This window comes from Aquarana catesbeiana, linkage group LG02, assembly GCF_042186555.1.
Source record: "Aquarana catesbeiana isolate 2022-GZ linkage group LG02, ASM4218655v1, whole genome shotgun sequence".
Taxonomy (NCBI): Eukaryota; Metazoa; Chordata; class Amphibia; order Anura; family Ranidae; genus Aquarana; species Aquarana catesbeiana.
In genome coordinates, this window is record NC_133325.1 from 39638389 (window position 1) to 39710477 (window position 72089).

General features: G+C 42.9%; 2 protein-coding genes across 2 annotated transcripts; both read left to right on the forward strand.

Annotated features, from left to right (window-relative positions):
• The first annotated feature begins 21076 nt into the window (after positions 1-21076).
• LOC141129759 (odorant receptor 131-2-like) lies at positions 21077-22006 on the forward strand. Its single transcript, XM_073617845.1, has one exon. The coding sequence runs from the start codon at positions 21077-21079 to the stop codon at positions 22004-22006; it is 930 nt and encodes a 309-aa protein (XP_073473946.1).
• Positions 22007-52753: 30747 nt separating this feature from the next.
• LOC141126524 (odorant receptor 131-2-like) lies at positions 52754-53737 on the forward strand. Its single transcript, XM_073612461.1, has one exon. It carries the CDS (start codon positions 52754-52756, stop codon positions 53735-53737), a length of 984 nt encoding a protein of 327 aa, XP_073468562.1.
• Positions 53738-72089: the final 18352 nt, after the last annotated feature.

Sequence of the window (72089 nt, forward strand, 5' to 3'; positions counted from 1 at the left end):
TTCTCCAGCACCCGTACTTCCCCCATTCACTGGCCAACCTGGTATTCAGGTGGAAGCAGTTGATTTTACGTCACTTGATTTTTATTCGCTGTTTTTCACCGAAGATCTCTATAGATCTATTGTGGACCAAAGCAATTTGTCCACAATAGATCTGGTCAATTCATCACCGCTAATCCCCAGCTGACCCTTGCCAGAGATTGGAGACCAATTACAGTCTCCGAATTTAAGACCTTTCTGGGCCTATCCCTCCTCATGGGCGTAACTAAAAAGAGTGAATTGTGGTCATATTGGTCCACTGACCCAATTCACCATACGCCCGTGTTCTCTGCCTCCATGACCAGGACACGATACGAGCAGATCTTACGGTTCATGCACTTCAGTGACAATGAATTCTGTCGTCCTCGGGGTGACCCTGAATTTGATCGGCTCTACAAAATTCGGCCCCTCGTAAACCACTTCAACCAACGTTTTGCAGTCTTGTTTACTCCCGATCAAGTTGTCTGCCTTGATGAGTCCCTAATTAAGTTTTCTGGCCGCTTGTCATTCAAACAGTATCTTCCCAGCAAGCGTGCCAGATACGGGGTCAAGATGTATAAGCTCTGTGACAGGGCCACAGGCTATACATGTAGTTTTATGGTTTACGAGGAAAGAGATAGTCACATAGAGCTGCTGAACTGCCCTGACTACATAGGAAGCGCTGGCAAGATTGTGTGGGACTTGGTGTCACCCTTATTCGGCAAGGGGTACCACTTGCATGTGGACAATTATTAAACAAGCGTGCCACTTTTTAGTCACTTGTTTGATCATCAAATTGGCGCATGTGGCACTGTGTGATCTAATCGCCGGGGCTTTCCCCAGCGGCTTGTAGACTCCCGTCTTAGGCTGGGGGAGAGAGCCTGCTTGAGATGTAATAATTTGCTCGCTGTGAAGTTGAGGGATAATAAGAATATTTTCGTTCTTACCTCCCTTCATGCAGACACGACTGTCCAAATTACTACGGCGACTGATGTTGTGGAGAAACCCCGAGTATAACCAAAATATGGGAGAGGTGGACCTCAACGACCAGTTGTTGGCGCCGTACCTAATTGGCCGTAAGGCCAGACACTGGTATAAAAAAGTGTCTGTATACTTATTTCAATTGGCTTTGCTGAATGCTCTTGTGCTATACAGAGCTTCAGGATGAACTGGATCCTTCCTTAAATTCCAGGAAGAGATCATCAGAGCCCTTCTGTTTCCAGACGGTGCTCTGGCCCAACTTCTCAGTGCAAATGCAGTAAGCCGGCTGCATGAGAGGCATTTTCCGCATGTCCTCTCTGGTACCCCTACCCAAAGAAACCCCCAAAGAAGATGTCATATCTGTAGAAAGCGCGGATTTAGGCATGACACTCGCTTTTATTGTCCCTCCTGTCCTGGCCAACCTGGTCTCTGCATTGGTGACTGTTTCGAACACTACCACACACTAGTTGAGTATTAGCGTAGGGTACAGCACCACACAGTCATAAGCACACGTACACAGGGTCTCGGGGTCTCGAAAGATGTGATAGCCATCACATTCTGAGAGACCCTAATCTGCAACGTTCAGTTTATAGTTTTTTTTACAGTTTTTATAAAAGTGAAAAAAGTGAAAAAAAAAAAAAAACACACACACAAAAACACAAAAAAAAATTAAAATAAAAAAGCCAAAAATAGTTGTGGTTGCATTTTTCTTCTCTCTCTCTATTGTTCTCTCTCTTATGTTCGCTCTCTACTTTCCACTCTACTGTTCGCTCACTATTGTTCTATATCTATCGTTCTCTCTCGGTTTTATTTTTACTGTTTTATTGTATTCGCTTTGCAGGTATAGTATGTTATACTGTAATATATATATCAAAAAAGTCGCGCTAAAAATTAGAGGTTAAAAACTTCATAAAGATATGAAGGTGAATAGTGATCATTAGGTAGATGAATTTCATAAGAGTGCTGAGCAATGTAAATACACGCTTTAAAAATAAATGCTGTTGGTTAAATAGGACACAGAAATCATTGACTATGTCCGTATGAAAGGATCAATATTGCATGACCCAATCGGTGACAAGTAAATATCTCAAATAACTGTAGGGATAATAATGTGACAAATCTGTGACTAAAAAACTGAACCGTGATGAATGAAGAAAAAAATATAATATAAATGAATAAAAAAATAAAAATACAATAAACCCAAAATAAGTCCGTGACTCAACAAAAACAATAATAATGGAAGTCCATCCGTGCTAGATTGATATGCAAAGAAAATAACTTGTCTCCCAGTGCTCTGTGAAATAATGTAACAAAATCTTGCTGTGGTAAAAATTAGAGTGCGTAGACAGACCTCCACCTTTTGGAAAAATTGCTGCCTCTTACCAGACAAAAATGGTCTCTTAATTACAGGAGACCCAGGGAGCGGATGGCTGCAACCCCAGCCAGGGATCTTAAAGGCAGGCACTCAGCATCCAGATCCAGGGACTCTCTCCCACCAGCCTCCGCAAACAAGGAAATGTCACCCTTCTCCTCACGTGTTCAGACTTTGTTACATTATTTCACAGAGCACTGGGAGACAAGTTATTTTCTTTGCATATCAATCTAGCACGGATGGACTTCCATTATTATTGTTTTTGTTGAGTCACGGACTTATTTTGGGTTTATTGTATTTTTATTTTTTTATTCATTTATATTATATTTTTTTCTTCATTCATCACGGTTCAGTTTTTTAGTCACAGATTTGTCACATTATTATCCCTACAGTTATTTGAGATATTTACTTGTCACCGATTGGGTCATGCAATATTGATCCTTTCATACGGACATAGTCAATGATTTCTGTGTCCTATTTAACCAACAGCATTTATTTTTAAAGCGTGTATTTACATTGCTCAGCACTCTTATGAAATTCATCTACCTAATGATCACTATTCACCTTCATATCTTTATGAAGTTTTTTACCTCTAATTTTTAGCGCGACTTTTTTGATATATATATGATTTATGGTTTACTACTTTTTAGTCGCTGCTTATATATATTAGTGTAAGCGCAATTTTTGTTTTTACCTTTCTAGATACTGTAATGTTTGTTTTATTGTTAACCATCATTTGCTTAGCAGGTACGTCATTCAGCTGCAGCGCAGATTTATTTATCTTGACAGCAACAGCGTTTGCTCCCATGATAGATAAAGCCATGACTCCAGCGCTCTCGGAGGTGATTTCACCACCACAGTTAAAAAAAAGAGCATATATGCCGAAGCATGGGGGCAGCAGGGGTGGAGGAGCGATTTGCTCCTACCTTTTGGGGCGGATGCCCCCACGCTTCAGCATATATATATATTTTAGGCACAGATTGCGTTAAAAAATGTTTTATTTTTTACTATGGTTTTTTTATATTTGCTTTGCAGGTATGGTAAGTCTTACTGTTATGCTGTAATGTTACTTTGTTTTATTGTTAACCCTCATTTGCTTAGCAGGTACGCCATTCATTTGCAGCATGGAATTATTTATCTTGACAACAACAGCGTTTGCTCCCACGATACATAAAGCCGCGACTCCAGCGCTGTAGGAGGTGATTTCACCACCACAGTTAAAAAAAAAGAGCATATATGCCGAAGCATGGGGGCAGCAGGGGTGGAGGAGCGATTTGTTCCTACCTTTTGGGGCGGATGCCCCATGCTTCGGCATATATATATTTTAGGCACAGATTGCGTTAAAAAATGTTTTATTTTTTTGCTATTTTTTTTTGTATTTGCTTTGCAGGTATGGTAAGTCTTACTGTTATACTGTAATGTTACTCTGTTTTATTGTTAACCATCATTTCCTTCGCAGGTACGCCATTCAGTTTCAGCGCGGATTTATTTATCTTGAGAGCAACAGCGTTTGCTCCCATGATACATAAAGCCCCAGCGCTGTAGGAGGTAATTTCACCACCACAGTTAAAAAAAAAACACATATATACTGAAGCATGGGGCAGCAGGGGTGGAGGAGCGATTTGCTCCTAACTTTTGCGGGCGGATGCCCCTATGCTTCGGCATATATAAATGGTGCATGTATGCCCATCATTAGAAGTGGGTGAATGAAGGGAGGTATTCTATTGGTGTACATACCCATCGATAAATCTCTTTTTTTCGTTCAGCTCACAGGCTGCATGAAAAAAAATTATTACAATATATGCCCAACAAGGACCAGCAACGTACTGGTATGTTGCTGGACTTTGAGTGGTTATACCAGAATGATCCCTATAGGTTTAGGTATCATCTTGGTATCATTGTTTTCAGCCAGTGGTCGGCTTTCATGTAAAAGCAATCCTAGCAGCTAATTAACCTCTAGACTGCTTTTACAAGCAGTGGGAGGGAATGTCCCCCCCCCCCCACCGTCTTCCATGGTTTTCTCTGGCTCTCCTGTCCCAACAGGGAACCTGAGAATGCAGCCAGCGGTTCCGCCAGCTGACCATAGAGCTGATCAGAGACCAGAATGGCTCCAATCATCTCTATGGCCTAAGAAACCGGAAGCTACGAGCATTTTATGACTTAGATTTCGCCAGATGTAAACAGCACCATTGGGAAATTGGGAAAGCATTTTATCACACTGATCTTGGTGTGGTCAGATGCTTTGAGGGCAGAGGAGAGATCTAGGGTCTAATAGACCCCAATTTTTTCAAAAAAGAGTACCTGTCACTACCTATTGCTATCATAGGGGATATTTACATTCCCTGAGATAACAATAAAAATGATGAAAAAAAATGAAAGGAACTGTTTAAAAATAAGATAAAAAAGTAAAAAAAATAAATAAATAAAAAAAAAAAAGCACTCCTGTCCCCCCCCCCCGCTCTCGCGCAAAGGCGAGCGCAAGTGTCGGTCTGGCGTCATATTTAAACAGCAATTGCACAATGCATGTGAGGTATCATCGCAAAGCTCAGATCGAGGGCAGTAATTTTAGCAGTAGACCTCATCTTTAAATCTAAAATGGTAACCTGTAAAGGCTTTTAAAAATGTATGTAGTTTGTCACCGATGCACGTTTATGCACAATTTTAAAGCATGTCGTGTTTGGTATCCATGTACTCGGGGCCCCATACGCGGCTAGGCTCCCAAAAAGTCCCACACATGTGGTATCCTCGTACTCAGGAGAAGCAGCAGAATGTATTTTGGGATGTAATTCCACATATGCCCATAGCATGTATGAGCAATATATCATTTAGTGACAACTTTGTGCAAAAAAAAAAGTTTGTCATTTTCCCGCAACTTGTGGCAAAATATAAAATATTCCATGGACTCAACATGCCTCTCAACAAATAGCTTGGGGTGTCTACTTTCCAAAATGGGGTCATTTGGGGGGTTTTGTGCCATCTTGGCATTTTATGGCCTTCAAAACTGTGATAGGTAGTGAGGAGTGAAATCAAAAATTTACACCCTTAGAAATCCTGAAGGCGGTGCTTGGTTTTCGGGGCCCTGTACGCAGCTAGGCTCCCAAAAAGTCCCACACATGTGCTATCCCCGTACTCGGGAGAAACAGCAGATTGTATTTTGGGGTGTAACTTCACATATTCCCATGGCATGTTTGAGCTATATATCACTTAGTGACAACTTTGTGCAAAAAGAAAAAAAAAGTTTGTAATTTTCCCGCAACTTGTGGCAATATATAAAATATTCCATGGACTCAAAGTGCCTCTCAGCAAATAGCTTGGGATGTCTACTTTCCAAAATAGGGTCATTTGGGGGGTTTTGTGCCCACTTGGCATTTTATGGCCTTCAAAACTGTGATAGGTAGTGAGGAGTGAAATCAAAAATTTACTCCCTTAGAAATCCTGAAGGCGGTGCTTGGTTTTCAGGGCCCCGTACGCGGATAGGCTCCCAAAAAGTCCCACACATGTGGTATCCCCATACTCAGGAGAAGCAGCACAATTTATTTTGAGGTGTAATTCCGCATATGCCCATGGCATATGTGAGCAATATATCATTTATTTATATATATATATATATATATATATATATATATATATATATATATATATATATATATATATATATATAATTTAGTGACAACTTTGTGCAAAAAAAAAAAGTTTGTCATTTTCCTGCAACTTGTGGCAAAATATAAAATATTCCATGAACTCAATTAGACTCTCAGGAAATAGCTTGGGGTGTCTACTTTCCAAAATGGGGTCATTTGGAGGGGGGTTGTGCCATCTTGGCATTTTATGGCCTTCAAAACTGTGATAGGTAGTGAGGAGTGAAATCAAAAATTTACGCCCTTAGAAATGCTGAAGGCGGTGCTTGGTTTTCTGGGCTAGGATTCCAAAAAGTCCCACACATGTGGTATTTCCGTACTCAGGAGAAGCAGCAAAATGTATTTTGGGGTGCAATTCCACATATAACCATGGCATGTGTGAGCAATATATCATTTAGTGACAACATTTTTTTTTTTTTGTCATTATTCAATCACTTGGGACAAAAAAAATTAAATATTCAATGGACTCAACATGCCTCTTAGCAATTTCCTTAGGGTGTCTACTTTCCAAAATGGGGTCATTGGGGGGGGGGTGTGTACTGCCCTGCCATTTTAGCATCTAAAGAAATGAGATAGGCAGTCATAAACTAAAAGCTGCGTAAATTCCTGAACATGTACCCTAGTTTGTAGACGCTATAACTTTTGCGCAAACCAATAAATATGCACTTATTGACATTTTTTACCAAAGACATGTGGCTGAATACATTTTGGCCTAAATGCATGACTAAAATTGAGTTTATTGGATTTTTCTTATAACAAAAAGTAGAAAATATCTTTTTTTTTCAAAATTTTCGGTCTTTTTCCGTTTATATCACAAAAAATAAAAATTGCAGAGGCAATCAAATACCATCCAAAGAAAGCTCTATTTGTGGTAAAAAAAGGACGCAAATTTTGTTTGGGTACAACTTTGCAAGACCGTGCAATTACCAGTTAAAGCAGTTCAGTGCCAAATTGTAAAAAGTCCTCTGGTCTTTGACCAGCCAAATGGTCCGGGGCTGAAGTGGTTAAAATATGAACATATCCAGTTCAGGAGTAACTAAAGTTCACAAGTCAGGAGTAACTAAAGTTCACAGGTCAGGAGTATATAGCCCAGCATTCACAGGTCAGGAGTATATAGCCCAGCATTACATGTCAGGAGTATATAGCCCAGCATTCCCAGATCAGGGGTATATAGCTCAGCAGTCAGGAGTATATAGCTCAGCATTAACAGGTCAGGAGGAAACAGCTCAGCATCACAGATCAGGAGTATACAGCTCAGCATCACAGATCAGGAGTATATAGCTCAGCATCACAGATCAGGAGTATACAGCTCAGCATCACAGATCAGGAGTATCTAGCTCAGTATCACAGATAAGGAGTATACATCTCAGCATTAAAAGGTCAGAAGGAGTGTATAGCTCACTACTGTTTGCCCTTCCCTAACGATCAGTTCCTTACCTGCTTGTACAGACATGCTGCTTTCCCTTCCCTCCCCTCACATCTATACAGAGTTCCTGTGTGAGCTGTAGAAAATGGGCAGGAGGGATGTGAGGGGAGGATCACAGGAGTCAGCAAAGCCATGCTGCAGAGCTGGCTGCTTGTGTGTGCTGCTCTGCTTGGGATTCGGGAAGGAATTGTTTTGATAGCGGGGTCGGCACTGTGGACACGAGAACTGCCCGTCACCCTCTCACAATCGATGGGTAGATCATGATAGACAGGCTGCTGACCCCCGAATTAGACTGATTTTTTAAATTATATTGAATGTATTGTAACGTAACCTCCGGAGGGGGCACTACTTGGATGGGTCCTTTTGCCCTGCCCATTGATACTGTAACTTACTCTGTACCTGGACCTGAGCAATACAGACACCTGGAACTGTTGGATTTGGCTTTCTTAACCACTTTAATACCGGGCAGTTTTAGCCCCTTCCGCTCAGGACAATTTCCAGCTTTCAGCGCTGTTGCACTTTGAAAGACAATCGCGCGGTCATGCAACGCTGTACCCAAATTTCATTTTCATCATTTTTTTGAGACAGATAGAGCTTTATTTTGATGGTATTTAATGGGGTTTTATTTTTTTCCTAAACAAACGAAAAAAGACCAAAAATGTGAAAAAGAAATTTTAAAAAAGTTTTTCTTCGTTTCTGTTATAAAATTTAGCATATATGATGGGCACTAATGAGGCGGCACGTATGACCCCCAATGGACACTGATAGGTTGCACTGATAGGTGGCACTAATGAGGAGGTACTGATAGGTGGCACTAATGGTCACTGATAGGCACCACTGATGGACACTGATTGGCACTGTTGGGGCTGCACTGATAATCAGGACACTGATGATCAGTTCCCTGATTATCAGTGTAAATGTCCCCTGTCACACTTGCCAGTTACCGGATCTCCTCTCCTTACGCTGTGACAAGTTTGTTTACATGTGATCAGCTGTGATTGGACACAGCTGATCACATGGTAAAGGGCCAATTTTTGGTTGTTAATTTTTGAGTACTTTGAAATACTTTGATCCACACCAGTGAATGTGGGGAGTTAGTTGGTTTTGTAAACATACTGTATTCTCTCGCAGACATCCCAACCTGCAAAAACTAATTTCAGGGACGCGATGCCCCCCCCCCCCCAATAAAATTCAGCCTGATCAGTGCCAATTAAATGGAGCTATTCCAGTGCTAATGAAATGCAGCCTTACCAGTGCCCATAAAATGCAGCCTGATCCCACAGCTGCTGGTCCTGGGGTCTGGCTGCTGGAGCCTGGGGTCTGGCTGCTAAGGTCAAGGGTCTGGGTCTGGCTGCTGGAGCTGGGCTGCGAGTCCTGGGGACTGGCTGCTGGGGCCTGGCTGCTGGAGCTGGGCTGCTGGCCTGTTGGTCCTTGGGTCTGGCTGGTGGGGCCAAGGGTCCGGTTACTGGGGCCAAGGGTCTGGCTGCTTGAGCTGGGCTGCTGGTCCTGGGATCTGGCTGCTGGGACCTGGCTGCTGGAGCTGGGCTTTTGGCCCTGGGGTCTGGCTGCTGGGGCCAATGGTCTGGTTGCTGGGGCCAAGGGTCTGGCTGCTGGAGCTGGGCTGCTGGTCCTGGGGTCTGGCTGCTGGGGCCTGGCTGCTGTAGCTGGGCTGTTGGTCCAGGGGTCTGGCTACTGGGACCAAGGGTCTGGTTGCTGGGGCCAGGGGTCTGGCTGCAGGAGCTGGGCTGCTGGTCCTGGGGTCTGGCTGCTGGTCCTGGGGTCTGGCTGCTGGTGCTGGGGTCTGGCTGCTGGTCCTGGGGTCTGTCTGCTGGTGATGGGGTCTGGCTGCTGGTGCTGGGGTCTAGCTGCTGGTGCTGGGGTCCGGCTGCTAGGGTCAAGGGTCTGGGGTCTGGCTGCTGGAGCTGGGCTGCTGGTCCTGGGGTCTGGCTGCTGAGGCCTGGCTGCTGGAGCTGGGCTGCTGGGCTGTTGGTCCTTGGGTCTGGCGGCTGGGGCCAAGAGTCCGGTTACTGGGGCCAAGGGTCTGGCTGCTTGAGCTGGGCTGCTGGTCCTGGGGTCTGGCTCCTGGAGCCTGGCTGCTGGAGCTGGGCTTTCGGCCCTGGGGTCTGGCTGCTGGGACCAATGGTCTGGTTGCTGGGGCCAAGGGTCTATCTGCTGGAGCTGGGCTGCTGGCCCTGGGGTCTGGCTGCTGGGGCCTGGCTGCTGGAGCTGGGCTGTTGGTCCTGGGGTCTGGCTACTGGGGCCAAGGATCTGGTTGCTGGGGCCAGGGGTCCGGCTGCTGGAGTTGGGTTGCTGGTACTGGGGTCTGTCTGCTGGTACTGGGGTCCGGCTGCTGGTCCTGGGGTCTGTCTGCTGGTGCTGGGGTCTGGCTGCTGGTCCTGGGATCTGTCTGCTGGTGCTGGGGTCTGTCCGCTGGTCCTGGGGTCTGGCTGCTTGTCCTGGGGTCTGGCTGCTGGGGCCTGGCTGCTGGAGCCAGGCTGTTGGTCCAGGGGTCTGGCTATTGGGGCCAAGGGTCTGGTTGCTGGGGCCAGGCCTCTGGCTGCAGGAGCTGGGCTGCTGTTCCTGGGGTCTGGCTGCTGTTCCTGGGGTCTGGCTGCTGGTGCTGGGGTCTGTCTGCTGGTCCTGGGGTCTGTCTGCTGGTCCTGGGGTCTGTCTGCTGGTGCTGGGGTCTGTCTGCTGGGGTCTGTCTGCTGGTCCTGGGGTCTGTCTGCTGGTGATGGGGTCTGTCTGCTGGGGTCTAGCTGCTGGTGCTGGGGTCTAGCTGCTGGTGCTGGGGTCCGGCTGCTAGGGTCAAGGGTCTGGGTCTGGCTGCTGGAGCTGGGCTGCTGGTCCTGGGGTCTGGCTGCTGAGGCCTGGCTGCTGGAGCTGGGCTGTTGGTCCTTGAGTCTGGCTGCTGGGGCCAATGGTCTGGTTACTGGGGCCAAGGGTCTGACTGCTTGAGCTGGGCTGCTGGTCCTGGGGTCTGGCTGCTGGGGCCTGGCTGTTGGAGCTGGGTTTTTGGCCCTGGGGCCTGGCTGCTGGGGCCAATGGTCTGGTTGCTGGGGCCAAGGGTCTGGCTGCTGGAGCTGGGCTGTTGGTCCTGGGGTCTGGCTGCTGGGGCCTGGCTGCTGGAGCTGGGCTGTTGGTCCTGGGGTCTGGCTACTGAGGCCAAGGGTCTGGTTGCTGGGGCCAGGGGTCTGGCTGTTGGAGCTGGGCTGCTGGTCCTGGGGTATGGCTGCTGGTCCTGGGGTCTGTCTGCTGGTGCTGGGGTCTGGCTGCTGGTCCTGGGGTCTGTCTGCTGGTGATGGGGTCTGTCTGCTGGTGCTGGGGTCTAGCTGCTGGTGCTGGGGTCCGGCTGCTGGTCCTGGGGTTTGGCTGCTGGTGCTGGGCTGCTGGTCCTGGGGTCTGGCTGCTGGGGCCTGGCTGCTGGAGCTGGGCTGTTGGTCCTGGGATCTGGCTTCTGAGGCCAAGGGTCTGGTTGCTGGGGCCAGGTGTCTGGTTGTTGGAGCTGGGCTGCTGGTCCTGGGGTCTGGCTGCTGGTGCTGGGGTATGGCTGCTGGTCCTGGGGTCTGTCTGCTGGTGCTGGGGTCTGGCTGCTGGTCCTGGGGTCTGTCTGCTGGTGATGGGCTGCTGGTCCTGGGGTCTGGCTGCTGGGGCCTGGCTGCTGGAGCTGGGCTGTTGGTCCCGGGGTCAGGCTACTGAGGCCAAGGGTCTGGCTGCTGGAGCTGGGCTGCTGGTCCTGGGGTCTGGCTGCTGGTCCTGGGGTCTGGCTGCTGGTCCTGGGGTCTGTCTGCTGGTGATGGGGTCTGTCTGCTGGTGCTGGGGTCTGGCTGCTGGTGCTTGGGTCCGGCTGCTGGTCCTGGGGTTTGGCTGCTGGTGCTGGGGTCTGGCTGCTGGTGCTGGGCTCTGGTTTGCTGGTGCTGGGGTCTGTCTGCTGGGGTCTGGCTGCTGGGGCTGGCTGCTGGAGCTGGGCTGTTGGTCCCGGGGTCGGGCTACTGAGGCCAAGGGTCTGGTTGCTGGGGCCAGGGGTCTGGCTGCTGGAGCTGGGCTGCTGGTCCTGGGGTCTGGCTGCTGGTGCTGGGGTCTGGCTGCTGGTCCTGGGGTCTGTCTGCTGGTGATGGGGTCTGTCTGCTGGTGCTGGGGTCTGGCTGCTGGTGCTTGGGTCCGGCTGCTGGTGCTGGGGTCTGGCTGCTGGTGCTGGGCTCTGGTTTGCTGGTGCTGGGGTCTGTCTGCTGGTGTCTGGCTGGTGGACTGGGGTCTGTCTGCTGATGCTGGGGTCCGGCTGCTGGTCCTGGGGTCTGTCTGCTGGTGCTGGGATCTGTCTGCTGGTGCTGGGATCTGTCTGCTGGTCTGGGGGTCTGGCTGCTGGTGCTGGGGTCTGGTTGCTGGTGCTGGGGTCTGTCTGCTGGTGTCTGGCTGCTGGTGCTGGGGTCTGTCTGTTGGTGCTGGGGTCTGGCTGCTGGTCCTGGGGTCTGGCTGCTGGTGCTGGGGTCCGGCTGCTTGTTCTAGGGTCTGGTTTGCCGGTGCTGGGGTCTGTCTGCTGGTGTCTGGCTACTGGTGCTGGGGTCTGTCTGTTGGTGCTGGGGTCTGGCTGCTGGTGCTGGGGCCGGCTGCTGGCACTGGGGTCTGGCTGCTGGTGCTGGGGTCCGGGTTCTGGGGCTGGGGTCTGGTTTGCTGGTGCTGGGGTCTGTCTGCTTGTGTCTGTCTGCTGGTGCTGGGGTCTGTCTGCTGGTCCTGGGGTCTGGCTGCTGGTCCTGGGGCCCCATCCCAGTCAGAGAATTCCCCAGCAGGAGGGGGGTGGGCAGAGGCAGAGAGAAGACTGGGCGCGGTGATCTGTAGGCGGCAGCAATTAAAAGAGAAAAAAAACGGGCGCAGTGATCTCCTACGCGACAAGTACATGACAGTCCCAGTCTGCCCGGCGGATTGATATAGAAGAGAACTGTCATGTACTTGCACAGGAGATCACTGCGCAGCGGCACCCGAAAGTGGAGAAAGAGTCCGCTTGACTGGGGAAAGTTTTTCTTTTAATTGCTACAGCCTGCAGATCATGGGTGGCGCACAGTCTTCTCTTTGCCTCCGCCCACCCCCCTCCCTCCCTTCCCTGCTGCATTGGCCGGACCGACCCGACCTGAAAAAAAAAGTACCCATGCAGTAGTATGGGCTGTCCCCCCCTCTGCCTCAGCTCGCAGCTACATCCGCCTGTCACTCAGCCACAGATAGAGCGGCCGTCCTCCATTCGGCGCTCGGGCTGCTCTGTCTGTCTGTCTGTGGCTGAGCGACAGGTCCAGCTGGGAGATCACCTTGCACTCGCGGGTGTCCAGGAGCCTGCAACCAAATGCGGGAGACTCCCGCGGCTCGCGGGAGACTTGAGATGTCTGCTCTCGGTTTTCATGTTCCCTTAGTGGTAACATTTTTGTATGTGTAAGAAGGTGGAAGCTGCCCAGGATTGAGAGCCAGGGATGAAGACTTTGCTGGAGGAAGGAGCTGAATGGAGCTGGATCCTCGCAGGGGCCTGGTGACTCTCCTGGGAGAAAGTACAGAGAAGACTGCTAGCCAGCTGGAGATGCTATTTACATTATTGATGGTGTTGGCTTAAGACCCCATTCACACAGGGGCAACACGACTTGCAGGTCGCCTCAGCGAGGCTGAGGCTTCTGTATAGAAGTCTATGCAAGTCGCCCCAAGTCGCCCCCGAAGTCGTACAGGAACCTTTTTCTAAGTCGGAGCGACTTGCGTCGCTCCCCTTAGAACGGTTCCATAGCACAGAACGGGAGGCGACTTGTCAGGCGACTAGGTCGCCTGACAAGTCGTCCCTGTGTGAATGGGCTCTAAAGGTTGTTTACACTGTACAAGACAAGATGGATATCATATGGATCTGAAGTCCGTAGGTGTTGCTTGAGGCATCTGCAGCCCTTATCCCTCTCTGCTTGTGTGTTAAGCAATAACATTTCTAAAACGACACTTAACTACTTAAGGACCAGGCCTATTTTTCAGACTTGGTGTTTACAAGTTAAAATCATTTTTTTCTTGCTAGAAAATTACTTAGAACCCCGAAACATCATACAGCGGAACCTCGTAAAGTTAGCCCAATTTTTTTTTAATATTGTGAAAGATAATGCTACGCCGAGTAAATTGATACCCTACATGTCATGCTTCAAAATTGCGCCCACTCGTGGAATGGCATCAAACTTTGACTCTTAAAAATCTCCATAGGCAAAGTTTAACAATTTTTACAGATTACCAGTTTTGAGTTACAGACGAGGTCTAGTGCTACAAGTATTGCTCTCGCTCTAACGATCGTGACGATAACTCACATGTGTGGTTTGAACACCGTTTTCATACGTGGGCACGACTTACGTATGTGTTCGCTTCTGCGCGTGAGCTCGGCGGGACGGAGCGCTTAACATTTAAATTTTTTTTATTTTACTTTTTATTTTTTCATTTTACACGGTCCTTTTTTAAAAAATATATATATATATATATATATATATATATATTATTCCTAATGCAAGGAATGCAAACATCTCTTGTACTAGAAAAAAAGCATGACAGGACCTCTTAAATGTGAGACCTGGGGTCAAAAAGAACTCAGATCTCACATTTACACTAAAATGCAATAAAAATAAATTTTAAAAAGTATTATTTTTTTTTTTTACAAAAAAATAAAAAATTCTCCTTTAACCTCCCTGGCGGTATGATTATTTCAGATTTTAGGTGCTGAAAGCGGTACAATTATTTTGCACAGAAATTTGGCGTTTTATATTGTAGGCCTGTAATTCTTAGGAATAGTTCACTTAAATCTGTCCAAACAAGAGTCTAGTAGACATCCCGGGTATGATAAAGTTTGAAAAACGAAATAAAAAATTATAATATAATAAATAACTATAAATAATTATAACAAATAATAATATAATAATAATAAAAATTATATAATAATGTAATCAAATCAAAAACACTGAAATTTGCTCCGTTGCAGAATTGTAGCTTTTGTTACTTTTAGTGTTTGATGACGGATCTCCTCACAAATCACTATCGCTCAATTCTGCAAATGATTATAATTTATTATCGCTTTTTTCTAGCTGGTCTAAAACCACTTTTGATGTAAAGAGACAGTTTTGGTTGCTATGGACAATCTCCAGTTTCCTGGCAGAAAGAACAGTTTTATATTTATAAAACTGCATGCAGGACACTGGGCAGACCACTAGGGACAAAGGGGATGTGTCATTATTTGATACACTACTGTAATCTGTAAGATTACAGTATACTGTATCTGTACTGTGTGTTTCACTTTTGAATTTACCGCCGAACTCCGTCCCTGTGCGTCGCAGCGCTCGCAGGGAACAGAGCTCGGCACTGTGAATCGAGCGAGACACAGCGGCTCGCCGATCACAGCGGAGAGACATCGCAGGAACCAGGGGACAAGGTAAGTAAACTCTTCCTGGATCCTGCGATGCAAGCCCGAGTCTGGCTCGGGGATACCACTTTTGGTATGAAAAATCCACCCCGAGCCAGACTCGGGAATACCGCCAGGGAGGTTAAGACCATTGGGCGGAAGTGACGTTTGACGTTGCTTTCGCCATCCAATGTTATTAAGCAGAGTGGGGGCCGACGGCTCCGGTAAGCGTCAGAGACGACCGGAGCGTGGCGATAAAAGTGATCTCGCAGCGAATCTGCCACAGAGACCACTTTTATCTGAAAGCGGACTGCCCGCTGTTGAAGAGGACACTGGTGTTATGGCAGCTATCTGCTGCCATAACATCGGTATTCCACTTCAAACAGCCGAACGACGGCGGGCGGTCCAGAAGTAAAGTGACTGGCAGCCAAAGTTTCTCAATCCTCTATGAACTCATACTTGGGGTAAATGCTCATTGTTGAGTCGCTTAGCCTTGTTTTCATGTATTATGCAAAAAACATAAGAACTGGGGGTGCAGAAAAATGGCAGCGGGTACTTTGGTCCAATGAGTCAAACTTTAAAATATTTGGCTGTAGTAGGAGGCAGTTTGTTCACCAAAGGGCTGGTGGGATGTACAGTAATGAGTGCCTACAGACAACAGTGAAGCATGGAGGAGGCTTCTTTCAAGTTTGGGGCTTCATTTCTGCAATAGATCAATGGTGTCCTCAATGCTGAGAAATACAGGCAGATACTTATCCATCATACCATACCATCAGGGAGGCATTTGATTGGCCCCAAATTTTTTTTTCTGCAGTAGGACAACAACCCCAAACTTGCATCCAATTCCATTAAGAGCTATATTCAGTGTAAAGAAGAATAAGGAGGCCTGGAACAGATGGTTTGGCCCCCACAGAGCCCTGGTCTCAGCATCATTAAGTCTGTCTGGGAATACATGAAGAACAAAAGGAATCATATGTATATATATATGTATATTAAAAGATTACAAAATAAATAGTCCCGGCAATAAAAAAATATATGTAAAAATATGGGGAGGGATTTATAAAGTTCCTTGCACCAGCGGCAGCTCCCTTGGGAGTTGAAGCAAAAACTCTGGAATACAAGTAGAAGAAGGACAAGGTGCGCCAATCTAAGTGCAGTATGTATTTATTGGAGAAATAAAAGAAGGCCAAATAGCTACTCACAGCTTATAAGTGAGAATCAGGCATATAAACAGATATGGAGAAGTCCATGTTCACTATGCGGTCCAAGGTGGACGTGTCAGATGACGCATTACAAAGCTTCCCCTTTTTCCTCAGATCTAGGAAAAAGCGGAAGCTTTGAAACGCGTCATCTGACACGTCCACATGAAATTCATCGAGTTTGCGTTCCATGCCGGGTTGTCCTTCCGGTTCTGGGTCTTTTGGCTTCTCTGAGGACGCACGGTGCCAAGCCGAATTCAAACATCCAGGTCCACCTGCATTTCCATCTGGCTTCCCTGAGGACCTACGGCGCCCAGCCTAGCTAGACATCCAGGCACTTCCATCTTGGCAGTTCACCCAGACACCGCTGGGACGCCTCCACCAATGTAACCTTCGACAGCATAGTGAACATGGACTTCTCCATAACTATTTATATGTCTGATTCTCACTTATAAGCTGTGAGTCGCCATTTGACTTTCTTTTATTTCTCCAATAAAATGTTCTATACATACTGCACTTAGATTGGCACACCTTGTCCTTCTTCCACCAGGCTAGGTACTGTACATCGATACATCACATCACACAACAAAACACACAACGTGTGCACTCTATCAACTAAACAATAGTACACTCATCAACCATTTAGGAAACCTTCTAAATATACAAGGGCCCTATCGAAGGCTAGGATAGAAAAGACACTCTCCAAGTTTCGCCCTAAACACAGTGGTGGCTGGTGGTATATTTTTTTTTTGGGGGGGGGGGGCAAATAATAGGGTTCAATATTAATTTACTATAAAAATGTAAACACTATTAGAAATTAGTTACTCAACTGTGGAGACCCCCTTAGACAGGTAAGAACAATCAAGCCAATAATGTCAATTCACAATTTCCCAGCTTCTGCATTGAGCAAAGAGCATAATTAAGTACAATGCATCAAGCCATTTGTGCGTAAACCCCTTTGGGAAGATGAACAAGTTTTATGTCAACACATCTGCCATCTCCACTCTTCAGGCCTCCAAAGAATTGGTTTAAAATATCAACACATGGCTAAATAAGGTATAAATTGGGGAGCGGTTAAGAACAAGGGAAACACAAGCATATATATAAATACAGGTCATGCATGTATATATAAATAGATATATATATATATACAATTAACACCACAGAAGAGTAGCTGCTCTGAAGAGAGGTTGCCGCCTGGAGGAACAACTCTAGAGTGAGTAGACATTACAAAATACAAATATGTCAGCTGTATAGATCTACATTGTATGTGGTCCAAATAAACTATTTATAGTCTTATTATTTCTGGAGTTTAAGCTTTAATACCACTGGGCAATAAGTGAGGTAGATCTAATAAAACAATAAAGAGTAACAAAATTGGGAATTTCCAGAGGAACAGCTTGTCAAGGGATGCAACATTACCCATCAGCCACATGCAATTACCAACTTATATTTTAACACTTCTGCAGGTACAGGGTCTAAAGTCAAATTGTGTTTTTTTTTTTTTTTGATTGAAAATTAGTTATAGAGTGGAAATCTTTCATTAGGGGCCCTTGTTTCAGTTACAGCATTTTTTTTTTGTGATACGGCACTGCGTTAGTTTAACTGACAATTGGGCGGTCATGCGACTCTGTACCCAAATAAAACGTATGTCCCTTTTTTCCCCACAAATAGAGCTTTCTTTTGTTGGTATTTGATCACCTCTGCTGTTTTTATTTTTGAATTGAATAGCAAATCTGTCTCGCAGTCTATCTCACTGCTGCAGCTTAGCATTACATAGTAGGTGAGGTTGAAAAAAGGCACAAGTCCATCAGGTCCAACCTATGTGTGTGATTATATAAGACTGGGCAATAGCATTGCTTTACTGTACAACAGAACTGGTGTATGCCCCCCATCCCCATCTCTGTCTGAGGTCATGTGTCCAGCTACTTCACAAGAGGTAGTTACGCTATATTACCAAAAGTATATTGACAAAAGTATTGGGACACCTGCCTTTACACGCACATGAACTTTAATGGCATCCCAGTCTTAGTCCGTAGGGTTCAATATTGAGTTGGCCCACCCTTTGCAGCTATAACAGCTTCAACTCTTCTGGGAAAGCTGTCCACAAGGTTTAGGAGTGCGTCTATGGGAATGTTTGACCATTCTTCCAGAAGCGCATTTGTGAAGTCACACACTGACCTGGACGAGAAGGCCTGGCTCATAGTCTCTCACTCCTTCCAAGACCTCCTGCTCTCTAGCTTCCTCAACACCTCCTCCTATGCTCATCTCCAGGACTTCTCCAGAGCCTCTCCCATCCTCTGAAACTACAAAGCCAACCACAACTCTGCGCCGAGCTACCTTACCAAACTCATCCCAAAATATCACCCAAACCCTGCTCTTCACTCCTTCTGAGACCTCCTGCTCTCTAGCTTCCCCGTCACCTCCTCTCATGTTCATCTCCAGGACTTCTCCAGAGCCTCTTCCATCCTGTGGAACTAAGGAGTCATCCACAACTCTGGGCTGAGTTACCTCACCAACCTCATCTCAAAATATCAACCAAACTGTCCTGTTTATGCCTCCTTAGACATTCTGCTCTCTAGCTCCCTCTTAACCGACTCCCGTGCTCATCTGCAGGACTTCTCTAGAGCCTCTCCTATTCTATGGAACAATCTATCCCAATACATTTGACCGCCTTCAGGTAAACCTTGAAAACGCATCTTTTTTACAGAAACCTACACCAACTCTACTTAAATGAAATTTTTCTTTTTTACATCAACTCCTCCCAACACAGTTATTACTTTATGTATCAGTTGCTTTTCTATTTACTAGACATGTGCACTGCCAAAAGATTAGTTTGTTTTCGTTTCATTTGTTTTTTTGGGTTTTTTTTCATTTTTGCGGGTCATTCGTTATGATCGCAATACGTAAATTTGTGAATTCAAAAAAATTAGTAAATATCAAAATTTGTAAATTTGTAAATTCGAAAACTTGAAAATTCGAAAATCTGAAAATAAAAAATAAAATCCGAAAATTAGAAAGAACGAAAATCTGAAAATTCGAAATGATAACTAACTAACTAAGTAATAATAACTAACTTTTAAATTATAGGTATTGGAATTTCCTTTCAAATTTGTCTGTTAGTGAATGTAAGGAATACGAAGTTACGAATGTTGTATCTAAACAAATGGAACGGAATGAATTAATAATAAATAATAATAAAAGGTTTTTATTATTATTATTGTTATTTATTTTATTTTCGCTTCATTTGTTTTTGGTGTTTTTTCATTTTTTTGGGTCATTCGTTATGATCGAAATTTGCTATTTGGAATAAATTCGTAAATTCTAAAATTGGGAAATTCTAAAATTGGGAAATTTGAAATATGAAAATTCAGAAAATCTAAAAATCGAAAATTCGGAAATTCGAAATCTGAAAATTCAAAAATTTGAAAATTCGGAAATTCCAAAAATCGGAAATTCGAAAATCAGAAAATTTGAAAATTTGGAAATTCGGAAATTTGAAAATCCGAAGATTTAATTTGGCTGTTAGTGAATGTAAAGAATACAAATTTATCCAAAGTTCCGAATTATCCAAAATAACAAATGCAGCATTTAAACGAATGGAATGTAACAAATTAATAATAATAAATAATATTAATAAAAAGTTTTTTTTATTATTATTATTATTTATTATTATTAATTCATTACGTTCCATTCGTTTAGATGTGGCATTCGTTATTTTGGATAATTCGTAACTTCGGATAAACTGTTATTCATTACATTAACTAACAGCCAAATTTGAAAAGAAATTCCAATACCTATAATTTAATAATTAGTAATAGTTATTATTAGTTAGTTATTTATTATTTCAGATTTTTCAAATTTTCAGATTTTCGTTCTTATTTTCGGATTTTCGTTCTTATTTTTGGATTTTTGTTCTTATTTTCGAATCTTCGAAATTCTGAATTTCTGAATTTCCAAATTTTTAAATTTTGCATTGTAAAGCATTGTGTAAACTGTTGGCGCCATATATCGTGTATAATAATAATATAATAATTTTTGAATTTCCGAATTTTTGAATTTTCAAATTTCCAAATTTTCAGTTTTGGGATTTTTAGTGTTCTCGAACTTTCGAATTTTCGAATTTCGGTAAAATTTGTTGAACAGGTTTACGTTGCATAAACTGTTGGCGCTATATAAATCGTGTATAATAATAATATAATCATTTTTGATTTTCCGAATTTTTGAATTTTTGAATTTCCAAATTTTCAGTTTTGGGATTTTCAATTTTTAGCATTCTTGAACTTTCGAATTTTTGAATTTCAGTAAAATTTGTTGAATAGGTTTTTTGTTAACTTGAATATTTCCGAATTTGTTGAATTTCATCGAAAAACTAATTCAGAATGAAACAAATTGCACATGTCTAGTGGTCAGAGCTTTGTGCATTTCAGCATCTGTTACAATGCACAGGGATGGGAGAGAGATTGTCTGCTACTGTACTCTTCTAAGGCTTCGTTCACATGTGCAGTCAGGTGGTGGTAAAACCAGCTGCAGTTGCACAAATGCTGTGTATCAAATCTGCAGCAAGCATTAAACAGCATTTTGCATTTGGCCCTGCCCTACCTATCTTGATCTTCTGTCCACCCCTTGAGGTCCCTGGACACTGACGCTCAAAGAGGAGGAAGCAGAAAAAACATAAGAAGCCAATCTTGGTTGCTGTGGAAAAAGCATGCTGATAGGAGAAGTGCTGATATCATTTTGCTTTCTCCTTCCACTGTCCAGTCACAGGCTGGGGGACAAGATCAGTATGAGTAATTTATCAGTAGCAGAGAAAAATCAGGTCTCCTGCCCGGTCAGGGAGGACTGACCTGTGTGGTAGAACTGTATAAATCTCAGCTCCCTGCATTTTATCTGAATCTCATAACCGGTTGACTTTGAAATTATGTCATCAACATGTGTATCGAAAAAAATGATTATAATTTATGTAGGGTTAAGCATTACAAGCCATCATTTCACATTAATCCTTTTATTCTTTTTAAGCCTGAAGGACAGAAGAAGATCTGCAACCACAGAGACATGGTCAACCTCTCAACCATTTACAGTAATGTAACTCAAGGACCCATTCTTGATAATACAACAGAAATTATAAGGGTGACCATCTTGATCCTGATTGTGCTATCTTTCACACTTTTCTACCACTGGTTGGCCATGATACTCCATGTCTACCTCACCTCGCCACACCTACAAGAAATGGCCCGTTATGTGCTTTTTATCCATATGCTCGTCAATGATACGTTGTACCTGCTCATTTCATTTTTTATGTTTGTCTCTTCTGTGTACCTTTTGTACATGCCAGTGCCAGTCTGCTATGCCTTAAGTACCTTTACGACTTCCTCCTTTCGGGTCACACCATACAACCTTGCCATTATGTCCGTAGAGCGTTACAAAGCCATATGTTACCCGTTAAGACATGGTGAAACTTGCAATGTCCGCTGGTGTAACTATATGATTTTTCTAATGTGGGCTTTAGGGTTAGTCCCCATTGCTGTTGACTTTATCGCTATGAATTTCTCTGTTAGCAGAGACTTTTACTCTCTGTATATGGTATGTAACTGGCTCTCTTTATCAAAGAACCAAGTACAAGGCACCATAAGATCTCTGGTCCTCATCCTCAGCTTCTCCATGGTGGGACTCATAATCGGGTACACCTATATCAAGGTCATGATGGTTGCACTCAAAATAAGCTCCAGCAAGTCTTCTGCCTTCAAGGCTGGGAAAACAGTCCTGCTCCACGCATTACAGCTTTTCTTGTGCATGACGTCCTTCTCGTCCACTTTCACAGACATGTACCTGAGAAACAACTACGCCTTTGTTCCATCAGTCAACTTCTTCTTCTTCATGTGTCTTCCAAGGTTCATCAGTCCTCTAATTTATGGGATAAGAGATAATGTTTTCCGTAAATACACTCAAAACATTTGCACCCCTATTTGTTTGAAGGGACCTTAATAGAATTCCAATTATGGAAAAAACAACCTTAGCATGTGATTGGACAATATGTGTATGTATTTACTTTGAGTTCAGCTTTAAAGCCAGCCATACATAGGATCCACATATGGGGAAAGGTCTAGTTTACTTTACATCATCTAGTCTGCACGAAAACGTTTCTTTTAGCCCCGGTTCACACTGCTACCACTTGTGACACAGAAAGTCGCATGACAAGTCAAAACACATTCATTTCAATGGGTGCTGGGGTTGTTCTTGACAATGAAGAACTGATCCGGCTTGTACTTGAGCATCCTGCAATTTATGATACAAGGGACACTACTTTATAGACCAAGCCAAAGTCGCAAAACAGTGAAGTCGCATTAAAGCCACATCAAGTCGCAATGCAAAGTCACACTGGAAGTTGTGAACCGAGCCTTACAATTCAACAATACTGTTTTCATTTTCTGTATGATAAAATCATTTTGTACCGTATTTGCAATTGACAAAGTATACTTTTATTTACCTAACCAACAAAACCTGACATGTGGACATAAAGCATGCACCACTAGATGGCTACCATGTGTGTTTTTCCATCTTCCAAAAACCCTTTGGAGCCACAGAACCTGGGACACTAAATCTGCCCACCCCCCTTCCAGCTTTCCTTCATAGAAAGCACTAAACGTCTCTAATCAAAAGAAATGTTCACATTGCTTGCAGGTGGGACAGCGTGCTTTCATTTAAACTCTTGTTTGGCACATTAGCTTAGTGGTGAGCACTTCTGCCTCGGAGAACTGAGCTCCTTGGTTCATATTCTGGGCAGGACAGCATCTGCATGTTCTCAGTGTGCCTGCATGTGTTTCCTCCCACACGTTAAAGATACTGGTAGGTTAATAGGCCCCTTTCCAAACTAGCCCTAGTATGTATGCATGTTAGATAGGGACCTTAGATTGTAAGCTTCTTGAGAGCAGGAACTGAAATGAATGTGCTGTGTAAACTATTTGCTCTATTTAAATAGTTGCAATAAAGATAAAAACATTTTAATATGGATTATTATGCGGAAAACTGTTGGTTCCTGCTTTTATGTGCTGCTATCAGATGTTAACAGGCTCCTGTCTAAATTGGCCCTAATACAATATTAGTTCCAGAGAAGGGAACTCTTAAGGTGTCAGCATGCCTCCACCCCAAACTCGCTCATCCATGTCTTTATGGACCATACCTTGTGCACTGGACCAAATCATTTGGTGGACGGGGGGGTTATGGTGAGGGGTTGCATTTCAGGGGTTGGGCCTGGCCCCTTAATTCCAGAGAAGGGAACTCTTAAGGTGTCAGCATACCAAGATATGTTGGACAATTTCATGCTCCCAACTTTGTGGCAACACTTTGGGGATGGCCGTTTCCTGTTCCAACATAACTGCGCACCAGTGCACAAAGCAAGGTCCATAAAGACGTGGATGAGCGAGTTTAGGGTGGTGGATCTTGCCTGGAGACTTGAGCTCAACCAGATAGAACATCTTTGGGATGAATACAATATTAGTTCCAGAGAAGGGAACTCTTAAGGCGTCAGCATACCTCCACCCCAAACTCGCTCAACCATGTCTTTATGGACCATGCCTTGTGCACTGGACCAAATCATTTGGTAGACGGGGGTTTATGGTGTGGGGTTGCCTTTCAGGGGTTGGGCCTGGCCCCCTTAAATTCAGAGAAGGGAACTCTTTCATGCTCCCAACTTTGTGGCAACACTTTGGGGATGGCCCTTTCCTGTTCCAACATGACTGCGCACCAGTGCACAAAGCAAGGTACATAAAGACATTGATGGGCGAGTTTGGGGTGGAGGAACTTGACTGGAGACCTGAGCTCAACCCCATAGAACACCTTTGGGATGATTTCACATTCAACACTCTCCTCTTTTGAATTGGCTACTACTGAAGAGGTTACAAACATTTTTTCGGATGTCCACCTAACCAATTGTCCCTTGGATCCTGTTCCCTCACAACTACTACGGTCACCCTCTTCTTCTATCCTATGCTCCCTCACCCACATCTTCAATCTCTCCCTCTCTAGTGGCATCTTCCCCTCCCCTCTAAAACATGCGCAGATCACTCCCATTCTTAAAAAGCCCTCACTTGGCCCCACCAACCTGAACAACTTAAGACCAATCTCATTGCACCCATTCACCTCTAAACTTCTAGAACGCTTAGTCTACAACCGTCTTAGCTCCTACCTCAGTGAAAATAACCTTCTTGACCCTCTCGCATTACTAACTTACTAACTGACATATCAGCATGGATGTCGCACCACTTCCTTAAACTAAATCTCTCTAAAACTGAGCTATTAATATTCCCCCCCCACCCGTGCCCCCTCCATGAATTTTCCATCAAAATCAACAATGCAACCATCAGTCCCTCCCCTCACGCCAGGGTACTAGGTGTAATCCTAGACTCTGACTTGTCATTTCAGCCTCAAATCCAATTGTTGTCAAAAGTTTGTAGAATTCACCTCCGTAACATCTATAAAATTCGCCCCTTTTTAACAAATGAAACCACCAAGCTCCTCATTCACTCCCTTGTTATCTCTCCCCTTGACTATTGCAACTCCCTTCTCATTGGCCTACCTCTCCATAGGCTATTCCCTCTTCAGTCTATCATGAATGCTGCTGCCAGACTTATCCACCTTACCAACCGCTCAGTGTCTGCCAACCCTCTACTCCAATCTTTACACTAGCTCCCAATCACCCAGCAAATTAAATTCAAACTACTAACCACAACATACAAAGCCATTCACAACTCTGCCTAGGGCTACATCACTAATCTTGTCTCCAAATATCACCCAAATCGACCTCTCCACTCTTCTCAAGACCTCCTGCTTTCAAGCTCTCTCATCTCCTCCTCCCATGCTCGTCTCCAGGATTTCTCCAGAGCCTCTCCCATCATCTGGAACTCACTACCTCCATCTATCCGGCTATCCCCTACTCTTGCTACCTTCAGGCGATCCCTGAAAACTCATCTCTTCAGGAAAGCCTATCACGTCTCCAACTAATCTCCTACCCCTTCCACCAGCTCATTCCCCACAGTTACAACCTTTTGTACCACCTGCCCCACCCTATTAGATTGTAAGCTCTTCTGAGCAGGGCCCTCTTAATCCTCTTGTATTTTATTGTATTATAACTGTATTGTCTCCCTTTTATATTGTAAAGCGCTGCGTAAACTGTCGGCACTATATAAATCCTGTATTATAATAATAATAATAATAATTTAGAGTGCAGACTACGAGCCAGGCCTTCTTGTCCACATCAGTGCCTGACCTCACAAATGCGCTTCTGGAAGAATGGACAAACATTCCCAAAGAATCACTCCTAAACCTTGTGGACAGTCTTCCCAGAAGAGTTGAAGCTGTTATACAGTATATATATACTGTATATACTTATGCAGACACACGTATGTGTGTTTAAACCCTAGGGTGCACACCCTAAGGCAGTGATGGCAAACCTTAGCACCCCAGATGTTTCGGAACTACATTTCCCATGATGCTCATGAACTCTACAGTGTAGTTGAGCATCATGGGAAATGTAGTTCCAAAACATCTGGGGTGCCAAGGTTTGCCATCACTGCCCTAAGGCAATGGTCTTTGCACACATATGCTGTGGCTCCCTGAGTAACCACAACCTCCCAGTGTATAGGCGTGCACATGGGACTGGGCACACTCTAATCACCAGGGTTGCCAACCATCTGGGAACTGACTGCACTTGTCTAACCCAAGTGTCTGTGACACTCTCTCACACTGCCCAGAGCTAGTACAGTACCCCCCCCTCCACACACACACACAAATGGGAGAGAGGAGAGGGTTCAATCTGCTCCTCCTCCTTCTGCCTTTACCCCTCGGTGTCTGTCTACACTCCAGTATCCATGAGGTAGTGGGGGGCGGCACTCATGCGCCCTTAATGGATAGGTGACAGGGACATAGATTGCCAAGGCTCATTGATGTGTGTGGGGAGGGAAGGCTTGCCTGTGTTGTTCGATCCTATAGAAGAGCTACTGTAGCACATATTTCTGAAAACGTTAATGATGGCTCCAATAGAAAGGTGTCAGAACACACAAAGCATTGCAGTTTGTTGTGTATGGGGATGGGGAGCCATAGACTGGTCAGGGTGCCCAAGCTGACCCGTGTCCACAGCCAAAAGTGCCTACAATGGGCATGTGAGCATCAGAACTGGATCACGGAGTAATGGAATAAGGTGGCCTGGTCTGATGAATTCAGAAATGGTTGGAGGAACAACACAATGAGTTTGAGGTGTTGACTTGGCCTGAAGATTCTCAAAAACTCAATCCAAAAGTGCACGTATGGGATGTGCTGGAAAAACAAGTCCAATCCATGGAGGCCCCACCGTGCAACTTACAGGACTTAAAGGATCTGCTGCTGAGGGTTTGGTGCCAGATACCGCAGCATACCTTCAGAGGTCTAGTGGAGTCCATGCCTTGATGGGCTATAGTGGTTAGTCATAATGTTTTGACTGATCAGTGTATAATTTATAAGACGCAGTTTTTAAACATGTCCTATGTCCAACCATCCAACATATTTAATCAGTGTAGTAGAAGTCGGTCGGTGGGAATATATGGACCTCCGGGGGTCATACATATGAATGTATTTTTGGGGGTGTCATCCATATGTTGGTAAGGAACAGCACCCCTGTTGGAGCAGACCAGAGTATCTTCTGCTTTTATGCTGGAGTTCCCACTGATGCTGGTGTTATCTCTCACACACTGGTGATAACTCGGGCAGGCACATGCTGGGTAAAGTGGAAGGCCATCAAAACATTTTACTGAAGGGTCGCTTTCCCCGATGCACCTGTGTTGCAGCGCTGGAGTACTGTAGGACATGATGTACTGTTGCTACTCTCATTCTTGTGCTACAGATGGAGGAGAAGATGTTGCAGGGGGAGTGGCTATAATTGTCATTGCTGATTCCAAACCCCATAGCTTGTCAATCAGCACCTGACCACACCTAGTCATGCCCACTGCTATCATGATTGACAACACTGCCTCTGCTGCTAAAACCCTCCAACTGTAAGCTGCAGTGTCTGGGTGGGGGAGCGTGTGAGACACAAATAAAGGAGGATTTGGTTCAGCCAAGGAAGGTTTTTTGTTCACTTTATTAGGCTTGTGTATCACATAGCAGCTGGATTTGGTCCTACAGGAGCCTTTAGTTGCACTTAAAGTTGAATGGTCCCTGTGACCTGTGATACAATAATTGTCATATCTATGAGAAGCAGAGACAGGACAAGTCCACTTCATAGCTGCTCATTCAGATAAAGGATTCTAATGGGAAGAAAAAAAATCAAACCCAAAAACAATCCAGCAAGATGCATTCATTTCGTAGACAGACAGCTTGTGAATAAAATATTTATATGTGTTGTGTCTAAACATGGTTCAATAAAATGAAAAAATAAATATATCTTACATCCTGCTAAGAAAATAATGATCTTTCCATAAACAAGAAATGTACAAAATTTTGGATTAGCAAACTCGTCACCTGTGTGGGTTTCCTCCGGGTACTCTGATTTCCTCCCAATTGGCTCCATTCTAAACTGGCCCTAATATGTGTATGTATGAATGTGAGTTAGGGACCTTGGATTGTAAGCTGTTCAAAGGGGCTGATGTGATTGTACAACATGTAAAGTGCTGTGTAAATTCTCTGTGCTATATAAATTTCTGTAATAAATAAATGAATAAATGTACAGTACATCAGATCAGACATGTCAGTGAGGTATAGTCGTGTCATTCTTCACAAGGAGGAGCCCCCTGGCAGTGAGACAGAGAAGTGCATTGAGACCGGAATGTGATCCGAAAGTCCGGCCAGTTGTGTGATGAACTGGAACTTGTTCACAGCCTTAAAAAAAGAAGATACACACAATCAGGAATTACAGTACCTCACAAAAGTGAGTACACCCCTCACATTTTTGTAAATATTTTAATATATCTTTTCATGTGACAACACTGAAGAAATGAAACTTTGTTACAATGTAAAGTAGTGAGTCTACAGCTTGTATAACGGTGTACATTTTCTGTCCCCTCAAAATAAGTCAACACACAGCCTTTAATGTCTAATATGCAAGTGTAGGCGCAAAAACTGAAAAAGAGCAGTAAAACAACCCTTATTCCATACGTTAAATAAAAGGAACAAGTCAATTACTGTAAACATAAAAAACTATAAAAATTATTATTATAAAAACCATCTCAGGTAATAAAATATTCCAAAACAATGGCACAAGACGGTCATGATGATAAATGTATATATATGTATAATTAAAAAAAAAAAAAACACGTATATACAGGAAAGTCCAAACCAGGACAGAGAGTCCACATGTAGGGCTGCCTTCAATGGGAACTGAAACTGGGTTCCAAATCCTGAGGAGAAACACAAAAGAGAGAGAGGCGCCTCTGGGTGTAGACTTTAAAAAACAGTTTATTGAATAATCTTGTGTCAATCACACTCACGTTTGGAAGATCATAAAAAGGCATATATATGTAGAGTATCCATCAAGGGAGGTATCATCAGGTCGGTCAGAAACCTTGTCTACTGGCTGCTCTGCCTGCGTGTGGAGGGATATTGCTTGAGATGTTAAAGCCGGCTGCAATACCGATAAAAATCCAAAACGAGGCTCAGAGCGCAGATGGAAGATAGGCAAGGAAAAATGACGTCACTGGCAAGCGACGCGTTATCCGGGCGTACGGGCTGCGATGACGTGACAGCCGCACCCCTTCATCAGGCTATGGATGGATGCAACTGGAGGCAATAAGAAGGGAAAAGAGGAGGAGTGAGCAAATTGAGCAGTACCGTGATTGGTCCGAATGGAACTAGATGACAAACAGGAAGAGGGAGTGGCCGCAATAGTACTAAAGGAAAGGAAAACGATGTGTGGCAGAAAGTGTCAGCAACCCCTTGCTGACACTACACCCATACCCTTTCCACTTAATCAGATACTGCAGTTGGTTCCTCTTTTTTTCTACAGTCTTCAATAGCTTCCACCTCATATTCCTCATCTCCATCTACGTTCAGGTGGACCAGACCCCCTATCAGGAAAGGGAATACTGATACTACAGGCGACACATAAAATACAGGTTTTTTTTTCAAAGAGTCTGGTAAAGATAGTTCCTACGATATCTTGTTTAGTTTTCTCTTCACCGGGAATGGACCTACGAATTTGGGTGCAAGCTTCTTTTGATGGACATGCCAACCTGAGGTTTGCCGTAGATAGCCATACTCGATCACCTAACTGGAGGCTCAGTTCCCCTCTTCTCCTTTTGTGGAACGCTTTTTTGTTATCAGCCTGTGCCTTAGTCACTGCTTCTTGTAATACCCAATTATTGTGGTTAAGGAAATCCATCATGCTCTGAACCGCTGGAACTGTAGATTCTGGAATAAAGTCAGGCAGAAATGACAGGTGAAAAACATAATTGGCAAAGAAAGGGGACTGTCCTGTGGTTGAATGACTGACGTTATTGTATGCAAATTCTGCCAGTGGTAATAGTGACACCCAGTCATCCTGGACAAAGGAGGTAAAACATCGAATGTACTGTTCCAGTGTTTGGTTAGTTCTTTCTGCTTGTCTGTTGGTTTGAGGGTAATAAGCTGACGACAAGGATAATTCAGTCTCCAGGACCTCACATAAGGCCCTCCAGAAATGTGACGTGAATCGATCAACTCGATCGGATATAATGTTTTCAAGGACTTTGTGCAGCCTCATGATCTCTTTGATAAACACTCGAGTTGTTTCCATGGCAGAGGGTGTGTTTTTCAGAGGCAAAAAGCGGGCCATCTACAAAGAATGGAGTGCATCCTTCAGAAGGTGGAAGTTCTACTATGAAGTCCATAGATGTCATTTTCCATGGCCTATCAGGGACTGGCAAAGGTTTGAGCAAACAGCAAGCTCTGCTTCTTGCAGTTTTACTTTGAGTACAGACAGCACATGAGTTTACATATTTCGTACAGAATTCTTTCAAGTCTGGCCACCAGAATGTGCGTTGTACCAAATCAAGAGTCTTATGGATCCCAAAGTGGTCTGCCAAAGGATAGTCGTGAAGAAGTTTTAAAACAGTCACCCTTACATTTTCTGGCACAAAAATCTGGTCCTCCCGCCATAGCAATCCCTGTTTAGATACCAATATGATTCCTGGAGGGCAAGGGATACCCATCAAAGCTTGCTTGATCTGTGACAGAAGATCCATTTGTAATAACAGAAAGTTACCTGCAAACAAGATGGTATCCAGGACAGATGGTTCTTTGGGATCATAGTACATACGGGATGTGCATCTTTGATCCAGGTCTGTAGGTTATGTGGATTACGAATCTTGAGAAGAATAGTGCCATCGAGCTTGAAAGGGCTTTAGCCACTTGACAGACCCCATGTATTCAAGATTCTTATGATCAGTATATATATAAATATTGGATGTGCCGCTCCTTCCAACAGGTACCTCCATTTCTCTAGGACTGCTTTGATGGCAAGTAGCTCCTGATCCCCCACATCGTAATTTTTCTCCGCCAGGGAAAGTTTGCATGAGAAGAAGCCCATGGAATGCATTAAATCCTTAAAGAGGAAGTAAACCCTGATGGGTTTTACTTCCTCTTTTGTTCCCTGCAAACCCTGCAAAGTAAAAGCATAATGGGCTAGTATGCATCGCATACTAGTCCATTATGTGGCACTCACCTGCAAATGAAGCCTGCGCTGTCCACGCTGGTGGCCGCATCCATCTTCGCCCCTCTTCCTTACGGGGCCACGGACTCTGGCTGTGTGACTGGCCGGAGCTGCGTGACGTCAGCCCTGCGCATGCGCACCGGAGCCACCAGTCACGGCACTTGCTCAGGAAGAAACAGCTCAGAGGGCCGTTTCTTCATAATGCATGCGCCGATGACATCATCGGCACACTACAAGGTAAATATCTCCTAAATGACTCACGTTTAGGTGATGTTTACAGTACCTATAGGTAAGCTTAGAATAAGGCTTACCTATAGGTAAAAGTTCTAAAAAGGGGTTTACAACCACTTTAAGGCTCTGGCGTTGCGAGACAAGTGCCCCTACTGCAATTTTCGATGCATCTACTTCAAGTATATATAGCAAAGATGGGTCAGGATGATGGAGGATAAGGGCTGAAGTGAAAAGTCTCTTTAGTGTCTCAAATACATCTTGTGCCTCGGGATTCCAGCAGAATGATAGCAGAGAATCCCTTAATAAATTTCCAGTAGAAGTTTGCAAATCCCACAAATTGTTGCACCCCTTGCTTATCTGTGGGTGTGGGCCAGTCTAATATAGCAGAAACTTTTTGAGAGTCCATCTTAATTCATGCTGTCTAAATCAGAGCCCAGGAATTGGATGCTCTGCCGCTCAAATTCGCACTTCTCAGGTTTAGCATTTAGTCAGTGTTGGTGGAGCCAGCACAGAACACTCTTGACATGTCCTTGGTGCAGATCAAAGGATACAAAGAAAATCAGGATGTCATCCAAGTATACAATTATGAAAATGTCCAGAAAGTCCCTAAATACATCATTAATGAAGTGCTGGAAGGTGGCAGGAGCATTACAGAGGCCGAAGGGCATGACCAGATATTCAAAGTGGCCAAATCTGGTACGAAAAGCTGTTTTCCACTCATCCTCTTCGTGGATACGGACCAAATTAAAGGCTCCTCGCAAGTCCATCTTAGTAAAGACGGTTGCAGACCTTAATCTTTGGAAAAATTCTGGTGCAAGAGGAAGAGAGGAAGGGGATAGAATCGTATTCAGTTCCCAGTAATCCACACATGGTAGCAAAGAATGGTCCTTCTTTTCAACGAAAAGTATTCCAGCTCCTGCCGGAGATGTAGATGGGCAAATAATCCCCTTTTTTTTAGGTTTTCGTTGACATATTCCTTCACAGCTTCCCGTTCCTGTTCTGAGAGTGGAACCATTCGCTCGAAGGGAATTGCGGCTTCAGGAAGCAGTTCAATCGGACAGTCATATAGCCAATGTGGAGGGAGAGTGTCAGCCCTTCGCTTGCTAAAGACATCAAACTATTTATGATAGAACTCAGGCACAATTTGGCACATCGCCCGATCTGAGTCCATGCATAACAGGGTCATAAAAGAATCTGGAGGTTCTGGCAAACAATGTTCTCGACAATAGTGAGATGGGAAACTGACTTTTCTGGTAACCCAATCAATTTATGGATTGTGGGCTTGCAGCCAGGGTAGGCCCAAGATAACAGGAAACAATGGGGATGTAATGGTATCAAGGCTTAACAGTTCTTTATGTTTGGTGGAGGTAACTACAGGTAATGGAGGTGTCTCGTGAGTTACCAGTCCTGAATTAATACATGAGCCTTCTGCCAGGTAAACTGAAAGGCCTTGAGTCTTTGGTTGTAGAGGCATGCGTTGCTGGGCTGCAAAAGTCAAGTCAATAAAGCAACTGCATGCTCTAGAGTCAATATTAACATTGATGGGAACTGTTCCCTTTGGCAGCTGGAACGAGAGTGGAAGGGCTAGGTAAATTGTAGGGGTAGTCAAGTACGACAGGTAACAAGAGAAAAAGCTGGACACTTATGCATCTTTGCGGACAGGTGCGCACATAATGGCTTCCCTGCAATACAGGCATAGGTTGTTTTGTCATTGGCAAAGGCATTCCTCCGATGTCAGAGAAGGACGCATTAGTCCAAGTTGCATGGGTTCTGGAACGTCAGGTGCAGGATTGACAGGAACAGGGCTGGCAGGAACAGAGCTGGTAGAAGCAGAGTGAGCAGAAGTTGGAACCCTTGATGTCATCCATACAGGATGGAACTTCTGGGTAGATCTTTCTGTCCTGCCTTCATGGAGTCGTTGGACAATGTGGATGGCTAAAGTAATTAGGACCTCTGTGGTGTTTGGTACTCTGACCTGAGTTAGTTCGTCTTTGAGACTTTCAGAGAGGCCTAGGTGAAACTGAAGTCGCAGAGCTGCATCATTCCACTGTGTATCTGTGCTCCAGCTTCTAAAGTCCGTAACATAGTCCTTGGCCACTCTGCGGCCTTACTGGAGCGCATGGAGAGCAGCTTCTGCTGTTCTTTGCAGATCGTCATATAACTGGGCCATAGTATCAAAGAAGGCTGTATAAGGCTGGAGACCGTGCTGGTGAGCCCTTATGAGGGGCTTGGGCTGCTACCTCTGGGTACAGCCTTAAGGTTGTTTCTGCAGGTACTTTTGAGGATAGGTCAAAGGAGCGCCCATCCACTGTTTGAAGAGAACGATGCGCGGATTCATGCTATGTCATTCTTCTTTGATGCTATTGAGGATAGGTCAAAGGAGCGCCCGATATCCAGTAGGAAGCGAAATGACGGTGAATAAGTGGTTGTTTAGTTGACTTTCAATAAAACAACCACTTATTCACTGTCATTTTTCTTCCTACTGGATATCAGGCGCTCCTTTGACTTATCCTCAACGGCATCAAAGAAGGATGACTGTCACAGATCAGCTGCGGAGCTGATCTGTGTCTTACCTTTATTGCTGTAGGTCGGCTGGCACCTGTTGTTCCACTAGCTTGTGTTCAGCTCTGCTGCCCTCTGCAGCTATGGGTGTTGCCGGCTTCAACTGTTGCTTAATATATAATTCCTTCATGCTACTTCCTGTCCAGCCCCTCATGTGCTTCTCTCTGGTTGCTTGAGCAACGCTTGTTTCTGAGCTCCCTTCTTGTAACCTGCTTTAACCTGACCTCTCGTGAACTGATCTCTTGTGTACCGACTCGGCTTGTTCTGATTACATTGTCTGCAGCCAGTCCTGACCTTGGCTCGCTATCTGGCTCTCCTTTGCTTCATCCATCCATCCTTGTCTGACTGTGTCTTCTGGTACTTCCCTAGCGAGCAGGGTGAACCCGGGGGTCGTGACCTGGGGCTAAGCCCAAACCCTGGTGAGGGGTTCCCTTTCAGAATACCGGCTGGCCCTTATCGCTTCATTGGTCCATTTCCTATTCTCCGTCAGATCAATCCAGTCGCTTTCAAGCTCCGTCTGCCCTCTCATCTCAGGATACCCAACACCTTCCATGTCTCCCTACTCAGGCCACTGGTCCTCAATCGCTTCTCTCGGCCTTCTTCTCACCCCACTCCTGAGGCTGATACCACGGATCAGTATGAGATTAAAGAAATATTGGACTCCAAATACCCCCGAGGGAAGCTGCTATATCTGATTGATTGGAAGGGCTATGGTCCAGAAGAGAGGGCTTGGGTTCCTGCAACGATTTCTCAGCCCCAGGCTTGGTGACCAGATTTCATCTGAAATTTCCCTCCAAGCCAGCCCCCAGACATGTAGGGGGACCTTGTAAGGGGGGGGTACTGTGACAGATCAGCTGCGGAGCTGATCTGTGTCTTACCTTTACTGCTGTAGGTCTGCTGGCAACTGTTGTTCCACTAGCTTGTGTTTAGCTCTGTTGCACTTTGCAGCTATGGGTGTCGCCGGCTTCACCTGTTGTTTAATATATAATTCCTTCCTGCTACTTTCTGTCCAGCCCCTCATGTGCTTCTCTATTTAAAAGCACGCAGCTAAGCCCAAACCCTCGTGAGGGGGTCCCTGGCAGAATACCGGCTGGCCCTTAGACTCTACGCTCTGGGGGATCCTGTGTCACCTGCTCGCCTATGCGCTCGCTGTAAGTGATACCGTGACATTGACATAGCATGAATCTGTGCATCGTTCTCCTCGAGCAGTGGATGGGCTCAGGCAGTGGCGGCTGGTGAAGTTTTAAGATGGGGGCGCCAGACCCCGCCCTTCCTTTTGACCCCTCCCACTTGGTAAAATGGGCGTGGTTTCATTGAAATAGTGGGCGTGGCTCTAGGGTGGTGTAGTTAGCGTCTGAGATGAACGAGGGATGGAGGGAGAGAGGGATGGAGAGACAGCAGGCCCAGATCCTACACAACAATAGAAATATGTGTATTCTAGGAAGTTTAACAATCAGCAGATAAAGATACTCCAAACACCAACCGTTAGCACTTCAATCATCCCGGCACCATAGTTGTTATGGTGTCAAGATGATCGAAGTGTATTATTTCTATTATTACATTGTAATATAAAATGAAATCATTCAACTCACCATAATGCAGAATCAGTGAGAGCCCTGAGCATGTCACTAGCCATGTCGCCTGCCACCAGATGCCATCAGGTGTCCCCAGTGGAGTCCGTCCTTACATGCAGCCTGTGTCCCATAAAATGCAGCCTGTGTCATACAAAATGCAATCTGCGTCACACAAAATGCAGCCTGTGTCCCACAAAATGCAGCCTGTGTCCCACCGAATGCAGCCTGTGTCCCACCAAATGCAGCCTGTGTCCCACCAAATACAGCCTGTGTCCACCAAATAAAGCCTGTATCCACCAAATGCAGCCTGTGTCCACCAAATGCAACCAGCTTGTGTCCCACCAAATGCAGCCAGTCTGTATCCACCAAATGCAGCCTGTGTCCACCAAATGCAGCCTGTGTCTCACCAAATGCAGCCTGTGTCCACCAAATGCAGCCTGTGCCCACCAAATGCAACCAGCCTGTGTCCACCAAATGCAGCCTGTGTCCACCAAATGCAGCCTTGCCTGTGTCACATCGAACCCCCCCTCTTCCCCTCTGTTCTCCATGGGAGCAGCACAGCGGTACTTACCTTGCTGTGTGGTGTCCTCTCCTACTGTGTGGGCAAAGGCATCAGCGATGGAGGAGTCCACTCCTCTCATACTTCTGGTTTTCTCTCTACCGGGCGCAATCGGAGAGAGACAACAGGAAGTGACATCAAACTGAGATGTCAATCAAACCGCCCGGCTGTAGTAATAGATACTACGAGCGCCGGGCGGAAGCTACTCGGCGCCTCGGAAAGCGCCACAAGGCGGGATAAACGCCCGCAAATGAAACGCCGCGTCTGCAATCTTGTGATTGCATAGACGTGGCGCTTCCCATAAGTGCACTGTGTCCGGCGTCGCACTGTGTCCGGCGTCGCACTGTGTCCGGCGTCCGAACACAATGCACTTAAGGACCTTTTTTTGTATGTTTTTTTTTAAAGGGCCAGTATTAAAAATGTTTTATTTTATTTTTTTTACATTTTTATTATTTTTTTGACTGCCTGGAGGGGGGGGGGCGGCGCCCATCCGCCCCCTATGAACGCGCCACCACTGGGCCCCGGTCTGAGGTTCACCTTGGAGCAGTGAAATAATGAACCCCACTTTAGTGGCTTCTAAGGAAATGCATTAAAGCTCAAGTGCGAATCCAGCCTTACTTGGTTAATAATTTTATTTATATGTATTTTTAAAGGAAATCTGCAAACAAGTGTGATGAAATCCTTGCAATTTACTGTATGTCGTTTATCAGGAGAAGATTGTTTATTTCTTGACAAAACTAGAATTTTTCTCTAATGACTACAGATTCTTTAAAACATCACATTGTACTCCGGAGACTCATTATTACATAAAATAAACTGGTGCTAACACATGAAATCCAGGTGGTAAACCTCTTGGGATCTCCTTAGTGACCTTTCAAGACAATGTCAAAACAGTTTTAATTGTTTAACTATTTTAAAATAAAATGTGCTGCTTCTACTACAGTATATGTAATATAAAAAAGGGGCAATAACATAAAATCTTTAGGGAGCCTGGGAGGAAATAAATACTATATCTTACTGATACTGTGTTCTTATATGTGCCAACGTGCGGACTTAAATGCTAACACTGCTTTTGTAAGTATTTCTTTTGTTTTGTTTCGAAAATGCAATCTCATAGATTTATAGAAAAAAAAAATCACCAGAAAATTATACGAAATAATTTTTATTTGCGGAACCAATATATGAATCAGACGTTTCACTTTTTTCATGGTGGATAGCAAAAGTTACATAGAAACAGAAAAGTGACGGCAGAAAAAGACTGAGTAGTCCATTGAGTCTGCCCATTTTTTTTTGTTTGTTTGTTTGTTTTTTGTTATTTTGTTGTTTGTTTTGTTTTTTTGCTTTTTTAATTTTTTTTTTGCTTTTTGTTTTTTTTTTTTTTGTTCAGTTTTGTTTTGTTAATGTTATTGTTTGAGTATAGATCTATGTTTGTCCCAAGCATGTTTGAAGCCATTTACTGTTGACTGTCTCACTACCTCTGTTGGTAGTTTATTCCAATCATCAACTACCCTTTCAGTAAAATAATACTTTTCCAAGATTAGTTTTGAGCTTTCCTCCGGTTAGTTTGAGGTCATGTTTACATGTGTTCGTGATTTTGGTTTCGTATTGAAAAAACTGCCCTCCTGAACCTTATTCACCCCCTTGTATTTAAAGGTTTCAATCATGTCTCCCCTTTCCCTTCTTTCCTCCAGACTGTACATATTAAGTTCCTGAAGTCTCTCCTGATGTGTTTTATCGGCCACACCTTTCACCATTTTTGATTTATTTTTTAAAGCGGAGTTCCGCCAAACAAAAAAATATATAAGAGTCAGCAGCTACAAAAAGTGTAGCTACTGACTTTTAATAATCAGACACTCACCTGTCCCACAGGTCCAGCGATGCGGCCGTACGAAGCCCCGCTCCTCTCCCCCTCCTCTCCACAGCGCTGGCATTCTTACTGTGGGCGCCCGGCTGTGGCTTCACAGTCGGGCACGCACTGCACATGTGCGAGCCACGCTGTGTGCTGTGAATGGCCGTGCAATCCTCCAGGACCAGTGACGTGTCCCAGAAGATTGCAGGGAGGGAGGCGATCTTCCTCATGGAGCCCCGGGAGGAAGTGGGAGCTGGGTGCCTCTAAAAAGATGGTATCCGCTCCCCCCCTCAAAAAAATGACATGCCAAATGTGGCATGTCAGGGGGTCACCATCACTTAAAGCGGAAGTTCCATTTTTGGGTGGAACTCCGCTTTAAGTTGATTCATGGTAAAAACGTTTCATACTTTCTTATACTTTTGTATTTTTGCTATTTTTATTAAATTTTCTTTTTTTTTAAATATATGAATTTAACATTGGGTGCACACAGGACAGATTATTGTAGGTTTTCTAATAGTAAAAGCACAACAGAAACTGGTTGCTTTTAGACCGTCTCTAATTGACAGCCACTATAAAGTAGTATGAGGATGAGTAATTTTTTTCTATCTATTTTAGCTGTGTGTGTAGAGAGTTTGTGTTCATAAACAGTCGTTTAATGAATGATAAATGATTCCCAGAGCACTGCAGGTTAGCTAAAGAGCAGTCATTATCTCCTGGTGGACACAGGAACCTTTGGAATATCTCATAAGGAGTGACTCACGATTTATTGCAACGAGTCATACAGTTCTACGTGTAAAGTTTCCTTTGTGCTATTGATCTCCGTGAACAACAGCACGTTCTAGCTGTATAAAAGTCTACATAACATGCACATGCAAGATTTCAGATGAACCTGACTATATACAGTATATTTTTAATTAAGAATAAACCAAACCCCTACAGTTTACTTTTAAGGAGGCATTAAATCCCAAACCAAAAATATATTATATTGCAGCTTACGAATCAGTAGATGTGGTGGCTGCATCAGTTTTATTCTTTTGCTTCCCCTCCCCCTCTGTTTTCACTTGGTGATCTGGCCAGTAACACACCTCCTGTACTGGGGTGCCCCCCGCCTGTGACGGAGCACAGGGGGCAACCTGTGGACAGCAGTATTGTCAGCCTGGAGGGGGGGGGTGGGGGAGTGATAGATGGACTAGCAGATTTAAATACACTAACAAATTGAAGCCAAACTCCAGATAACGTTTTATAAGCAATTTTTTTCTGTTTGAGATAAAGGTTTTATATGAATACATAAAAGCTGATCACTTTAAGCACCCCTGCCAGTGTTAAATGGTTTATCTCACCCATATACACTGATACATTCTGCTGGAGAGCTTGTGCTTTTTTAAAAAAAACAGCAGACTTGCTGGCTGGATCGCCAGATGAAAATAGAAAGGAAACCTAAAAAAAGACTATGAATGCAGCCATCACATCTAAGAATCGGTAAGCTACAATATAATAAATGTTTGCTTTTGGGATTAAAACAGCTTTAGCCTAAAAACAGTACAAATCAAGCATATATAACCTATGGGAAACGGCAATGGTTTTACAGTTTGGTAATGAAAAAAGGGGGAAGTGTTTCAAAATGAGAAATAATCATTTTGACATCCTTTAATAAATAGCCCCCTAATAATTGTTTGTGTCATTAGCTTCACAATACCTGTACTTAGAAAGTTGTAATATTGAAGCAGGTTTGCCATAGCTAAGGGTACATTTATAATTAATCAGGGGATGGTCCACAGTTAGATGTGTAGTGTCTAGGCTACAAATACAAAATCATTTTTTTGGTAAGATATAGGCACATTTCTACAACCTGACAAAACTGGTGGAACTAAACTCAGAAAGTGAAGGCTTACTATTTTATAGGATGATTGTAGATGTATTACAAAAACAATTGAGTACTGTCCATAATTTATTTTTATTTTTTTCAATTCGCACTAACATTAAAACTTTCAGGTCAGGCCTTCAGGGTGTACCCCCTTTCTTCTATGGTCCAAGCAGTACTGGTACGCAAAGTCTGAGCTACTTAACATTCTGCTAAAACGTATTTTGAGGACAGCTTCCAGAGTTCAGTTCCTCTACCCCTAAACCTTAACCCAACCTCAGGAAATGACCAGTAAAAATGAAAAATCTCCCTAAATTCCAGATCTAAACCTTCACATCAACCCTAATGCTAACACAAAGCCAACCTGTAACCTAACACTGATCTTTGAAAAGCCATACTTGTCTTATTGGCCTCCAGTGCGAACTATACCTATTGCTGGAAGAACCCTGGGGCTACAAACACCACCAGCTGAAAACTCTGGTATGAGCTATAAACTTGTTTTATTTTTATTAAATGATAATGTAGCATATTATTTAATTTGCAAATTATGCAATTTATTAAAATGGATTTTAAGCTAAAATAGTTGCTCCACTCTATTAAAAGTCCACCAACCCCCAAAATCTGATTGACTACAAAGCCTATTAAAAAAAAAAAAAAAACTGTATTGAAAAAACTTGGCACTGGATTCCAAAGCTTCCAGGAGGCGTGGATGACGTCATTGTGTCTCACTGCTGTCTCCTAGGAAATTTGGGAGCTCAACACCGGACTATAGGACTATGAAAATGGTCCCTACAAAAGACAGGGGGAATTCTTGCAGGATTTTGAACCTTCAGCTATCCCAGGAGGACATGGTGAAGCCTCCTGGAAGTGTTGGCAGCTGAAGGCAAAATAATATATGGAAGAATATGAAGGAACCAAAAAGTGCATAAAACGTACAGTATGACTTTTGCTGTTGGGACATCAGGCAACAATTGTGCTTTTTCTATAGCAGTTTCCTAATAGTTTGCTTGTTAAACCCCAAACCTTTTCAACATAGGGTTGTACTGGTCAAGGTGGAACAGAAAACCCAAACTAGAGAAAAGGTTAGTTAGATAGCAGTTAAAGTATGATTACCACTGGTACCAACATCCAAAAATGTATATGCAAAACATGTAAGGTAAAATGTATAGCGCTAATAGTGTATTTTAATCATGAAAAACTATCCAAACAAATGTTTAGAATTTATGTGATCTAAAAATACACAAATGTGTTTCTCATATAAGAAAAACACTTAGGAAATGTATATTAAACATAGTGAGTGTATAAAAAGTTCAAATGCGATAATAAGTTGCATGGACTAAGACTGAGAAAAGATACTAGCATGAGTGGTCTAATATTATTTAGTAGTTAGTATAAGCACAATATGTTGGAAAAATAGTGATAAAACAAACCTATATATGACCATAAAATTGTGATATAATGTAACAAACACAATTGTGATAAGAATTGTGCTACTAAGGATGAAGATAAAATATATCAATACAATGGTTGTTGCAATTGTGCTACTGAGAACAAGGGTCAGAAATATCAATACATGTACGGATAAGAGTCCATGAGATTATAACATCATAGCAAACATGCAGAATAATCTGAGAAAACGCTGTTTGCTATAAATATCTGACAGTCTCTCAAATAGATGTGATCAGCAGTTAGTAACTACACCCGGGAGTGCCTGGTACACCCCAGTTCAAGTCTTTGTGGATGAAACGCGTAGGGTTATTACGCTGGCCCAAGCCACCAAAAAGCACATCAGTAGACATAGACAGCAGGACTCTGCTCTGCCCCCGGCACCCGTGTCATTGGACTTGATTGACAGCAGCAGGAGCCAATGGCTGCACTGCTATCAATCTATCCAATCAGAGATCCGCGCTGTAGCCGTCATTCGGATCTGCTTTGCCGGGACTACGTCCATTGACATCGTCCCGTGCACAAGCGGCCTGCGCGCTCCCTACAGGGTGCGCGCGGCGCGCTCTGTGATCACCGAGTCTATGAGACTTGCCTGATCACAGATCGGAGTAAGGGGTCGACCCCCGGCAGCCGTGAGAGGGACATCAGTCCCGATCATGGCGAGCGCCACCAGATCCTCAGTGCCCACCTGTGCCCTCTGCCAGTGCCACCTAGTAATAAGCAGCAGTGCCGCCTACCAGTGCCCACAAGCTCCACCCATCAGTGCCCACAGTGCCACCCATCTGTGCCCACAGTGCCACCCATCAGTGCCCACAGTGCCACCTATCAGTGCCCACAATCAGTGCCTCAACAACAGTGCTGCACATCAGTGCCACCTATCAGTGCCCATCAATGTCACCTACCAGTGCCCATCAGTGCCGCCCATCAGTGCCCATCAGTGCCGCCCATCAGTGCCACCTATCAGTGCCCATCAGTGCCACCCATCAGGGCCCATCAGTGGCCATCAGTGCCGCCTTATCTGTCCCCATCAGTGCCGCCTTAACTGTGCCTGTCAGTGCCGCCTTAAATGTGCCTATCAGTGCCCACCTGTGCCGCCTCATCAGCGCATATCAATGAAGGAGAAAAATTACCTGCAAAATTTTATAACAAACTATGAAACATGATTTTTTTTTTCTTAAATTTTCCATTTTTTTTTTGTTTGTTTAGCAAAAACTAAAAATCCCAGCTGTGATTAAATACCACTAAGAGAAAGCTCTATTTGTGGGAAAAAAATGATAAAAATTTCATTTGGGTACAGTGTATGACCGCGCAATTGTCATTCAAAGTGCGACAGCGCTGAAAGCTGAAAATTGGTCTGGGCAGGAGGGGGGTTTAAGTGCCCAGTAAGCAAGTGGTTAAGGCACGAAAATATACAAATAACCATGTGATAAAAGTTCTTGTCAATTATTATTGTAATCACATGTAGCACCTTCTAGTGTGTGCTACTAGAAGCAGAGTAGGCAAATTATAGTCTGGCACAGGGATAAACCTGAGTCACTGAATTTGGGTCAGGGTTATTATAGGTCAGGGCTGGGTGACTCATCCAGGCAGCTCTCTGGTGCCTCAGTTTCATCAGATTAGGCGACCCGTCAGATTTTGTAATGGAAGTTGCAGCCATCTTGGTACACCCCGCACTCATCCACAGTAAGGATATAGTGATAAGGCTTAACTCCCAACTGTCCCTGATTTGGAACAAAGTCCCTCTGTCCCTCATTCCTCCTCATCTGTCCCTCATTTTGGTCTGATCTATATAGTTGTATATAAAATGCACTTTTTAGCTTTCAAAAAGTGTTTTCCAGTGCTAAATCTTTCATCCAATTACTAAATTGCCGCTTTTGTAAATTTAAAGGAATAGTAGTGGTAAAAATAAACCACTTGTGGGTTTAACCAATAATTGTTTTTATAATTCTCCTTTAAGGGGGCGTGGCAGGGGGTGTGTCCTGTGCCTACATACATTTGCTGGAAGGCAGCAAGCGGCCATCTTGTTACACCCACTGAAGTCTTGCATTTCATACTTGTTTTTAACAGTAAACTGAGCTTATTTAGTGAAATAGAGTACTTTTACATTCATCAGACTGTCTTGATGTTGAATTTTCAAAGCAGCAATGTCAGATCTGTCAGATCAGCAAACCTTTGAGATCAGCAGGATTGCTGCTGCTTTGAAAATTCAACATCAAAACAGTGTGACTGATTTCAAAATACTTTATTTCACTATATAAGGTCAGCTTACTGTTAAAAATAAGTGTGAAATGTGAAATGCGAGACTTCGGTGGGTGTAACAAGATGTCCGCGTGGTGACTTTTCACTGTATCTTTACTGTGGAGGAGTGTGGGGTGTAGCAAGATGGCCGTGACGGAATGTCACTTCCATTACAAAATCTGATGGGTCGCCTAATCTGACGAAACACCTCCCTTGTTTCTAGAATGTTGGAGAACGTTTTGGAATATAGTGGGCAGAAGTTAGGAGGAGCTGCTCTGCATATTTGGAGGCCTTTAGCCAAGCCCCAGGAGTGGGCCTGACAGGGGACTAAATGAGCCTTTAACCACTTGACAACCGCCTCACGCCAATATACGTTGACAAAGTGGCACGGTTTCGCAAAAGACGTACGCGTACGTCACTCCGCCATTGGCAGCTAGCCACGGACTCGATGTCCGCCGGTGGCCCACGATCGTGGTACGGAGAGGCAAAACTGGGAGATGCCTATGTAAACAAGGCATTTCCCTGTTCTGCCTAGCAACATGACAGGGATCTACTGCTTCCAGTGATCTCTGTCATGTTCTAGTGAGCCCATCCCCCTACAGTTAGAACACGCTGAGGGAACACAGTTAACCCCTTGATCACCCCCTAGTGTTTAACCCCTTCCCTGCCAGTGACATTTACATAGTAATCAGTGCATTTTTAAATCACTGCTCGCTGTATAATTGTCAATGGTCCCAAAATAGTGTCAAAAGTATCCGATGTGTCCGCCGCAATGTCACAGTCATGATAAAAATCGCAGATCACCGCCATTACTAATAAAAAAAAATAATAATAAAAATGCCATAAATCTATCCCCTATTTTGAAGACGCGATATCTTTTGTGCAAACCAAATAATATACGCTTATTGCGCTTTTTTTTTTTTTTTTTACCAAAAATATGTAGAAGAATACATATTGGCCTAAACTGAGGAAGAAATTAGTTTTTTTATATTTTTTGGGGATATTTATTGTAACAAAAAGTAAAAAAATAGCTTTTTTTTCAAAATTGTCGTTTTTTTTTTGTTTATAGCGCAAAAAATAAAAACCACAGAGGTGATCAAATACCACCAAAAGAAAGCTCTATTTGTTGAGAAAAAAAGCACGTCAATTTTGTAGTTAAAGCGCTGCAGTGCTTAATCACAAAAAAGGGTTTGGTCAGGAAGGGGGTAAATCTGCGCTTCAAAGCGGAAGGGGCTGAAGTGGTTAAATATTGGATGAGCATGTCAGCAGGGGAGTCAGGTGGAAAATGGAGAAGCAGTGCTGAGGAGAGTCTGTCGGTGGCCCTTGAGGGACCCCTGCCATGGAGGGGTTTTACCTCAGACCGGAGCTTGGGAGGCTGGCCTGGAAACATCCCACCCCAATGAGTAGATCAGCCCGGTGCAGGGATCGACAAGGGGAGAGACTGCCAGCTGTAGCAGTGATATCTTGAAGAGGACAGTGTTCCAAGTCTTCATCCAACCTTGCCCTGGGAGTTCTCCAGTGTGTCAGTCAGGAGAACTGGGAATAGAAAGCAGCCAAGTGGGCTAGCATTTTCTGTAAGCTGTGGAACTGGGATCAGTGTCCGCAGGGAAGCAGAAGGTGGTGTGAGATGCTGTTCACTCCTTATGTGCTACTTTTCTAAGGGACTCAGAGTTCCTAGCCTGTAATGGGCTGTCATAGCTCCCAACTGTGCCTGTGCCCATTTCGAGGGACCTACCCAGGTATCCAAGAACTTCTAAAAAAAGCTGTTTTGCCTTTGGATTCAAGGAGTCTGTAAGTGATCTGCTAAAAAGAGAAACCTCCCCTAACCCTCTTTATTACTACTTTTCTCAAGTTCTCATTAAAGCATTGAAAAATACTTAACCACTTGTTTACTGGGCACTTAAACCCCCCTCCTATCCAGATCAATTTTCAGCTTTCAGCGCTGACGCACTTTGAATGACAATTGCGCGGTCATACAACATTGTACCCAAATGAAATTTTTATCATTTTTTCCCCACAAAGAGAGCTTTCTTTTGGTGGTATTTGATCACCTCTGCGGTTTTTATTTCTTGTTAAAAAAATGTAAAAAGACTGAATTTAAAAAATATATATATATTTTGTTATAAAAAATTTAAAACAGGTAATTTTTCTCTTTAATTGATGTACGCTGATGAGGCGGCAGTGATGGGCACTGATAGGCGGCAGTGATGGGCACTGATAGGCGGCAGTGATGGACACTGATGGGTGGCAGTGATGGGCACTGATGGGTAGCAATAATGGGCACTGATCAGTTACACTGCTAGGCAGCACTGCTAGGTGGCACTGATTGGCACTACTGGTGGGCATTGATAGCTGGCACTTGTGGGCATTGATAAGTGGCAATTGTGGGCACTGTTAGGTGGCAATTGTGGGCACTGTTAGGTGGCACTGTGGGAACTGTTAGGTGGCACTGTTAGGTGGCACAGATGAGGCAGATGTGCCTCCTCCACTTCGGGACCGTTGTCCCTCACATCTGAGCCGGTGATCGGCTTTTTTTTCTACTCACGCTGTCAGCGTGAGTAGAAAAAAAAAACGATTACCGATCTTTTGTTTACATCATGTGATCAGCTGTCATTGGCTGACAGCTGATCACATGGCAAGGGGCCGAGACCGGCCCCTTACTCGGATCGGTGATCAGCCGAGTCTCAGAGACTCGGTGATCACAGCGCCAGGGCGTGTGCACAGGGGAGGCCTTCATATGACGGCCTCCCGGAAATTCAGGTCCGCGCTGTGGCCGTGATTCGGCCATAGCGTGGATGCCTAGTGGTTAAAGTGACTGGCGCCTAAATTCTGTTCTAACTTCCCATTATAGCCATGGACTCAGCCCTGGGGTGAATGTAAGCTCGCTCCCTGTATCTGGGGGTACCTCTTTGCTCCCAGTAGACCCAGGGGGGCGCTACACAAATGTAGACTCAAAATTTGGCAATAATGCCTATACTCTCCTAATATTTAAACAATTATAAAAGACACAAATGATTGCATCTCTGCTATCAATAATACATAATTCCTTTTATTTTCTAAATGCAAGCAGTGTAGATACCTGAATTTGACCCGGAATCACCATTTTGCAGTCCTTGTACAGCAAGGCTGGAGTGTAAGAGGATGAAGCAGCACAAGGAGCAAATCAGTTCATTCTCTTGAATTTCCATGAGTGCCCTGGATTTTGTTTTCTTGGATCACTGTATTTGGATATTTAATAACTAAGAGCACCGGGAACCGCTGTTGTGATTTCACAGATGTCAGAAGTTTGGAATCTCTAAGGGCAATCTTTTCACTAGCCTGAGCTGCCTTCAGAGTTCATTAGGTAAGTGCCACACATCTACTTTACTTCCAATCAGTTCATGTATTAAAATGAAATATGCTGATAGCATGAGAAAGCAGAGTGACCGCTCCCGAGCCGGCTCTGTGCATTTGGACACACAGAGTGCGACTTGGCCCCACCCCCGTCCCCTCCTTACTGGCTGTGATTGACAGCAACAGGAGCCAATGAGAAGGGAGAGAGCTGAGAGAGCCTCTGCTCTCGTGCACAGCACTGGATTGAGATCAGGCTCAGGTAAGTATAAGGGAGGGCGCTGCATGCAGAGGGTTATTTGCATTAAAGTGGTTCTAAAGTCACTGTGCCTAATTACTAGAATCCTCTCTCTTATATGAAGCTATGTTGTATAGTGTTTTGTTTTAAAAAAATTATGCAGCACGATGTCTTATTTCACAGTGCCGCTGTGCAGTCACGTGATGCCCTGCTGCTCTCCTTCCCCGATCTGAGGACTACAGCAGGAGGGGCTCAGATTTCCCTCTGATGTCAGCCGGGTGGAGTGGAGGAGAGTGGCGGGCAGTCACGTGACCGCTCAGCGGCGCTCTGAAATAAGGTATCATTTTTATAAAACAAAAACACTGTGCAACATAACTTCATACAACAGACTCATCTAAATCATGATTTAAATCGATTTGATTTAACAACTTGACCACTTGGCACTTAAACCCCCTTCCTAACCAGACCAATTTTCAGCTTTCGGTGCTCTCCCATTTTGAATGACAATTACTCAGTCATGCAACACCGTACCCATATGAAATTTTTTTCCTTTTTTTCACACAAATAGAGCTTTCTTTTGGTGGTATTTAATCACCGCTGGGTTTTTTATTTTTTGCGCTAAGAAAAAAGACGGAAAATTCTTTAAAAAAATGCATTTTTCTTTGTTTCTGTTATAAAATTTTGCAAATTAGTCATTTTTCTTCATGCATTTTGACCAAAATTTATACTGCTACATATCTTTGGTAAATGAATAATTAATGGGACCGGCGCCAAAAAAATGTTTGTGTGCAACGTGTGCTAAATTAGCTGATGTTGTTCCTAAATTAGTAATTACTAATACACAATAAACCAAACATTATAGGGCGCATCAATGTGCAATATTTACCAATAAAGCAAGACGGTGCTATAGTGCGTGAGCGATACATATGCTATTTTACAGTAAATCCCATATGTTGTACTATATGTAAATGTGTAACCATATAGTGCAAAAAAAGTGCTATAATGCAAATAAAGTGCTATAGTGCATAACCAATATGCTATTTAGTAATAAATTACATCCATTATGTTAGACCATATAATATAATGTGAACCCATATTTTACAAAAAAATTGCTATGATGCATAACCAATAATTGTGCTATATCGCATTAAAGTGAATTCATGCAGCAAATAAATGTCCTCAGATAATAAAGAACACACAGAGATTCTTATTATAATCCAATCACCATCTAATAAAGTGCTCATGCATTTTGTTTCGTGCTTCATCCGAAGTGGTATAACTAAGCGCTCACCAGATGGTAGTGGCCACAGAGTGATCCTCAGGCGTATAGACCATATGTCTTCAACAAGGAATTTTACCCAAATCTTGGCAGATAAACCTCCATTCACCAATCAGCCGCTTTTATGCGTAACTTTTATCTCTGAGTCACAATACTTCAATATCTCCTCCAAATCTGCAAAAAGTGGCAGACAGCTTGGATAGTGTAAAAACGTCTTTATTCAACAAGCTAAAAGCTCTCAAACAATGTGCAGGTACAGGATGAAAAGAACTAAAACTGCAGCTGAGAAGGAGAGACCGAGCAGTGTCTTACGTTCTATGGGTGTATGTCAGACGACTTGGCTAGCGTCCCAGCTGTTTTTCAATATATTTCACGCTGTGCGCACGTCTTCAGGAAATAGCTACTTCCTGAAGACGCACGCACAGCGTGAAATGTATAGAAAAGAAGGCTCGATATACTGTTACGAGTCCCCCGTTCCTGGAACAGCTGGGCCGAGTCGTCTGACATACACCCATAGAACGTAAGACACTGCTCGGTCTCTCCTTCCCAGATGCAGTTTTAGTTCTTTTCATCCTGTACCTGCACATTGTTTGAGAGCTTTAAGCTTGTTGAATAAAGACGTTTTTACACTATCCAAGCTGTCCCCAGGCTTTATGGGGAGCCACTTTTTGCAGATTTGGCGGAGATATTGAAGTATTGTGACGCAGAGATAAAAGTTACGCATAAAAGCAGCTGATTGGTGAATGGAGGTTTATCTGCCAAGATTTGGGAAAGATTCCTGGTTGAAGACATATGGTCTATATGCCTGAGGGTCACTCTGTGGCCACTACCATCTGGTGAGCGCTTAGTTATATCACTTCGGGTGAAGCACGAAACAAAATGCATGAGCACTTTATTAGATGGTGATTGGATTATAAGAAGAATCTCTATGTGTTCTTTATTATCTGAGGACATTTATTTGCTGCATGAATTCACTTTAATGCGATATAGCACAATTATTGGTTATGCATCATAGCAATTTTTTTGTAAAATATGGGTTCACATTATATCATATGGTCTAACATAATGGATGTAATTTATTACTAAATAGCATATTGGTTATGCACTATAGCACTTTATTTGTATTATAGCACTTTTTTGCACTATATGGATACACATTTACATATGGTACAACATATGGGATTTACTCTAAAATAGCATATTTATCGCTCACGCACTATATATCTTTGGTAAAAATAACCCAAATCGGTGTATATTATTTGGTCTCTGTGAAAGTTATAGAGTCCACAAGCTATGGTGCCAATCTCTGAAAATTGATCACACCTGAAGTACTGACTGCCTCATTTCTTGAGACTCTAACAAGCCAGGAAAGTACAAATACCCCCCAAATGACCCATTTTTGGAAAGTAGACATTCCAAGGTATTTAGTAAGAGGCATGGTGAGTTTTTTGAAGTTGTATTTTTTTCCCACAATTCTTTGCAAAATCAAGATTTTTTTTTCTTTTTTTTCACAAAATTGTCATATTAGCAGGTTAATACTCACACACAGCATATGCATACCACAAATTACACCCCAAAACACATTCTGCTACTCCTCCTGAGTATGGCGATACCACATGTGTGAGACTTTTACACAGCGTGGCCACATACAGAGGCCCAACATGCAGGGAGCACCTTCAGGCGTTCTAGGAGCATAAATTACACATATCATTTCTTGACTACCTCTTACACTTTTGAAGGCCCTGGAGCACCAGGACAATGGAAATGCCCCAAAAATGACCCCATTTTGGAAAGAAAACACCCCAACGTATAATCTATGAGGCATAATGAGTCTTTCGAACATGTCATTTGTTTCTACAAGTTTTTGGAAAATGTGAAAAAGAAAGAAAAAAGGCATTTTTTTTTTACACAAAGTTGTCCATTTATACAATATTTCTAACACATAGCATTTACATACCAAAAATTACACCCCAAAATACATTCTCCTACTCCTTCTGAGTACAGCGATTCCACATGTGGGAGACTTTTCCACAGCCAGGCCACATACAGAGGCCCAACATGCCGGGAGCATCGTCAGGTGTTCTAGGGGCATACATTTCAAATCTAATTTGACTACCTATTGCATTTTTGTGAGGCACTGTAGTGGCATGGATGTGGCATGGATGAGAACTGATGTAGCATGGATGAGCATGAATGGGGATGGATGAGCCATGGATGGGGATGGCTGAGCATGGTTGAGCCATAAATGTGGATGGCTGAGTATGGATGGGATGACTGAACATGAATGAGTATGGCTGGGTATGGTTGAGTATGGCTGAGTACGGATGGGATGGCTGAGTACAGATGGGATGGCTGAGTACGGATGGGATAGCTGAGTATAGATGGGATGGCTGAATATGGATGGGATGGCTGAGTATGGATGGGATGGCTGACTACGGATGGGTACGGCTGAGCACGGATGGGTACGGCTGAGTATGGCTGGGTACGGCCTGAAGGGCCTGGTATGGGTTTTGATGGATTTTGGGGACCCCCACGCCATTTTTTTTTCCCAATGATTTTCATCTATAGTGCTGGGATCCGACAATACATTACAGTCGCGAGCAGTTTTCAATTACATTTTTTCCTTTAGAAATGTCATTTTGCTGTAGTATTGTTATGAACATGGGAAAGATGCGCTACTTTACAGGCAGACTAAGATGACCCCCCCAAGGCATGATATTTAAAGGAATATTTCATTTTTATTGTTTCACTTTACGCATTATTAAAATCGCTGCTCCTGAAAAAAGGGCAGTTTTTAAAACTTTTTTTTGCATTGATACATGTCCCCTGGGGCAGGACCCAGGTCCCCAAACACTTTTTATGGCAATATCCTTTAAAATTAGCACTTTTGATTTTTCACGTTTGTGTCCCATAGACTTTAACGATGTTCACGTGTTCACACAAATTTTTTGCCTGTTCGCATGTTCTGCTGCAAACCAAACCAGGGGGGAGGGTGTGTCGTACTTGTCAGATTCTGCCTCGCTGTTGCATGTGCTGAAGGGCGTGTTTTGTGTGTGTTGCAGGGCGGTTCCAGTGTGTTGAACGGTGGGTTTTGCTTGTGTCTAAGGGTGGGTTGCAACACACACAAAACCCACCCTTCAACACACTGAACCCACCCTGCAACACACACAAAACCTGCCCTTCAACACACTGAACCCGCCCTGCAACACACACACAAGACCCGCCCTGCAACACACAAGTACGTTCTCCCTTTGCTTTTTGCATATCATCGGATACTGCCTCCTATGATCTGCACATGTGCTGTGTTGACGTCACCACGATCAACATATCATATCATATGTTGCGTACTGCGCATGCGCAGACCCGTTGGGGGCATTATCAGACATAAGGCATTTTTCAATACCCTCTAACAGGTGCTGCCATGATGGACCTGAAATGACAGGTGCTCTTTAAATGTAAGGACTCATTCTTGCTGGTAGTTAGAATCTTTAATATTTGCAAACAAAATGAAGGTTTCCTATTTAGAATAATAGGCTGTCAGGTTAGTAAAACAGCGATATCAGAACCGATTTGAGGTTAATAGGTTAATCACTCATAGTTGGAGAACTACTCAAATTCTTTTATTTAATTAAAACAATAACATTGCCAGTGCATGTTATCTCAGCTTGCAGAGCTTGGATTCTTTGAATGAGTGTACCAAAAATGTAAATATTGCAGAATATACAGCCTCATGCTACATAACTAAGCTCCATTTCATGCTGAATAAACTAAATTATTAATTTGTATCTTAAATAGAAAACTATCTTAGATTTAGATTTTTACTCCAAAAGCATTTTGTTAAAATAAATTTGATAAAAATCCACCCTGGGTAGCAACATTCATGACTGAAGAGGGGATAGCCTATGGAGCAGTGGCAGCTGTTGGGTTCTTCTTTTTGGGGGGGCGGAAAACAAACAACAACCCCCCCCGGCAGCGTGGTGGCAATGAAACAGAACCCCCCGCGAGCAGTTCGGCACTTACCCACTCGTGTGGCGGGGCTGTGGTGTCCTCTCCTGGAGTGCGGGCAGTGGCCACGGCGGCTCCGGTGTCCGCTCCTCCAGCTTCCTCTGCCGTGTGTCTCCTCTTCCGCCAAAAGTGCTAGGCATCCAATAGGTTTGGCCAATCCGGAAACAGGTCTCACAGACCTGCCTCCTGATTGGCGGGGAGGAATTTTAGTGTGAGAATAGCAAAAATGTATTTGCTTATCGTCACACAACAGGGTGGGATTGGAGCGCAATGCTCTGCGCTCTGAGCCGACCCTTTTTTGAAGCCTATTAGACCCTTTCACTATAATCAGGTGCTTCCAAAAAACACCCAGTCGCATTGGAATCCATGGTCCGGTGCCACTGATATGTAGATCAGGGGGCTGGACGAATGTATAGGGGAGGCGGCACCCCTGTGCCCTCTATGGACGAGCCATGGCCACTGCTATGGAGAGGTAGGCCTATGAGGAGAGAGTTGCAATAGTCAAGCTAAGAGATAACAAGAGAGTGAATGAGTAGCTTGTTGGTTTCATTGATTAATGAAATTTTAGAGATGTTACGGAGGTGATGTTTGCAAGCTTTTGACAACGATTGGATTTGGGGCTGAAAGGACAGGTCAGAGTCTAGGATTACACCTAGTACCCTGGCGTGAGGGGAGAGATTGATGGTTGCATTATTGATTTTGATGGAAAAGTCATGGAGGGGGGGAATATTATCAGCTCAAATATGAATATCAAATATGATGTATCATTCTAGGAACTCCTTCATGTCTTTTCAATTTTGTTGCTTGTATCAGTTACCATCACTTTTTCCACAGATCAGTCAAATTGTTTCCTTTGTGTTTGATCTACTTTAAAATTTGAGAATTTAAAGCAACTTTGATGACAGCGATGAAGCTAACAATTGTTCAGTGGAATATGACACACATGTTAACCCAGTCGGAGGGGTATGATGTGATATCCCGTGCGGTTCTCATGTTGGTGACTCTATTGCTCTTCTTCCTCTTCATTTTCTTCGTTGGAACTCTTCTCAGCATTTTCTTCACCACTCCTTACATCCAGGAAAACGCTCGCTACATCCTCTTCGCTCATATTCTCATCAATGACACGTTATATCTTACCTTGGGAATTTTATGCTTGTTTTCCATTCTAAGCAATGTATACTTCCCCACGCCCCTTTGCTTCTTGATTCTAGCCGTTATTGCGGCTTCCTTTAGAGTTACGCCATATAACTTGGCTGTCATGTCTCTGGAAAGATACATTGCCATATGTTTCCCATTAAGACACTTGGAATTCTGTACAGCAAAAAGAGCTAAATCAGCGATAGCAGTAATTTGGATCGTAGGATTTTCCCCAAGCATTGCAGACTTTGTAACCATCGCGTGCTCGGTGGAAAGAAGTTTCTTTTCTATTGCTGTGATCTGCGGCCATTCAATGTTAATCATCAGCCCCTTACAAAATGTGATACGTTCATTTGCCCATTTTCTTAGTTTCAGCCTTGTGGCCTTAATCATTTTATTTACCTACGTGAAAGTCATGCTGGTAGCCAGGAGATTGGGTTCACGGCAGTCATCTGCCCTCAAGGCTGCAAGGACAGTCTTGCTTCATGTGTTCCAGCTAATACTTTGCATGGTATCCTTCATCTCTACCGTTCTAGAAACAACCATTCCTGGTTATAATTCTGACCTACGCATTGTTGGTTTTCTAATATTTACCTATTTGCCCAGATTCCTTAGCCCCTTGATTTACGGAATAAGAGATGAAGTGTTTCGTAAATACATAGGAAAATTTTACCATACTGTATTTTCTCCCTTTCATCGCTTAATTTATGAAATAAAACATGGGGTGTTTCATAAATGCATAAGAAAACAATAACATACTTTGAATTAGCAAATTTTGTTCAGTCTTGATCATAAGTGTTCACTTTTGACAGTTGAGAAGAATTGATTGCTGTGCCCTGGGGTGGCAATCAAACACCCTGAGTAAACATATGCCACATCCTAATAAATTGCAAAAACGAATGATGGGAAATTATGGACTTTAACGGCACGTATAGAAAAATATTACAAATTTTAATAGTTCACATATATTATAAAAGTCTCCATCCGGAGAGGTGTTTGTTCAGTAGCCGTGTCCCACTGGTAGGGGTGAGAGTTAAAATCTTCTTCAACACCAATTGTGGTGAGTTCATATAACTTATGTATATGACTATGCATAGATATATACACTACGACAACTATATGTTTAAATGTTTATATTGTATTCTAACTGAAATTTATTTCTTTAATTAGAGATACAGAAGCTCCTGAAGAAGCGACAACTATAGTTGTGAAACATGTTGAGCATTTTTTAACTCTTCAAGGATCTTTGAACACCCAAACAATGAATGCCATATCACAGTGTGGGCTTTTTCTGATATACACTAATTATAGCCCCACAGGAAGTATATAAGCGGCATCTTTCTCTTGGGTTTATCAATGGGTCCCTTTGTTTTGTTATGTAATTTATATATATATGTGTGTTTTAATAAATGTGTACTGTATACATTTATAATATATGTGAACTATTAAAATTTGTGTATATATATTTTTCTTTTTTATTTTTTTTTATTCATTAATCTTTTATTTAATTTTCCAAGTAATAGAATACAAATTCATGTAAATATAGCATCAGTCATTCAATAATATTTGTGCTAAACAAATCATTTGGTTAAAAAAACAGCAAAATAAAACAAAACCAGATACTTCTGTGTATCGAATCATATCTAAGGTATACTGGTAATAAGTCAACAATATAATATTAATTACAAAATATTAATCTTCGCTTACCCCAATCAGGTTCAAGATGTAAACGGAGATCAATTATTAAACATTTATAGTGAATAATTTAGAGGTAACTTATTCTTGAACTTCAGGATAAATTCGAAGGTAATGTTATAATATCCAAAATTAATTAATTAAAGATTACAGGTTTGTAAATAATGAGAGGCTCTAGGGTGAGCAATGCAGGTTTGCCATTTTTTTTAATGTGGTCATATGAGTTTTATAGGCCAACATCAATTCATATTGTGCTTGTATATTTAATCTAATAATAACAGTGGTTAAGTTTGGAGCTTCACAGGTTTTCCATAGAGTGGAGATTGAGATTCTAGTAGCAATTAGTATGTGGGTTACTACTGTTCTAAACATACTCAGATAGGAATCTAAATTTAATCCTAGGAGGGCCATTGCTGGAGTAAGTTCAATAAGATTACCAATAAGATCTGCTATAAATTTGGATATAGTTTTCCAAAAACTTTGTAAATTCTTGCAACTCCAGAGGGTGTGGTGTAGATTTCCTATGTGTTCATTACATCTCCAGCATAAGGGTGAAGAATAAGGATACATTTTAGATAGTTTATAAGGTATAAGATACCATCTGTTCAGTATTTTTTGGGAATTGTCCCAATGCTCTATGCAAGAGGAGGCCTTTTTAGAAATAATATCGCTTTCCTCCATTGTTCTCCTGTATAGGTCTGCAATAAATCCTTTTCCCATTTTATCATATGAGGGCTTTTGTATTCTACCGGATATTCAGAGAGGAGATCATAGAATAGTGAAATCCCTTTCCTCTTTTGATTACTATGGTTAGATAGAAATTCCCAGACAGTTGAAAAAAATTCTATCTTATCACGTGGATTAAAGTTTTTTAAGCGGGAGCATTTTTCAATTTTAACTGAAACCATTGTTTTATTATTTGAGGGTAAATCCTTAGACATATTGTAACCATGTATAATCCAATATCTTGTCTTAACGCGGATTTTACAATAATCTACTAATCTACTATTCTCACAGGGAGATATAATAAAGATTTATCACTCCAACTTTTAGTTTTGGACAGGATATGTTTCCATGCCATTAAAGTGGCTTTAATACTAAGTAAGTTGGGAATATCAATTTTTTTTAGAGAATAGGAAGCCAGCAATAACGCATACATATCGTGTCCCAAAGTTACTTCTCGTTCGATGTTGGCCCATAATTTATCCTCCGAAGAGGGGAACCAATGCTTCATCTGGTCCACTAAGGACGCATAATAGTAGTTTCTTATGTTTGGTAAACCCATTCCACCTACTAACTTGGAGGAAATCAATACATAAAATGCCACTCTAGGTTTCTTCCCATTCCATATGAATCTTTGAGTTTAGTGTCAATTTGCGTAAAAAATTTGTTAGGGATCAAGATAGGGAGGGTACGGAAGTAATACAAGATTTTGGGTAGTGTTACCATTTTGAATGCCGCTATTTTACCTACCCATGAGAGTTGTGTTTTCTGAAAATTCTGTAAGTCTTTGTGGATTGTTTCTAAAAAATTAGCTCCATATAATTTGGAGGAAGGGTAGGCAAGATTGATTCCTAAATAGGATATAGATGATTCTTCCCAATTAAAATCATATTTTCCAGGCAAATTAACTACAGTATCATCAGAAAGATTCATAGGTAGTACATGACATTTATTACGGTTGATCCTATAATAGGATGCAATTCCATACAATTCAAAAACTTTGTGTACGACCGGTAACGAGGTATCAGGATTGGTTATTGAGATTATAACATCGTCCGCAAATAATCCTATTTTATGCTCGTATTGTCCTATTTTGATCCCTTTTATATCTGAATTTGATTGTATGGATTCTGCTAAGGGTTCAATAGCTAATGAAAAAATAAGGGGGGGATAGGGGGCACCCTTGTCTCGTTCCATTAGTTAAATCAAAACTTTTTGATATTATACCTGAGGTGAAGACCTTTGCTGAGGGTTGTGTATAGAGTGCCATTATGGCTGAATGTATAAATCCATTAAATCCGAATTTCATAAGTGAATTTGAGATAAATTTCCAATGCATCCTGTCGAATGCCTTTTTGCCATCAAGAGTGGGAAAAAGAGAAGGCATTCAACCATTTTCTATCTGATTGATTAGGTTTATCATCCTTCTCGTGCCATCCAGAGCTTGTCTTCCCTTCACAAAACCTGGTCGGGGTTTATGAGAGATGATGTTATGTTTATTAATCTATTGGCCAGGATTTTTGCATATATCTTCAGATCTGTGTTTAACAATGATATTTGTCTATAGTTTTTAGGGGATGAGGGGTCTTTGTTTGTTTTAGGAATAGTAATTATGACTGCTTATAGCATTTCCTTGGGGAATTGTCTGGTGTTTGCGATTTGATAAAACAATGTATTTAGATGTGGAACTAAGATATCTGCATATGCATTATAATATTCTGCAGACAGACCATCAATTCCTGGTGCTCTATTTTTAGGTAGGGATTTTATTACAGTAAGAATTTCTTCTCGTGATATAGGCTCATTGATTTGTTCAAGAGTGATAGTATCAATTTTAGGTAGATTTACAGAGTCTAAAAAACTCGTTATACTAGCGGGTGTAGGTTGCGGAGTGTTTTTATCTTTTTTAAGATTATATAATGATTCGTAGTAATCTGAAAACAAATCTGCAATCTTCTGGGGGTTATAATGTGTTTCTTGAGTAGTATGATGAATTAATTTCATAATTTTATTCTTGTTTTGGTGTTCTCGTAATCGATATGCTAATAATTTGCTAGCTTTATTGTTTTGGGAGTAGTAGTTTATTTTAATTCTTTTTAGATACTTATCATGGTCTGCTATTAAGGCACATCTTAGTTCCATTCTAAGGATGTTTAATTGCTGAGATTGACATCTATCGGATTTTTTTTGTGTACTTCCTCTAGGTCAGAAATATCTTGCAGTAGTTTGTTTAATGTAATTTGTTTCTTTTTTTTTCTCCCTGAATGCTACTTGAATCAATATTCCCCTTATAAATGCTTTATGGGAACACCATACATTTGTTATATTTACAGAATCCTCAATATTAAATTCAAAATATTCTTTTAGATTTTTTTTTAATCACAGATAGATTGTCCTTTTGAGATAGAATGAAAGTATTATTTCTCCATAAAGTATTGTTGTTACTCATTGATCCTGTTTGTATCGCGATAGGAGCATGGTCGGACCATGTTATACTATGTATTTTAGCATTTTCTATCTTTTGTAACAGAAATCTATCTGTGATAAAGTAATCAATCCTGGAATAGGATTTATGCATGTTTGAGAAAAACGTATAGTCTCGTTCAGTGGCATGAATACATCTCCATGGATCATATAGATCTTCATCATGAAGTAATTTATTTAGACCAGGCCTAGTAGATTTTTATTTTTTTGAGATATCCACAAGGGGATCGATAGGAGCATTAACATTTACACAGATAATAAATTGGCCTTTCTGTATTTTTTTTGCTGTTTTAATGGTTTTCCTTATGAATCTTTGAGGGTGTTTATTATGTGCATAGATATTAACAATAGTATAGGTTGTATTGTCAATATTTGCCACTAGTATGATGTATCTACCCTGATCATCTGTTTTAAAATCTAGTAGTTGAAAAGTGACAGTATCTTTAATAGCTATGGCCACACCTTTTTTCTTTTTTTTGTTGTTGAAAACAAAAATATGTGGAAACCTACCATGAGAAAAATTAGGTGTTTTGTCCATTGAAAAATGTGATTCCTGTATGCACATTATATCACAGTTGAATTTAATCGCATCCTTCCATAGAGCTCTTCTCTTATATGGACTGTTAAGACCGCTAGTATTTATTGACATAAACTTAATGCCCATAGTGTCAGTGGTAATCGCTGCTAAACAAGGTTAATTTAACATTGATCAAAAAAACTTTACCTCTTTAATGCAGTAGTAGTTATTACCTTCTGTAAACAGTAGATAGTGGATTTGAGCCTTATAAAGCACAAAAAAGTAAGTAACATACAAATAAATAACATAAACAAATTATGATAAGAAACTAGGAGTTGGTATGCAACTCCTGTGTACATTGTTAATGTACTAAATATCCTAGGATAGGGGGGAAACAGATCTACCTAGACTCAGCACTCCCTGTAATTAGAGACCCTGGGTTAAAGTAGGTGAATAAATCTAAACCTAATACCCATATATTCAGCAGAATAGTTTTTATAGGTCATTTAAAGGGGTCCTTGGAGAGGGAGGATAATGGTTTTCCTTGTTTGGTTTGCCATTGTCGAGGTACAGTGACAGGTAGGGATTTGTCTGGACCTTTGTCTTCTTCAATTGGAAGCAATCCCCAATCCCCATTGACGCAGAATCTTCAGACCTTCTTCCATGTTATGGATATTGTATGAAGTACCTTCACGATCGATTAGTATTTTAGTAGGGAATCCCCATCTATACTTTATCTTATGGTTCCGGAGTACTTTGGTTATTGAGTTCAGATTTTTGCGTGCTAATATCGTTGCTTGGGAAAGATCTGAATAGAGTATTATTCATGCGTAAGGGTCAGGGAGAGGAGAGTTATGTCGTGCGTATTGCATTAACTGATCCTTTACTTGAAAAAAATTTATTTTAGCAATTACATCTCTGGGAATTCTTTCCGACAAATATGAAGGTTTAGGAAGTCTGTGTGCTCGGTCAATTGCTAATTCCTGTTGAGAGACAGTAGGTAATAATGCTGTAATCATTTCTTTTAAGAATTTCTTCAAGTCTGGAGGTTTTACATTCTCTGGGATGCCTCGCAACTTAACATAGTTACTTCTAGCTCGATCTTCCAAATCTGTCACTTTCAGTTTAAGATTTTTTAATTCTTCTTCCACATCAAAATGGGGTTCAGCCAGATCATTGTGTGTGTCAGTGAATTCACACAATTTGTTTTTCAACATAGTCTACTCTATCACCAATTTCCACTATGTCTCTTTTAGATTGTTGCATGAAATTAAACATGTCTTTTTGCAGGGCTCCCCTTAAAGATATTACAATTTCTTTAATGGTCGAGTCTGAGACAGGCTGCCCTGTGGTAGGAATGGCATTCAGTTTAGCGTCATAAGGATTTTCACACAAAGTAATATCAGGACCATGTAAATTTCCAGTCAGATTTACCTCAGGCTTGTCCAGTTTTCTTTTCTGTTTAGGTGGGTAATTAGTGTCATCATGAGATTCTTCATTGTCACTAGAATGTATTTCCATTTGTACTTTTACATACTCCTCAGCTTGTACTTCTATACTGCTTACGCTTTGCTGTGAGGAGATTCCAGCTCCATCTTCCATTCTCTGAGTCGAATGCCGGTATTTACTCAATTTGCAGAGCGAGTCTCTTTTCTTTTTTTTCCCCGTCATGTCTGTCATGTTTCCTTTACTTTCAGGGTTATTTTGTGTGTCCAGGGCTGCTTTAAATGGCTTGTAGCTGCTTCAGGGAGTTCCATTGTCACAGAGCCTGTTTACTATGCGGCCATCTTCCCTCACCGCTGGCCACGCCCAATTTGTTAGTTCGTTCTGACAAGCCGACTGTTTTGAAGCCATGTTGCGGGTATGTACACGTCATAGAGTTCGTGCTGTGCAGGGGCTTGGTGTTGGGCTTCTAGCTTTGACACAAGCCCAGTCCATGAACAGGGCGAGGAGGAGTTCATGGACCAAGAATTGGTTACTCCAGCGTGACCAATTCTCTCATATGCCTTTGCTTCGTGAGATCCGTGAGAATAATCCTGATGATTTCAGGCATTATCTCCGGATGACGGACCCCGATTTTCACCGTTTGTTGGCTTTGCTGTCCCCTTATATCAACAGGTAGGACACCTACATGCGGCAAGCCATCACAGAAGCTAGTCGCCACGTTGCGGTACTTGATGACTGGGAAAAGCCTGCAGGACCTCAAGTTCTCAACAGGCATCTCCCCCCAGGTTCTGGGGATCATTATCCCAGAGACCTGTTCTGCCATCATCCAGGTCCTGCAGAAGGACTATATTAAGGTAAGTTTGCTCCTTTAACATCACATTCTATGTATTTAATGTTTGCTAATGGATTGTATTTCTTTCCTCATTCCCTAATTACCATGATTGTAATATGCTGTGAATGTCCTCTTTGTCCTCATGCATGCTGGATTTTTTAAAAGTTTCTTTTTTGTCCTTCATGCATATTTGCCTTCACTTACCTCCCCAGCATGCTATCCTGGGCCCATACACACCTCGCCTAGTCACTTAACAATGTATTTTGTCAGTTCCATTGTAGTGCTTACCCTAAACACCCCCTAAAATGTGTACAAATGTTATTTGTGTCCTTAAATTCATGCAAAGTGCCAGAGGCTTTTTTGGGGGGGCCCAAACTCATTTGTAACCCTCCCTCCCCCAACTGCTAAGTCAGCTGATACCAATCTCTATCTGCTGACTTTGCCAAACCCATACACACTATACCCACCTCTTTTGTGTTCAGATTTATGGATGAATTCACCAAAGCATGTAGTGCAAGTGCCTGCCTGAATACTTTCAAATGGTACTGTTTAAAGTTTTGTTCTCCTATGATTATCTTGATAGGTAATAGCAGAATGTAAAAATGTGCTTCCATTTGTACAGTGTGTATTTTTATTTTTGGATTATGACACTTCATACCTGTCCAGTGGGCTGTCAACAGTGTAAGTAAGGAGGGGCTGGCCAAAGTGAAACACATTATTCATGCATTCATCTCTCAATGAAGTGGAGAGGGTTACCTGTCCAAAACATCTCCCCCCCTAAAATTTTTACAATGGGCCATCAGAGGGGGTGAGGAATCTGATAAGTGGACCTTATACTTTTGTCTTTAAGTACTCTTTAAAATAAATGTTATACTGATGTTGGCCAAGAATGTTTGTGTCTAATCTGCTTGCAATGTTTATGTGCAAAATCACTTCTTTTTTTTCTTGCTTGACTCCACAGTTTCCATCCAACGCCACAGGAATGGCAGATTGTGGCCTTCCACTTTGCCACTCATTGGGACTTTCCCAACTGTGGAGGGGCAATTGATGGGAAACATGTCCGCATAGTCCCACCCCCCAACTCGGGGTCATACTATTATAATTACAAGGGGTTTAATAGTATAGTGATGTTGGCGGTGGTGTCGGCTACTTACGAGTTCCTCTATGTGGACATGGGGAAGAATGGCCGGATTTCAGATGGAGGAGTCATCTCCCAGACGGAGTTCTACAGGCGTCCCCAGAATGGCAGCTTGAGCTTACCACCTCCTCGATGCGGATGAAGCATTTGCGCTGGGGGACCATCTTATGCGGCCATTCCCTATGAGGACCCTCACCCCGGCCCAGAGGGTTTTTTATTACCGGCTGGCCAGAGCCAGAAGTGTTTTGGAGATTATGTTTGGAATAACGGGCAGCCGGTTCCACCTATTTCTTACACCTATACACATGGCGGAATATAAACTTAATCATATTATCCTTTGTTGCTGTATTCTACTCAACTTTTTAAGGAGAAATTCTTTCAACTATGTGGCTTCAGTTGGGCCTGAGGCCAGACTTATTAATGAACAAAGACTAACGGCGCTTGAAACTGGCCGTCCTGGCTTGCCCCCCAAATGCGCCCACGAGGTGCGGGTAGGGGGGCCATTGATATGCCAGAAATTTGGGGAGTCATGAAAATGGCATGATTGTGGCAAATTATAAAGCACTGTGGGTGTGGGTTTTTTTTTTACTAAAGGCAAATCCACTTTGCACTACAAGTGCACTGCAAAAGTGCATTTGAAACTGCACTGAAACTGCACTTGTAGCGCAAAGTGGAGTTGCCTTTAGTAAATAACCCCCATTGTCACTGAAAACACCAACTTTACTCCAAAAACTGTTTTTGAGCATTGAAAGAAGAAGCCACACATTGTTGATTATAAAACCTTTTACTCAAAGCACATTCACATGTGTATTTATAAAAGGGTTTTTGAACAAACCAACATCTTTGGTGTATAACTTTTTTTTGGTCACATTAATTATAAATAGCCGTTTTTTGTTAAAACAGGCATGTTTCAAAGCATAACATACACAACTCAGGAACTTACAAAGTTCAACTTTGATAAAGTGAAGGCAATATCAGTCATTAGTATGTCCAAAATGTGTTGATATTGCCTTCATCAGATGGGGTGATGTCACCCCTGTAAAAGCCAAATTTTGAAAATGCACACAAATTGGGATTGAAACTGGGGATTTTCCTCCTGATCCTACGCCAAATGTGAACATGTGCACAATTGCACCCCATTCTCTCCCCAATGAGGATCTGGGCACTTTCACTTGACATGACATTCTTCTTCCACAACAGCCACATCACCTAAAAATAAACAAAAAAACACACTATGTATTATAAATATGCAGGCATACATCTATTACATGAAGCTGTGGTCTCAGACACTAACTTGTTGTGGTGACAATTTCGCCAATTTCAAAAACGTCTCCCTCCTCCTCTGGTTGTGTTGGTGGTATTTCCCCTTCTTCCAGAGGTGGGGGGTCCCTGGTCTCCTCTGATGTCCCGAGTCTTTTCTCCCCTATGTGAATAAAAATAAAGGTATACTTAGCACACAGATATAGGAAATAGGAATATGAAACATTGCTTGGAAGTGTCGTACAATTGTCTGTTTTGGCAGAGTTCAAAGCTGAAAACATTATTTTTTTCCTTTTCTAAATCTGGAATACTTACCTGTTTTGTGCAAGTTTCACACACACATGGAGACACCCCTAGTATCCACTGGAGCACCTGCGTGGGACACCCTAATAAAAAGTTTGATCTGGTGTTCCACACTAGTGCTCCTGCCTCCAGATGTGTAAACAGCTGCTGAGTGTCCTCTCCTTACACTGAATTAAGTTTGCATTTCATTCTAGTTACAAACCCATCTAGGCAACAAATTTATTTTTAATAGAACTAGGCCTGAAAAAATGTAGTTACCTGCATCTGCCCAAAACATCGTATTTTAGTGGCTGAACAAACAATGTTTCCTACCAATGATTAATGTGCCCATGAACATGAAAGTTGCCACTTGTACAACACTGTACTGTACAACAGTAAAGAAAAGCACATAGAGCAGCACAAACGTAATAATAATAAGAATAGGAACACATGAAAACTACTTACTTTTTTTGAAGAACTCTCTTGACTCTTGTACTAATCGTGCGCCCTCAGTTTCAGGTCTGACCAGTGTTTCCTCAATTGATCCTTGGATCGTCGTACCCCAAAATTCCTGTGCAGACTCTTCACAACTTTAGTCATGATCTTGGCCTTTCTCACATTTGGGTTTGGGTATGGTCCATACTTCCCATCATAGTCGGCCCTCTTCAAGATGTCCACCATCTCCACCATCTCTACAAAGGCCATATTTGAGGCCTTAAATCTCCTGTGGGATCGGGAAGTTTCTGGCTCCGGGCTTTCCTCCTCCTCATTGCTGAAATTATCACACACCTGCTGTGTCTCCGCCATGTGCTCTCCCCACTGCACCGAAAGAGAAGGGGTGGGGAATAGACTAGAAAGAAGGTCAGGGGCGGGCGGTGTTTCACGCATGCGCAGTCTATATAAAGCGTAACACGCATGCGTCATACGTATGATCTGTGAGCGGAGGGCAAAGTAATGGAAACGATGATCGTTCTAAGGTACAATTTGAACTTGGTGCATCACTGGCCTATACTGCTTATACATTGAGGCCTATATTGGGACAAGATTATGAGAGTTTAGCCTGATATTAGGGTTTGTCTTGTGTTGTGTCTTGCAGAGAAAATGGATGGGTTCAAAGACCACGGTTTCCTCCCAATCTTCATAGACAAGTACAGGGAGCTGCGCTGTCTGTGGCAGATGAAACATCCACAACATAATAACAAATTAAAGAGGCAGCGCTGGAGAAACTGCTGGAGTTGGTGAAGTCACAGGTCCCCACGGCAACCATCCCCTATTTAAAAGCCAAAATTGGTGGCCTGAGGAGCACTTATCTTAGGGAGGGCAAGAAGGTCCAGGATTCCATGAGAACAGGAGCTGCAGCAGATGCCATTTATGTACCCAGGCTGTGGTACTATGACAGACTGCATTTTCTGTCAGACCAGACTGAAGTCAGGGAATCCCTCTCAACCCTACCTTCCACTCTTCCTTCCACGCTTCCTTCCACCCCAGCTGAGGCTTCGGATGTTCAACCTGGGTCTTCCAGCCAGGAAGAAGAAGTGGAGGAGCCCAGCTTGAATCAGGTATAACATTGTTCTAAAGATTTCTTGTCAAAAAAGAAATGATGTTTACTAGATGTTATTATTGATCACTAATTGCTGATTTAATAAAGGCGTTTACATATCAATAGACAGTAATAGCCAAAAATTATTGTGACAAGAATGAAAAATGCTGGGGTCAGAATGATAGTCTTTTCTATTTGTTAACATGCAATTTGCAACAGTCATGAGATAAAAATTGTGTGATCGATGAACCAAAAACTAAAAATGTCCTTTTTTCATACACAGGAAGATCTCAGCCAGGAGGAGGCTGTGGAATGTGGCACACAGGAGGAGGCGGGGGTTAGTGTCAGCCAGGAGTTGGCCCGGGCCCAGTAGCCTCACAGACTCCCAGGTCCCTCCCCTCCGCCTTCCAACCAAAAGACACAGGAAGGGGAGGAACATGGAGGAGTCAGTGCTCAGGCTGATTGGGGAGGCTTCTGCGGCCCTCAGAACCACCCCCACTTGTCAAGAGGCCTTTGCCTCCATGGCTGCATGCAAACTGCAGGACATGGAGGAGGGGCAACGCCTCTTGTGTGAGGAAATCATTTATCTCACATTAAATAAAGGTTTGAGGGGACAAATCACCAACAAAACCCACCTGTGTGAGTTGGACCATCCTCCTCCTGCCACACCTCCAACACCACAGCCACAGCCTGGAAGGAAGAGTGGAAGGAAGACAAGAAAGTGATGGACTGGGTTCAGTCTGGTCTGACAAAAGATGCAGGCTCTTGTATGACCACAGCCTGGGGACATGTATGTCATCTGCTGCCGTTCCTGATCTCTTGGACTTCTGGACCAGATTGTACTCCCTTATTTATGGACTCCTCAGGCCACCAATTTGGCCTTAAAATAGTTGATGTCTGCCCTGGGGGCCAAAGGCTTCACCAATTTCAGCTGTTTCTCCAGCGTTGCCTTCCTCTTTATTTGGTTATGACCCCTAATAAAGTTTTTATTTTTTTAACAAATACGTGCCTATGTGTTTTACTTCAAAAAGGACAGTTTGTTTGTGAGTAGGCAGGTACATTTAAAAAATACTATGTCAAATTAACAAGGAACATCAACACCAAACAACCTTTTTGATGTTAAAAAATACAAGATAATAATGGTGTTGTGGTAACTTGACACACAAAAAAAATTATGGAGATCACCAAAAAAAAAAACAGGAGATCTTGATTAAAAAACAAACACAAAATAATTAAAACTATAAAAACATAAAAATAAAAAAATTATTTGGGAGATCTAACGAATAAAAATATTATATTTATGAGATCACGAGAAATAATAAAGAAAGAAGTTTGTGAGAACTCTGTGTGAATATGAGCAGCAAAACAACTTCATTCTTCTAGCATTATAAAGAAGAAGAGAATGCGCTGCATTAAACAATTTAAAACATTGCAGCGTGACGAATGTGCTATATCCATTACGAAAGCTAGGTTTACCAGACCGAGCGCTTCCATCTCGTAATTTATTCTGAGCATGCGTGGCACTTTGTGTGTTGGAATTGTCTACACATGATCAGAATTTACGCAAACGGATTTTGTTGTTGGAAAATTTTAGATCCAGCTCTCAAACTTTGTGTGTCGGAAATTCCGATGGAAAAAGTCCGATGGAGCCTACACACGGTCAGAATTTCCGACAACAAGCTCCGATCGCACATTTTCCATCAGAAAGTCCGATCGTGTGTACGGGGCATTTGACTTTATTAAAAGATTAAAAAGCAATTGCGCTTACATTCACATATATTGTATTGACTCAGGGGGGCTGAATACAAATGCATGCCACACTTTTCACATAATTATTTCTAAAAAAAAATTGAAAACCATTTATCATTTTCCTTACACTTCACAATTATGTGCCACTTTGTGTTGGTCTATGTGACAGACCTAGCCGGGAAAGAGACTTTTGGAGGGGACTGTATGCTAGCCTCTTGCCGATCGATCGGGGGAACGGTGCTCTTTGTGAGCTGTATGCCTGGGGACCCTTGAGGTGGTATTACTGTGGATTCGGGTCCTGGGCCCCCAGGACATACAGACTCTGGGGACCCTGGATTTGCCATATTGGAATAGTGGCTGATTCATAATGCTGGGACAGATACTGTTAAGAGAATGCTGATGTAAATTCCAACACCTGTCTGTCTATTGTCTGCTAAAATGTGTATTGTAAATAAGTCTACTATGGGATCTAAGAGTCATTAGATCCCCATTGTTATTTGTGTTAATTAACTCTGCTATTGTGTGAAGAAGAGTCTATGTTGATTGTGATAATGTTGATTGGATTTTCTGAACTACAAGATGGCCAGTCTGGCCTAACGGTCATGTCTGAGTCATCTAGGCTGTCTAAAGGGATTAGTTAATTAGCTCTTGTTAATTAGGTTAATTAGGTTAATTAGGTTACAGCTGTATTGTTAGAGTAATATGAGCAGGAGGTCTGCACCTCCACTTTTAGTGTATAAAAGCCTGTATTTTGCAATAAAGGAGAGTCCTGTTTGAACTTACATACAGCCTGCCTGGTGTTTGTTCTGAGCTATCACAACTGGACTAGAACGGCACAGAGCTGTAGTTCTAGTCCCGGAGCATCGGATGACCGAACCATCAGACGTTGCAATCTGATTCAATAGCTGCAGAGGAGTGTCGGGAGAGTGGAAGCGAGCGAGAAAGGGGCACGTTACATTGGTTGGCAGCCATGGGATTTGCTCTCCAGTTACTGGGACACTCCAAACCAGCCTGCAGGAGAGCCACGCTGAAAGACTTACTTGAGAGCCATGGAGGGAATGGTGGGATCGTGCTTCCTTGCCGTGAACACATCCAAACCATCACCCGGATCCAAGGTAGCAGGATAGCAGGAGAGGAGAGATACCAGCCACCATGGATGAGGAATTCAGAAGGAGGTTGCGAGAGAAGGAGATACAGCACAGAGGACCAGTATCAGAGCAGGTCCTGCTAGGATGGTTTGATTCTATCCGCTGTGAACTCTGGAAGGAAGCGCTAGCCCATGAGCAGCGACACCAGGGAAAAGTTCTCCCCTCCATCCATGTAAGGTACTGGTCGCAGTATGAAGTGAGAATGCTGTTTTTGGGGGAACAGCCAAGCCAGGAGTGGACAGCCGAGTTAAGCAGGCTGATCCGGGCAGAAATGCGGTTGGACGAGAGCTACAGAGCCCTCCAGTGGTATGTAGCCCAAGTGTGCCCATGGACAGCGGATGACAGCCCCACGGAAGGCTTTGACTACGATGGCCTGGGATTGTTATACTGGAGGCTGTCCAGGGACTCTGACTTTGGAAGTGATCGGGAGTGGCGTTTGGATTAAATAATGGAGCACAGAGAGCGGAGACTGAATGTCTCAGAAGTGCACTGGGCACTGGAAGATTTGGAGTTTCTGGCCGTTCAGGAATGGGAGTTGGAGATCGCCTACAAACAGCTGTTAGACTCTGCTCAGCAGCAGGGTGGTGCTCCCTTTGCCTGGGACTATTATGAAATACCAGTTGACAACTCTGAAATCCTGGCTGAAGAGTTGACAATGTGGCAGAGTAACGGTGTGCTTTGCCAACCTGCACCCGCAGCTATGTAGGCGGAGGTCTTATGGCGGATGCAGCAAGTGCTCACTGACCTTGATGAACCTGTTTCTGCATTGGATGGTCTTGGATGGAGGAATGTGCCTGTACAGCAGAATGCCAGAGAATCGGCAGTGTAAAATCTGAAGATTGCCGTCCCCAAACCTGAAGTGCTGACAACAGGGCAGAGCTCTGCTAACCTCTGCCCAGCACTGATAGCATCTTCTGGGTTCCACGGAGAGGAGATGGTGAACCTTTATCTCCAGACACCAGTTGCAGAGACAGGGGATTTGATAGACTTTTCTGCTGAGGAAGAACAACCTGGTGAGCCTCCAGCAGAAGAAGAGCTGTTATTAGGGCCAAACTTTACTGTGCTCTGCCCAGCACTGATAGCATATTCTGGGTTTCACGAAGAGGAGATGGTGAACCTTTATCCCCAGACACCAGTTGCAGAGACAGGGGATTTGATAGACTTTTCTGCTGAGGAAGAACAACCTGGTGAGCCTCCAGCAGAAGAGGAGCTGTTATTAGGGCCAAACTTCACTGTGCTCTGCCCAGCACCAACAGAAGTATCTGTGAAGTTACAAGGAACTTCCCCAGCTGAAGCGCTGGCAACCGGACAGAGGGTCCAAGACCTCTTCCCCACACCTGTGGCAGTTTCGGAGGCTCAGGGTGAGAAGGTGGCAATCACTTCCCAGCAGCAGATACAGGGGGAGAAGGGAGAGGAGGTGTGTGTTGTCCCTCCCCAACAGTTAGCCGGAGCAGATGGTGTGGGGTTTCCAGCAGAAGGGCTGGCAACAGGGCTGAGTACTGCTGGACTCTGCCCTCAACTAACAGAGGATGGATGTCCTGTGAAGGTGGATGGGACTTCAGTCTCCACCTGTATACCCAAGGGATGCTGGGCAGTCGGCCCAGATCCCCAACAGCATGACGGAGTGAGCCCAGACACCCTGTCTTCTCTTCAGCGGCAGAAAGGACTCCAGGGAGAAGGGCCAGTCCAGGCCTCTCCCCAGTGGCAGATATGTTCTCTGAGAGAGGCAGAGGTTGGCTGGGTGAGTAATGCTTTGTTTGGAACAATTTGTTTGGGGTACTGTGTGGGTACAGGCATTAGAGGACTGGAACTACTGACTAACTTCGGAGTCAACCCGTCTGGGGTCTCCTCCTGTGTTAGTCTCCTGCCGAAAGGGGAGAAATGTGACAGACCTAGCCGGGAAAGAGACTTTTGGAGGGGACTGTAGGCTAGCTTCTTGACGATCGATTGGGGGCCCTTGCATTTGGGGGAACGGTGCTCTTTGTGAGCTGTATGCCTGGGGACCCTTGAGGTGGTATTACTGTGGATTCGGGTCCTGGGCCCCCAGGACACACAGACTCTGGGGACCCTGGATTTGCCATATTGGAATAGTGGCTGATTCATAATGCTGGGACAGATACTGTTAGGAGATGCTGATGTAAATTCCAACACCTGTCTGTCTATTGTCTGCTAAAATGTGTATTGTAAATAAGTCTACTATGGGATCTAAGAGTCATTAGATCCCCATTGTTATTTGTGTTAATTAACTCTGCTATTGTGTGAAGAAGAGTCTTTTTTTATTGTGATAATGTTGATTGGATTTTCTGAACTACAAGACGGCCAGTCTGGCCTAACGGTCATGTCTGAGTCATCTAGGCTGTCTAAAGGGATTAGTTAATTAGCACATGTTAATTAGGTTAATTAGGTTACAGCTGTATTGTTAGAGTAATATGAGCAGGAGGTCTGCACCTCCACTTTTAGTGTATAAAAGCCTGTATTTTGCAATAAAGGGGAGTCCTGTTTGAACTTACATACAGCCTGCCTGGTGTTTGTTCTGAGCTATCACAACTGGACTAGAACGGCACAGAGCTGTAGTTCTAGTCCCGGAACATCGGATGACCGAATCATCAGATGTTGCAATCTGATTCAATAGCTGCAGAGGAGTGTCGGGAGAGTGGAACCGAGCGAGCAAGGGGCTCGTTACAGTCTATCACATAAAATCCCAATAAAATACATTTACGTTTTTGGTTGTAATATGACAAAATGTGGAAAATTTCAAGGGGTATGAATACTTTTTCAAGGCACTGTATATTATTGCAATTAAAATACTTTTGTTTTGTCAACAAATCCCATGATCATAAGGCATTCGGTCCTGGGTGCTTCTCTATTTCTCTGTGTGTAATGAATGGCCTGTGTGGACATTATAGCCCATTCAAAAGGTTTCCCGTTGAGTCAGCAAACTCAAATGTCATCCAAATAATTGTTGGGACCTATAGATTAATGTGAGGAGGCAATTTGCTTTTCTTTTGGTGACCTAATGATTGAGCTAATTAACTTTAGAAACAAAGGCAAATGAATGAAAAAAAAAATTATACTGCATACCCATCATTGCAAGCAATTCTTGTAATAATTTCATGTAACAATTGCTTCACGTTATTAGAATAGATGGTTCTTTAATATTCTTTACATGGGTAAAAAAGTGATGCATCCTGTACCATGGACACATACATGATAATAAAGTATATGTCAGGGCAAAATAAAGACGCTAGTTGTTAAATATGATAATATTCTCTCGATATTTTGTAAATTATATTGGTGAGAAAAGTTACGAAATGAGAGTTCGTTCAGTTCTTGTGTAAAAACTTAAAAATGGATTTAATAATGAAATAGCATAAGATTACAAAAATAATATTAAAATGCAAAGTGTAAAAATATCAATAATGTACTTCCTAAAGAGGGTTGGTTTGTCTTATAGTTCCACAAACTCCAATGTATTTCAACCTAACTTTCAATCCTCCTCTTTTCACATAATGATGGGGGTTGACTAGACACTAAACTCAGTCTCTATGCATTGCATTCATGAGGGATGGGCAAGATCTATGTGCATATCCATTTAACATACAATATAACTTTATCTATCATCTAAATGAAATAATGTTAGTTAAATCAATATATGTTTATATTCTCCATTGAAAATCCCTTGTTCTTATTAATATCTTAATCGAGAAATATTATAATATAAATAACTTAAATTCTCTTATATATTCAAAACTCTACGTATCTTCAAGAAATGTGAAACCTTATCCATTTGTGACGGGGAGGGGGAAGGAAACCAGCTCAAGCTTCCTAATTACTACCATATGTAAGCTCTCCAAAGAGAAGCACAGACTGAAGAAATCTTTTATATAGCTAACATCTATTTCTTTTAGACACAAAAAAAGAGGAAAGTGCACCAAAAATAAGCCAGGTCCATAAATCATTGAGGATACAAAATAAGGTAGTACTGAGTATTACCAGGGAGGCGGACTTTTTAGGCTAAGGAACAGTGGAGAAGATATAGCAGTATAAAAAATATAAATTTATTGAAAAATACAATATCTAAAAAACAATGACAATTGTAACATATAGCATCTATGATTATTGTGCAGTGAGCCCTTGTATGTCTACGCATTTCACCGTTAGGCTTCCTCAGGACACGGCCAAGGTTCACAGATGAGACAGAGAAGGGAATATGTCTCTCTATCTTAAATTGGAATGCAAAATCATGCAAGTCACGGTAGCATGAGAAAGTTCAATCAGCAGTAAGAAAGTAT

Coding starts and splice junctions, on each gene's coding strand:
- LOC141129759 (XM_073617845.1), top strand. CDS start 21,077: ATGGTCAACCTCTCAACCATTTACAGTAATGTAACTCAAGGACCCATT.
- LOC141126524 (XM_073612461.1), top strand. CDS start 52,754: ATGAAGCTAACAATTGTTCAGTGGAATATGACACACATGTTAACCCAG.